Genomic DNA, 63,139 nt, shown 5'->3' with positions numbered 1-63,139 from the left:
GCTCTTACACTTTGGTTAAATTTTTTCAAACATTTAGAGAAATAAGCTAACTCAATCGAATTAAAAATGCCTATGAGTAACGTGAAAATTTTTATTTTTACTCAAAAAATTACATTGACAAAATTTAGGAATCTGGTGCCTCAAAACAGTTTACAAACTCGGTAGGATATTGTTTAAACTAATTTTTTTTACAAAAAATTATGCATTTTGTTAAAATATATCCCCTTAAGGACCCACAATAAAAATATTTAGCTAGATTATAAAATTATTAATTAGCTAGACCGGTTTCGATTGCTTTGGCAATCCTCTTCAGTAGCATTAAACCTCTTAAAATTAAAAAGTCTTAAAATTAAAAAATATTTACAAATCCGAAAAAAGAACCGCATCAATCTGAAACAAATAATAATAAAATATTACCCTTAAAATTAAAATAAAATTATTTACCCGATTATAATAATAATAAATCTTTATGTTACACCCTCTGAAATAATGTAACTGCCTGCTTTCACCTAAAACACAATAAAATATTAAGTTTTAATCCTAAGATAGGATTATCGTTATGAAAATATCAGAAAACTAAGGGATTAAGCCTGAAAATAAAATGTAAGATAAGAAACGTTGTAAATATAAAATAAAATAAAAAACACAGAAATAAAAATAAAAATAAAGAGAAAATTAGATTACCAACAAATTAAAAATTTTAATCCTCGGTATACCTAAAACAGAATAAATAATTAGAATTTAGAAAAACCTGCAACAAACCAAAATAAAATTTAACGAAAATAAGCAAATTACAAACAAAAATTAAAAAATAAAAATAGAATTAATTAAAGAACAATAGAATAAGTATTACCAAATGAAGTAAAATGGTGTACCTAAAACAGAAGAAATTATTAATTAGCGTACCTAAAACAGAAGAAATTATTAATTAGTGTACCTAAAACAGAAGAAATTATTAATTAGCGTACCTAAAACAGAAGAAATTATTAATTAGTGTACCTAAAACAGAAGAAATTATTAGTTAGTGTACCTAAAACAGAAGAAGTTATTAGTTAGTGTACCTAAAACAGAATAAAATATAAAATAAATAAAAAATGAAAGTGAGCAAAATTATAAAAATACAAGAAAATACGTTGAAAAAATAAAAAATTTACCAAATGACAAACTGAAACAAACAAAAAATCAAATTAAGTAAAAATGATAAGCAAAAATAAAAAATAAAAATTAAATCAAAAAATAATAATAGGAAAGATAAATAAAAAAGATGAAAAATAGCATAAAATATCGATTCTCGAGACAACACAAATGAAACAGGTAACTAAACGAAACCCTGCCCAAATTGTGTTGTTTTTCGATCACCATTCAAATAAAACAGGTAAAAAGTGTACACCACAAGTATAATTAAGCAATAAACTTAATCGTCACATGTACTCTAGTTAACTGTTAAAAATTTGGTGATTTTCGCTTGTCTTATATGCTTCGTTCGTTGAGGTACCTGCCCTTGATTGGTTCTTTTATTTGAATCCAATGGCTGGCCGACCTTTGTTGATTGGCTGGCATCTACACATAGGCTGTACAGGTCAGAGAATGGTACTGGACCTTTGTCGCTATTCAAAGCGTTCTTTCCCATTCTGTTGATGTACAAACTTTCGTAGGCATCAAGTTTCGATGGAATGTTGACTAATTTTAACAACTTTATCTCACCGATCTGATGTCCCGTTTCCATGGCGTGTGATGCCACTGATGACTTTTCCTTCCTTTTATTGTTGAAATGCGCTATATGCTCTTTGTAGCGTACGCTAAGGGAACGGGCTGTTTGGCCAATATAACCTTTCGAGCAATCTGCGCAATCAACTTTATATATACCTGACTTTTTGTTGTTTGGAATACGATCCTTCGTATTACATAACATTGACCTCAATTTCCCTTTCGATGTATATGCCACTTGTAGGTTTGTGTTATATTTTTGCATGGCCTCCGATACTTGGCTGGTTTTTTTGCCATAAAAGGTCAATGATGTTCTTAGGACTGGTTCTTCCGTTGACAATGTTGTTGTTTCTTTAAGGGACTTCCGCCATTTCGCCTTTTTCAATAATTGGTCAATTACGTTGGTTGAATATCCGTTGAGTACCGCCACATTTTTTATGTAATCCAATTCCTTCTTATAGTTTGTTGTTGATAATGGGTATGTTGTTAACCTGTGAACAAGAAAATTAAAAGCGGCCATTTTGTGGCTCCAATGAGAAAAGGAGTCCTTTGGAATAAACCTATCTACATTTGTCGGTTTCCTGTAAATGTTGAACGCCAACTTATCGCTATCTCTGGATATTTCGAGATCCAGAAATGGTAATTTTTCATCCTGCTCCTCTTCAACGGTGAACTTGATGCTGGGTTCCGCTTTATTCAAAAATTCCAAAAAATCGTGTACGCTCGTTTTCTTAGTATCTATAATTGTAAATATGTCATCTACATAACGATACCAATGTTGTGGGAAATACTCCGCTGCTTGTTTTAAATTCCTTTCCAATCTTGACATGAATATGTTTGCTAAAAAAGGGCTCAATGGGTTGCCCATACTGGTTCCATGTACCTGCTTATAAAATTTTTCATTAAATTGGAAATAAGTTTGTTCCATGCATAATCTGGTTAATTGGAGATATTCTCCTCTTTCCAGTTCAGGCACATTGTTCTCCGTCAACCATTCCTCCAGGTGGTCCAACGCTTTATTAATTGGCACACTAGGAAAAAGGGCCGTTACGTCAAAAGATACAAACTTATCCCCATCTACTAAATTTACACCCTTAAGTTTTTCTATGAGTTCCATAGAATTCAAGACACTATCACCTGTCGGCTTGTTGAATTTATTAAATTCTGACACAAGCCATTTCGCGATCTTGTATGTTGGTGAGTTGATCCCGGATACAATGGGCCGCATACCATCTCCTTCCTTGTGAATTTTCGGCAATCCGTACAATCTAGAAGTTAGTGGGTTTGATGATTGTAACTTCAAACGATCTCTGCTTCCAATCAGCACCTGACATTGTTTGATCACCTCTTTTACCTCTTTGATATTCTTTTGGAGTGGATCCTTCTCGACACGTTCATATGGTCCTTCCCGTAATAGTTTTTCCATCCGTCGAATGTAATCTTCTTTATCTAAAACAACAACAGCATTACCTTTATCTGCCTTGGTGATTGTGACTCCTTTTTCCGTAAGCGATTTTACAGCTTTGTGATGAGTTATATGATGGTTGATTTCTTTTTCCTCTGGTCGTAGGATGGGTAAAACGTTTCTCCTGATCTGGTGCTTTACACTTTCTGGAGCCCTTTTGATGGTTGTTTCTACGTCCGCGATGATGTCAATGATCGGTGTTTTTAGGGGTTTCAAAGAAAAATTGAGACCTTTATTTAATAATTGCAGTTCCTCCGTTGAAAGTTCCTTTGTTGATATGTTTTTAACTATATTCAGTTGATTATGAATGGCTGTTTGTCTTGGTTTATTATCATTCCTCCTGTCATTGCTGGTCATTTGTTTTGCCCTGGGTTGTTGAACTGAAATGAGCGATAACAATTTCTTGTTGTGTCGATCATATGTCTGCTCCATTTTGTGGTCAATGATTTCGTTGATTTTCCGGTACCATAATAGCCAATTCTGGAAATCCTTCTCGTTAAGATCTTTGGTCAGCATTAAGTGTAGTTTGTATTTTTCCGTTTCAATATTGCTGCGTGAACAGTAAAGTTGACTTTTTTCCAAGACTAACCATTTATATTTCGCGAACTCAACTGCTTTTCGAGCATTCGGACTGTTGGAGCTAGAATTAATACATAAAAATTTTGGAAATACCTTTGCTTTTAAACAATTGTTTAAAAACGATATATCCGCTGAAAGAGAACGAAATTTTAATGATAATTTAAAAAACTTACATAACTGCTCCTTTGGTCTGGGCACCAAATTATTATTCAAATTAAGATGAGCATTTCTGTGGGCTGTATTATGCATTTTGTTAAAATATATCCCCTTAAGGACCCACAATAAAAATATTTAGCTAGATTATAAAATTATTAATTAGCTAGACCGGTTTCGATTGCTTTGGCAATCCTCTTCAGTAGCATTAAACCTCTTAAAATTAAAAAGTCTTAAAATTAAAAAATATTTACAAATCCGAAAAAAGAACCGCATCAATCTGAAACAAATAATAATAAAATATTACCCTTAAAATTAAAATAAAATTATTTACCCGATTATAATAATAATAAATCTTTATGTTACACCCTCTGAAATAATGTAACTGCCTGCTTTCACCTAAAACACAATAAAATATTAAGTTTTAATCCTAAGATAGGATTATCGTTATGAAAATATCAGAAAACTAAGGGATTAAGCCTGAAAATAAAATGTAAGATAAGAAACGTTGTAAATATAAAATAAAATAAAAAACACAGAAATAAAAATAAAAATAAAGAGAAAATTAGATTACCAACAAATTAAAAATTTTAATCCTCGGTATACCTAAAACAGAATAAATAATTAGAATTTAGAAAAACCTGCAACAAACCAAAATAAAATTTAACGAAAATAAGCAAATTACAAACAAAAATTAAAAAATAAAAATAGAATTAATTAAAGAACAATAGAATAAGTATTACCAAATGAAGTAAAATGGTGTACCTAAAACAGAAGAAATTATTAATTAGCGTACCTAAAACAGAAGAAATTATTAATTAGTGTACCTAAAACAGAAGAAATTATTAATTAGCGTACCTAAAACAGAAGAAATTATTAATTAGTGTACCTAAAACAGAAGAAATTATTAGTTAGTGTACCTAAAACAGAAGAAGTTATTAGTTAGTGTACCTAAAACAGAATAAAATATAAAATAAATAAAAAATGAAAGTGAGCAAAATTATAAAAATACAAGAAAATACGTTGAAAAAATAAAAAATTTACCAAATGACAAACTGAAACAAACAAAAAATCAAATTAAGTAAAAATGATAAGCAAAAATAAAAAATAAAAATTAAATCAAAAAATAATAATAGGAAAGATAAATAAAAAAGATGAAAAATAGCATAAAATATCGATTCTCGAGACAACACAAATGAAACAGGTAACTAAACGAAACCCTGCCCAAATTGTGTTGTTTTTCGATCACCATTCAAATAAAACAGGTAAAAAGTGTACACCACAAGTATAATTAAGCAATAAACTTAATCGTCACATGTACTCTAGTTAACTGTTAAAAATTTGGTGATTTTCGCTTGTCTTATATGCTTCGTTCGTTGAGGTACCTGCCCTTGATTGGTTCTTTTATTTGAATCCAATGGCTGGCCGACCTTTGTTGATTGGCTGGCATCTACACATAGGCTGTACAGGTCAGAGAATGGTACTGGACCTTTGTCGCTATTCAAAGCGTTCTTTCCCATTCTGTTGATGTACAAACTTTCGTAGGCATCAAGTTTCGATGGAATGTTGACTAATTTTAACAACTTTATCTCACCGATCTGATGTCCCGTTTCCATGGCGTGTGATGCCACTGATGACTTTTCCTTCCTTTTATTGTTGAAATGCGCTATATGCTCTTTGTAGCGTACGCTAAGGGAACGGGCTGTTTGGCCAATATAACCTTTCGAGCAATCTGCGCAATCAACTTTATATATACCTGACTTTTTGTTGTTTGGAATACGATCCTTCGTATTACATAACATTGACCTCAATTTCCCTTTCGATGTATATGCCACTTGTAGGTTTGTGTTATATTTTTGCATGGCCTCCGATACTTGGCTGGTTTTTTTGCCATAAAAGGTCAATGATGTTCTTAGGACTGGTTCTTCCGTTGACAATGTTGTTGTTTCTTTAAGGGACTTCCGCCATTTCGCCTTTTTCAATAATTGGTCAATTACGTTGGTTGAATATCCGTTGAGTACCGCCACATTTTTTATGTAATCCAATTCCTTCTTATAGTTTGTTGTTGATAATGGGTATGTTGTTAACCTGTGAACAAGAAAATTAAAAGCGGCCATTTTGTGGCTCCAATGAGAAAAGGAGTCCTTTGGAATAAACCTATCTACATTTGTCGGTTTCCTGTAAATGTTGAACGCCAACTTATCGCTATCTCTGGATATTTCGAGATCCAGAAATGGTAATTTTTCATCCTGCTCCTCTTCAACGGTGAACTTGATGCTGGGTTCCGCTTTATTCAAAAATTCCAAAAAATCGTGTACGCTCGTTTTCTTAGTATCTATAATTGTAAATATGTCATCTACATAACGATACCAATGTTGTGGGAAATACTCCGCTGCTTGTTTTAAATTCCTTTCCAATCTTGACATGAATATGTTTGCTAAAAAAGGGCTCAATGGGTTGCCCATACTGGTTCCATGTACCTGCTTATAAAATTTTTCATTAAATTGGAAATAAGTTTGTTCCATGCATAATCTGGTTAATTGGAGATATTCTCCTCTTTCCAGTTCAGGCACATTGTTCTCCGTCAACCATTCCTCCAGGTGGTCCAACGCTTTATTAATTGGCACACTAGGAAAAAGGGCCGTTACGTCAAAAGATACAAACTTATCCCCATCTACTAAATTTACACCCTTAAGTTTTTCTATGAGTTCCATAGAATTCAAGACACTATCACCTGTCGGCTTGTTGAATTTATTAAATTCTGACACAAGCCATTTCGCGATCTTGTATGTTGGTGAGTTGATCCCGGATACAATGGGCCGCATACCATCTCCTTCCTTGTGAATTTTCGGCAATCCGTACAATCTAGAAGTTAGTGGGTTTGATGATTGTAACTTCAAACGATCTCTGCTTCCAATCAGCACCTGACATTGTTTGATCACCTCTTTTACCTCTTTGATATTCTTTTGGAGTGGATCCTTCTCGACACGTTCATATGGTCCTTCCCGTAATAGTTTTTCCATCCGTCGAATGTAATCTTCTTTATCTAAAACAACAACAGCATTACCTTTATCTGCCTTGGTGATTGTGACTCCTTTTTCCGTAAGCGATTTTACAGCTTTGTGATGAGTTATATGATGGTTGATTTCTTTTTCCTCTGGTCGTAGGATGGGTAAAACGTTTCTCCTGATCTGGTGCTTTACACTTTCTGGAGCCCTTTTGATGGTTGTTTCTACGTCCGCGATGATGTCAATGATCGGTGTTTTTAGGGGTTTCAAAGAAAAATTGAGACCTTTATTTAATAATTGCAGTTCCTCCGTTGAAAGTTCCTTTGTTGATATGTTTTTAACTATATTCAGTTGATTATGAATGGCTGTTTGTCTTGGTTTATTATCATTCCTCCTGTCATTGCTGGTCATTTGTTTTGCCCTGGGTTGTTGAACTGAAATGAGCGATAACAATTTCTTGTTGTGTCGATCATATGTCTGCTCCATTTTGTGGTCAATGATTTCGTTGATTTTCCGGTACCATAATAGCCAATTCTGGAAATCCTTCTCGTTAAGATCTTTGGTCAGCATTAAGTGTAGTTTGTATTTTTCCGTTTCAATATTGCTGCGTGAACAGTAAAGTTGACTTTTTTCCAAGACTAACCATTTATATTTCGCGAACTCAACTGCTTTTCGAGCATTCGGACTGTTGGAGCTAGAATTAATACATAAAAATTTTGGAAATACCTTTGCTTTTAAACAATTGTTTAAAAACGATATATCCGCTGAAAGAGAACGAAATTTTAATGATAATTTAAAAAACTTACATAACTGCTCCTTTGGTCTGGGCACCAAATTATTATTCAAATTAAGATGAGCATTTCTGTGGGCTGTATTATGCATTTTGTTAAAATATATCCCCGAAATCCCGAATAAAATATATCCCGGAAAATCAACGAAATCATTGACCACAAAATGGAGCAGACATATGATCGACACAACAAGAAATTGTTATCGCTCATTTCAGTTCAACAACCCAGGGCAAAACAAATGACCAGCAATGACAGGAGGAATGATAATAAACCAAGACAAACAGCCATTCATAATCAACTGAATATAGTTAAAAACATATCAACAAAGGAACTTTCAACGGAGGAACTGCAATTATTAAATAAAGGTCTCAATTTTTCTTTGAAACCCCTAAAAACACCGATCATTGACATCATCGCGGACGTAGAAACAACCATCAAAAGGGCTCCAGAAAGTGTAAAGCACCAGATCAGGAGAAACGTTTTACCCATCCTACGACCAGAGGAAAAAGAAATCAACCATCATATAACTCATCACAAAGCTGTAAAATCGCTTACGGAAAAAGGAGTCACAATCACCAAGGCAGATAAAGGTAATGCTGTTGTTGTTTTAGATAAAGAAGATTACATTCGACGGATGGAAAAACTATTACGGGAAGGACCATATGAACGTGTCGAGAAGGATCCACTCCAAAAGAATATCAAAGAGGTAAAAGAGGTGATCAAACAATGTCAGGTGCTGATTGGAAGCAGAGATCGTTTGAAGTTACAATCATCAAACCCACTAACTTCTAGATTGTACGGATTGCCGAAAATTCACAAGGAAGGAGATGGTATGCGGCCCATTGTATCCGGGATCAACTCACCAACATACAAGATCGCGAAATGGCTTGTGTCAGAATTTAATAAATTCAACAAGCCGACAGGTGATAGTGTCTTGAATTCTATGGAACTCATAGAAAAACTTAAGGGTGTAAATTTAGTAGATGGGGATAAGTTTGTATCTTTTGACGTAACGGCCCTTTTTCCTAGTGTGCCAATTAATAAAGCGTTGGACCACCTGGAGGAATGGTTGACGGAGAACAATGTGCCTGAACTGGAAAGAGGAGAATATCTCCAATTAACCAGATTATGCATGGAACAAACTTATTTCCAATTTAATGAAAAATTTTATAAGCAGGTACATGGAACCAGTATGGGCAACCCATTGAGCCCTTTTTTAGCAAACATATTCATGTCAAGATTGGAAAGGAATTTAAAACAAGCAGCGGAGTATTTCCCACAACATTGGTATCGTTATGTAGATGACATATTTACAATTATAGATACTAAGAAAACGAGCGTACACGATTTTTTGGAATTTTTGAATAAAGCGGAACCCAGCATCAAGTTCACCGTTGAAGAGGAGCAGGATGAAAAATTACCATTTCTGGATCTCGAAATATCCAGAGATAGCGATAAGTTGGCGTTCAACATTTACAGGAAACCGACAAATGTAGATAGGTTTATTCCAAAGGACTCCTTTTCTCATTGGAGCCACAAAATGGCCGCTTTTAATTTTCTTGTTCACAGGTTAACAACATACCCATTATCAACAACAAACTATAAGAAGGAATTGGATTACATAAAAAATGTGGCGGTACTCAACGGATATTCAACCAACGTAATTGACCAATTATTGAAAAAGGCGAAATGGCGGAAGTCCCTTAAAGAAACAACAACATTGTCAACGGAAGAACCAGTCCTAAGAACATCATTGACCTTTTATGGCAAAAAAAACCAGCCAAGTATCGGAGGCCATGCAAAAATATAACACAAACCTACAAGTGGCATATACATCGAAAGGGAAATTGAGGTCAATGTTATGTAATACGAAGGATCGTATTCCAAACAACAAAAAGTCAGGTATATATAAAGTTGATTGCGCAGATTGCTCGAAAGGTTATATTGGCCAAACAGCCCGTTCCCTTAGCGTACGCTACAAAGAGCATATAGCGCATTTCAACAATAAAAGGAAGGAAAAGTCATCAGTGGCATCACACGCCATGGAAACGGGACATCAGATCGGTGAGATAAAGTTGTTAAAATTAGTCAACATTCCATCGAAACTTGATGCCTACGAAAGTTTGTACATCAACAGAATGGGAAAGAACGCTTTGAATAGCGACAAAGGTCCAGTACCATTCTCTGACCTGTACAGCCTATGTGTAGATGCCAGCCAATCAACAAAGGTCGGCCAGCCATTGGATTCAAATAAAAGAACCAATCAAGGGCAGGTACCTCAACGAACGAAGCATATAAGACAAGCGAAAATCACCAAATTTTTAACAGTTAACTAGAGTACATGTGACGATTAAGTTTATTGCTTAATTATACTTGTGGTGTACACTTTTTACCTGTTTTATTTGAATGGTGATCGAAAAACAACACAATTTGGGCAGGGTTTCGTTTAGTTACCTGTTTCATTTGTGTTGTCTCGAGAATCGATATTTTATGCTATTTTTCATCTTTTTTATTTATCTTTCCTATTATTATTTTTTGATTTAATTTTTATTTTTTATTTTTGCTTATCATTTTTACTTAATTTGATTTTTTGTTTGTTTCAGTTTGTCATTTGGTAAATTTTTTATTTTTTCAACGTATTTTCTTGTATTTTTATAATTTTGCTCACTTTCATTTTTTATTTATTTTATATTTTATTCTGTTTTAGGTACACTAACTAATAACTTCTTCTGTTTTAGGTACACTAACTAATAATTTCTTCTGTTTTAGGTACACTAATTAATAATTTCTTCTGTTTTAGGTACGCTAATTAATAATTTCTTCTGTTTTAGGTACACTAATTAATAATTTCTTCTGTTTTAGGTACGCTAATTAATAATTTCTTCTGTTTTAGGTACACCATTTTACTTCATTTGGTAATACTTATTCTATTGTTCTTTAATTAATTCTATTTTTATTTTTTAATTTTTGTTTGTAATTTGCTTATTTTCGTTAAATTTTATTTTGGTTTGTTGCAGGTTTTTCTAAATTCTAATTATTTATTCTGTTTTAGGTATACCGAGGATTAAAATTTTTAATTTGTTGGTAATCTAATTTTCTCTTTATTTTTATTTTTATTTCTGTGTTTTTTATTTTATTTTATATTTACAACGTTTCTTATCTTACATTTTATTTTCAGGCTTAATCCCTTAGTTTTCTGATATTTTCATAACGATAATCCTATCTTAGGATTAAAACTTAATATTTTATTGTGTTTTAGGTGAAAGCAGGCAGTTACATTATTTCAGAGGGTGTAACATAAAGATTTATTATTATTATAATCGGGTAAATAATTTTATTTTAATTTTAAGGGTAATATTTTATTATTATTTGTTTCAGATTGATGCGGTTCTTTTCTTTTTTCGGATTTGTAAATATTTTTTAATTTTAAGACTTTTTAATTTTAAGAGGTTTAATGCTACTGAAGAGGATTGCCAAAGCAATCGAAACCGGTCTAGCTAATTAATAATTTTATAATCTAGCTAAATATTTTTATTGTGGGTCCTTAAGGGGATATATTTTAACAAAATGCATAATACAGCCCACAGAAATGCTCATCTTAATTTGAATAATAATTTGGTGCCCAGACCAAAGGAGCAGTTATGTAAGTTTTTTAAATTATCATTAAAATTTCGTTCTCTTTCAGCGGATATATCGTTTTTAAACAATTGTTTAAAAGCAAAGGTATTTCCAAAATTTTTATGTATTAATTCTAGCTCCAACAGTCCGAATGCTCGAAAAGCAGTTGAGTTCGCGAAATATAAATGGTTAGTCTTGGAAAAAAGTCAACTTTACTGTTCACGCAGCAATATTGAAACGGAAAAATACAAACTACACTTAATGCTGACCAAAGATCTTAACGAGAAGGATTTCCAGAATTGGCTATTATGGTACCGGAAAATCAACGAAATCATTGACCACAAAATGGAGCAGACATATGATCGACACAACAAGAAATTGTTATCGCTCATTTCAGTTCAACAACCCAGGGCAAAACAAATGACCAGCAATGACAGGAGGAATGATAATAAACCAAGACAAACAGCCATTCATAATCAACTGAATATAGTTAAAAACATATCAACAAAGGAACTTTCAACGGAGGAACTGCAATTATTAAATAAAGGTCTCAATTTTTCTTTGAAACCCCTAAAAACACCGATCATTGACATCATCGCGGACGTAGAAACAACCATCAAAAGGGCTCCAGAAAGTGTAAAGCACCAGATCAGGAGAAACGTTTTACCCATCCTACGACCAGAGGAAAAAGAAATCAACCATCATATAACTCATCACAAAGCTGTAAAATCGCTTACGGAAAAAGGAGTCACAATCACCAAGGCAGATAAAGGTAATGCTGTTGTTGTTTTAGATAAAGAAGATTACATTCGACGGATGGAAAAACTATTACGGGAAGGACCATATGAACGTGTCGAGAAGGATCCACTCCAAAAGAATATCAAAGAGGTAAAAGAGGTGATCAAACAATGTCAGGTGCTGATTGGAAGCAGAGATCGTTTGAAGTTACAATCATCAAACCCACTAACTTCTAGATTGTACGGATTGCCGAAAATTCACAAGGAAGGAGATGGTATGCGGCCCATTGTATCCGGGATCAACTCACCAACATACAAGATCGCGAAATGGCTTGTGTCAGAATTTAATAAATTCAACAAGCCGACAGGTGATAGTGTCTTGAATTCTATGGAACTCATAGAAAAACTTAAGGGTGTAAATTTAGTAGATGGGGATAAGTTTGTATCTTTTGACGTAACGGCCCTTTTTCCTAGTGTGCCAATTAATAAAGCGTTGGACCACCTGGAGGAATGGTTGACGGAGAACAATGTGCCTGAACTGGAAAGAGGAGAATATCTCCAATTAACCAGATTATGCATGGAACAAACTTATTTCCAATTTAATGAAAAATTTTATAAGCAGGTACATGGAACCAGTATGGGCAACCCATTGAGCCCTTTTTTAGCAAACATATTCATGTCAAGATTGGAAAGGAATTTAAAACAAGCAGCGGAGTATTTCCCACAACATTGGTATCGTTATGTAGATGACATATTTACAATTATAGATACTAAGAAAACGAGCGTACACGATTTTTTGGAATTTTTGAATAAAGCGGAACCCAGCATCAAGTTCACCGTTGAAGAGGAGCAGGATGAAAAATTACCATTTCTGGATCTCGAAATATCCAGAGATAGCGATAAGTTGGCGTTCAACATTTACAGGAAACCGACAAATGTAGATAGGTTTATTCCAAAGGACTCCTTTTCTCATTGGAGCCACAAAATGGCCGCTTTTAATTTTCTTGTTCACAGGTTAACAACATACCCATTATCAACAACAAACTATAAGAAGGAATTGGATTACATAAAAAATGTGGCGGTACTCAACGGATATTCAACCAACGTAATTGACCAATTATTGAAAAAGGCGAAATGGCGGAAGTCCCTTAAAGAAACAACAACATTGTCAACGGAAGAACCAGTCCTAAGAACATCATTGACCTTTTATGGCAAAAAAACCAGCCAAGTATCGGAGGCCATGCAAAAATATAACACAAACCTACAAGTGGCATATACATCGAAAGGGAAATTGAGGTCAATGTTATGTAATACGAAGGATCGTATTCCAAACAACAAAAAGTCAGGTATATATAAAGTTGATTGCGCAGATTGCTCGAAAGGTTATATTGGCCAAACAGCCCGTTCCCTTAGCGTACGCTACAAAGAGCATATAGCGCATTTCAACAATAAAAGGAAGGAAAAGTCATCAGTGGCATCACACGCCATGGAAACGGGACATCAGATCGGTGAGATAAAGTTGTTAAAATTAGTCAACATTCCATCGAAACTTGATGCCTACGAAAGTTTGTACATCAACAGAATGGGAAAGAACGCTTTGAATAGCGACAAAGGTCCAGTACCATTCTCTGACCTGTACAGCCTATGTGTAGATGCCAGCCAATCAACAAAGGTCGGCCAGCCATTGGATTCAAATAAAAGAACCAATCAAGGGCAGGTACCTCAACGAACGAAGCATATAAGACAAGCGAAAATCACCAAATTTTTAACAGTTAACTAGAGTACATGTGACGATTAAGTTTATTGCTTAATTATACTTGTGGTGTACACTTTTTACCTGTTTTATTTGAATGGTGATCGAAAAACAACACAATTTGGGCAGGGTTTCGTTTAGTTACCTGTTTCATTTGTGTTGTCTCGAGAATCGATATTTTATGCTATTTTTCATCTTTTTTATTTATCTTTCCTATTATTATTTTTTGATTTAATTTTTATTTTTTATTTTTGCTTATCATTTTTACTTAATTTGATTTTTTGTTTGTTTCAGTTTGTCATTTGGTAAATTTTTTATTTTTTCAACGTATTTTCTTGTATTTTTATAATTTTGCTCACTTTCATTTTTTATTTATTTTATATTTTATTCTGTTTTAGGTACACTAACTAATAACTTCTTCTGTTTTAGGTACACTAACTAATAATTTCTTCTGTTTTAGGTACACTAATTAATAATTTCTTCTGTTTTAGGTACGCTAATTAATAATTTCTTCTGTTTTAGGTACACTAATTAATAATTTCTTCTGTTTTAGGTACGCTAATTAATAATTTCTTCTGTTTTAGGTACACCATTTTACTTCATTTGGTAATACTTATTCTATTGTTCTTTAATTAATTCTATTTTTATTTTTTAATTTTTGTTTGTAATTTGCTTATTTTCGTTAAATTTTATTTTGGTTTGTTGCAGGTTTTTCTAAATTCTAATTATTTATTCTGTTTTAGGTATACCGAGGATTAAAATTTTTAATTTGTTGGTAATCTAATTTTCTCTTTATTTTTATTTTTATTTCTGTGTTTTTTATTTTATTTTATATTTACAACGTTTCTTATCTTACATTTTATTTTCAGGCTTAATCCCTTAGTTTTCTGATATTTTCATAACGATAATCCTATCTTAGGATTAAAACTTAATATTTTATTGTGTTTTAGGTGAAAGCAGGCAGTTACATTATTTCAGAGGGTGTAACATAAAGATTTATTATTATTATAATCGGGTAAATAATTTTATTTTAATTTTAAGGGTAATATTTTATTATTATTTGTTTCAGATTGATGCGGTTCTTTTTTCGGATTTGTAAATATTTTTTAATTTTAAGACTTTTTAATTTTAAGAGGTTTAATGCTACTGAAGAGGATTGCCAAAGCAATCGAAACCGGTCTAGCTAATTAATAATTTTATAATCTAGCTAAATATTTTTATTGTGGGTCCTTAAGGGGATATATTTTAACAAAATGCATAATACAGCCCACAGAAATGCTCATCTTAATTTGAACAAAAAATTATATTGACCGAATCGCTTTGGACCCTCCAATTTTCGAGTACAAAATTAGTAAAATTTGAAAAACGTGATTTTTACGATTTTCGTCCCTCAAAAAGTCTTTGAAAAGTTTTTTGTAACCTAAAGTTTGACTTTTAATTGTTAAGGTAGCGCGCGGAAAAACCACCCAAAAATATCGTTTTTCTAGTCTATACATGCTAGAAATATGGGATTTTCACCAATCGATTCGAAATAAAGTCAAATTAACAAAATCGAAAAATTTCATTTTGAACAACGCAAACCCTGAAAAATCAGGAAAAGTGTTTTACGATTTTCCGGGGGGTTTCGTTGTTCATCTTTCTAGCATGTATATAACAGAAAAGTAGTTATTTTTGGGCAACAAGCACTTAAACTTTAAATCAAGCACTTTTTGCATTGAAAGTCTTCAACGTATTGCTATTTATTAGAGAAAAGTGAGGAAATTTTAATACGTCATTTTGTAAAATAAACAAATGGTATTGTTTTTTGGATAAATTTTAAATTTTCACAATAACTATTTAGAACTTAAGGCACTGGCACAAAATTTCTATTTGTTACAGCATGGTGACTCAATATTCGTTAATAGGTGATTAATAATCCCGTAATTATTGAAAGTAAAATGGTGTGTGGTGCCTACAACGATGGTCGTCTAGGATTATCTAAATTATTTTTCCCTGAGCATGAAAAAATTTAACCGAAATGTAAATGATTTATTATTCATTTGAACATTCTTTAGAATATATTTTGTATTTACCCGTTTAATAAGATTTCTAATGTCTTGGCAGGTTGAGTCAGTTACAATCCCTTCGAGACTATAAACTTTTGGTAAATAATATGAATCATATTGTTTAAATTTGTTCATATTTTGAAATGATACTTGAAGTTGACGTTCCATAAAATATTTAGACAATGTTCGATAATATTTAATATCTGAATTTAAAGTACCAAACATTAAAATTTTGGAAAATTTATTTTATAATTTAAAAATAAATTAAATACATAATATATATTCAACATACTATATACTATGTCTAGGCGTAATCAGTTGAATTGCTAATAAAATAGTCAAAGCAAAAAAACAAAATGTAAAAACCGTACGAAGGGTCCCGACCTTACCCTATTGTTAAGTTTCGAAATTTTCGAACTCAATTTTCTATTTAATTTTTAATCATTGTTTATATAATTAACATACAGGTTGAGCTAAGATGAATAGATATAGGATCAAACTACTACAAAGCAATAAACCTGAATAGTTCAATTTTTTACATCAATACTATAAAAATACACATCAATATGAAAAAAAGTACACGCGAGTGGGAATCGATCCTACAACTTCCAATTTACCGGGTCAGAACTCTGAGCTATTAAGTTGTACCTACATAATCTGTATACTAATCTACTTCCAAATATTGATTTTCCAAACTTTTATACTGCTATACGGTAAACCAAACGTTGTGGGTTCGATTCCCGTTCTTGTTCCTGATTTTGAATATCACAAATATTAAAATTGTTCATATAAAGTTCCTTATATGTTATTTGGATCTCTTAGGGGAGTGTGAAACTACGTTTTGCAAGCCAAAAAAAAGTGGTACTACCTGCGTAATATAGGTAAAAAACTGAAATAAGTCAAAATTTGTAGTTTTTCACCTATTACGCAGGTAGTACAACTTTTTTTTGCTTGCAAAAAAATTTATTAAAAAACTACAAAAAAGGCACAGAAGTGTAAAAAGTAATTTTAATATATATATATTTTAACAATAATTTTCTTGTGAGCAAAATTACCTTTTGAGACTTTTGAATTCAATGCGCTAATCCAGATTTCTAAAGCTACCCCAACAAATTGATGGTAATAGGTAATTGCTCACGAGAGAATTATTGATAGAAGTGTACAATTTAAGTACCATGTACAATTTAATTACCATTTGAACATGTAAAAAATGTAATTCTCTTAATGGATTTCATTTGGAAATAATTTTCAACAAAATTTACATCGAAAAAACCATTTGCAATTTTGATAAAAATAGCAAATATAAGAAAAAATTTAAGCATTTTGCTGTTTAATACTTTAAACGTTACTTCTGATTTAATAGAATGAAATAAACTAATCTCTCAGAAATAGTATTATGAGCTTTTATACAGAAATAATTTTTACAGAGAATTTAAAACAGTTAGGTACAAATATCCATGAAGTTTTACATACATAAAATTAAAACTTATTAAGCTTAAGCTTAATAAAATTGAGCTTATTATATTATAAGCTCAATTTTGCCTTTAAGTTTCAAATTTCTGATGGTAATGCAAAATGCCCTGCTTTCATTACGATCGGGGTAGTGACTAGCAAGATAGAAACTATTTAAGTAACTGAAATATTATTTTATTAAATAAGTAAATAATTTAAGTATTTTCTTAAATCTAATATAGTCGGTGGATTTTTAGTCGGTTTATTATTTTAGTTTATTAGTTAATTAAGTTAGTATAGCATAGCAGTATCGAAGAAATATTAATATATATTTTTTCCATAATAAATATGTGTATATAATGTAGGTATAAGTTGAACTCAAAAGTGTGTGAAAAATTTTTAATACGGGGCTAAGCTCAAGATAAACCCTAAGCCTTTAATTTTTGGGAAAAAGAAAATTTTTCTGAAAACTTTCATCATAACTCAAAAACGAAGAGATATCCCATCTTGCAAACCGTTAAATGTCCCGGTAATGTACTTTATTTCGTTAACTACCACCAATAGATGCCAGGAAGAGTCATGTTTTGTAGTGTGTGTTTCAGTTTTTCATGAAAAGAAGGATAAAACGACGTTTTTTAAAAATAAAACCTAGCTAGATCGACTTTTCGCCCCAAAAATTCCTGCATACACATTTTCATGAAAATCGTTGGAAGCCATTTCCAAGAACGTTGATATATATAAATATATATATTTTTAAAAGAATTGCTCGTTTAAATATATAAGATAACTAATTACTTATAACTTGTCTTGGGTAACTTTACGATTAGTTGGATAATAGCAAAAAAGTAATTGAAATATAATCACAGATAATTGATATTGACCTTATTATATCCACATAAAAAATAATTGTTGTAAAACCGCAAAATTAAATCAGAATAAGTATCGGAATAAATTAAATTAATGAATAATTTATATTTGTGCTTATTAAATCGATTTTAACGAAGTGTCATTTAAACTGAAAACAAAAAAAGTTTTTTTTCTTCCGACATATAATTTGTTACAAATAAAGAAAAATCATTTCAGTTTTTATTCCCAATTTTGCAAAAAAAAAGATAGAATAGAAGCTATTGTCATTAAGTCAGAAACAAATTTTATTTCCGCCTAAAAATTTCAAATTTTTCTATTTCGAAAATCGAAAAATTTTTAATTGCAAAAGAAATGTAAAGAATCGTACATTTTTAGAATCTGCATGAATTCAAACTCATTTTGACATTTTAAATGTACCCGCTTCAATGAGCAATCTCAACTTTAAAAACAAAAACTACCGCATTATAGCCTTCACTTTGTACAGAGCCCTAATTCTTTTTCTTAAGTGAAAGTAGCTTAAGTGATTCCTTATTATCCCAGAATAATGATCCTTAAGACACATCTATAACGACTTTCAAGTGAAGGACACCCTGTTTTAATAATCCCACAGAAAATAACATTTTACGGAATAAGTATCTAAGTATTACAAATCCCGTTGACCAGCGATACAGAACATAAGTCTATATTTTTGGAAAAAATATTACTAATAATTAAGGAATATTAAAAAACAATATCAACAACAAATATGTATTTACTTTTTCATTAAAAAAAATATTGATTTTTAGTTTTAACATGAGATATTTAAGATATTTCCTTAACTAACTTACAAAAGTAATCAATCGCCTTAAAAAATATATATATAATAATAATAAATAATATATATTATTTTTTAAAAACAATATATCACATTCTTATTTAAATATTTAAATGATAGTTCTTAAATTCTAACATACATAAGAACTTTCAAAATATACATATGCTTTGAAATTTCCAACTTTTTTACCGTCTATATATAAATAGGATTTGAAGCAAATTTCACACATATAAGCTGGATCACTTGGTATTCTATCACAATTACGTACGATATAACAAGCCTCTTTGGTTCCACACATCATGCACCGTCGAGTAATTTTATTTGAAGCACAAGCAAAGCGTGGATAATCTTCTGAACAAAGTGAATCACTTGAATGTATCAATCTTATATCAGAAATTGTAAACAAATGTTCACAGTCCCCTTGATGTTGATACATATATGGATATCCTAATTTGAGTTTGAGATCTTTAAATAAAACATTATCCATTAACTCTTTCTTGAAAGGTCCAACACCGTAATTCAAATTTTTACTAAATTCCATCACCACTTCAGAATAATCTACATAATTCGAATCTTTGGCGTTATGATACAACGTATCATGGATGAAAATTAAACAGGATTTATATTTGCCCTATAAAATAAAATTTACATTATATTTTTATTATGAAAGCAAATTTACATTTGTTTCAAATATGTGTGTACTTTATAAATGGACTCTTTTGTCCACTAAGAATAAATTGATTGGATAAATGTTTCTAGTGATTAATCATCATATTTAGATACCAAAACACAAAATTAATTTTTATAAAATATTAGGACTATTATTTAAAAAAAATAAATAAATTCTTTATAATTACACAGGTCTGCGACTAAAAAACTGCATAGGATTTTTTTAATACAAATGTTTGGATTACCTTCGTTGGTTGTAAATTGTCAGGATTTTCACTGATATCATAAGAAACATTTTCATCAGATGGGCAAAGTATTTTTTTACAAAAATCTTGTACTGTATTTGAACCTGATACGATTATTTCATGACTGAATCTAGGTATCCACGATGTCTTAAAACCAGGAATATAGCGAAATGGTGCATAAATACGAATAAATAAAAGAATTTCATCATTTTCTTTTAAATTTTCTAAATGACGAAAATTTGTATCATCCTAAAAAAATATGCATATATAAAAATTCATATAAATTTATAAAGAGCACGCTAAAATGTAAAGTACATACAACATGTGCCATCAATAGGTGTTGAAGAGATAAACGTTTATTCAAGAAAATCAAAGCTAAAACCTACGGGGCGGTGATTACTTTCAAATTTTGTAGCCCTAAGATTTATTTTTAGTAGTCAGATAATAAATTGTACTACATTTTATTTTTTACAACTCTTCATTTTATAAAAGTTTCAATTTACTTAGCTAATATTAATCAAGAACTTCTTCAAAATTAAAAACAATAATAGGGTATTATCGTTAGTCAAAAATAAATCATGAAATTTGAAAAAAGTTAAAATTTATGTAATAATATTCTTAAATATTCTGATTTCGAGTCATAAAAGCACATTTTTCTTTTAAAATATTAAAATTAAAAATCGTAATTTTTAAACTGTATATCACGTGACCAAAAACGCTGGTAAGCCCTGCTGTGATGTCATAGCGGTATGAGATATAGACCATCAGTTAGTTCAGTGTAGATAGTTGGGTATAATATATACATAGATAATAAGTATTTATATTTATTATAATCAGATGTCTATGAATATATTTGTCAAACTTATTTGTGTTATTTCGTATAGTGATACCTATATTACGTCATCAAATTGGATGCCCGTGTTTTTGACAGTTTAAAATTTAATTTAAGTTTTTGGTAAGAAAGCGTGTGTATTTTTCCGAAATAAATTTTTGGTGGCTTTTTATTAGCAAAATCAACATTTTGAAGTACTTTTTCAAAAATAGTGGAATACCCTATTAAGTAAACCCTATCTCGTTAAAGATAATAAAGTGAAGTACATTGTATTTTTTAGCTTAAATATTATGTGTTCAAAAACATGAACAAATTTCCATTCCAACAAATGAAAACAAACAATTGACTGAGTTAATTATTGAAATACCATGTATGGACATTGTTGATGACGCAATCGTTTGTTTTTTGACGACACGTAAGTAAAGAAAGATATCCACTTTTAGATAGCCACATATTCATAACTGATATTCCCATATAATACATACTATAAAATTTGCATCTAATTTGCGGCCTCGTGGGTAAACAATGATGCTAACAAAAAAAGATAAAGATAATGTCAGACAGGGACTAAACTTAGTATACCTTGATATATTTCATATACATGGTATATGGTATAATAAAAAATATCTAATGAAGGGGAAATATGACTTCAATATGCTTAGGTATGTAATTAAATGTATGAAATAAACTAATCGTTGACTCTAAGACTAATAGATAAATTTTCAACACCTAATGATAAGCCTTCACTATGCAATTTTAAACATAAATTTATCATACAATTTCCACTTGCGATCGGTATTTCAAACCATTAACATAAAAGTCGGTGTATTCCTTAACCGATCGGTTTTTCGTTATAACATTAGCCTCCAAATTTTTTATAGTTTCTAATGACTTGGCTTCTAATGGTATATGTTTCAAAGAAGAATCATGAAGTTTTTTCATGCCCTTTTTGTCGTTTGGTATAGTTTTCAACGTTGATTCTGCTAAATGTTCGAAACTGTAAACATTCATGAAAAGTCTCATAAAACTATTTTTGATAATAATCAATAATATTAAATTATACCTGCATGTATCTTTCAATAAATCTTTAGTATCTTGTTTCAATTTAATTCCCATTAAATTAAAAATTTCTTCATCTTGCTCGGATTCTTCTAAAGAAAAATCATTTATAAAATTAACTTTATTAGAAAATAATTCGAAATGTTCTTTCAAATTAACTTCATGTGAGAAATTCAACTGTTGACGAGTATAAACTTTTTCCATTTTAATTACAAAAAGTAGTATCAAATTAGTCAAAAAAAATTCGAAAAAATGTATCCTTGGGGTTAGAATTATGAAATTGTTGAAAACAAAATCAAACTAAACAGTTATTGTTTTCATAACCAAGAATTTATAAGAAAGCAATAATCATTCAGAAAAACAAAAACCCAAAAACTGATCGTGATTGATTCTTGTTTTGCCCAAATTTGAATATGAATATTCATTCTGTCAAATTTGACAATTGTATTTAAGGAACTTCGAGACATTATTTATTTACGCCTTAAGGGATTGGGGCACGTAATTTTGTATCAGTATTCAGTTTAAACTTGAAATGAAAAATGATTAAACTTGACGTAAAAACTAAACTACGGCAGGTTCAAAATTTGAAATTTTACCATTCTCTTAACATATTTAATTTTTTGTTGAAAATTGCGGAAAGTTCTTTTCTTGAATTTTTGGGGAAACGATTAATTTTTGGAAAATGAAAAATATGACAAAAGACAGCTGTAATGTATTTCGAAATTTTGATACCACTCGCAACCTTATAAACTCCCATTATCCATTTTTTTTAAGATACCCTTGTGTGAAATTGGAATTTGTACAATTTTCTGGAAAACTGTAAGATTTTTTCAAAAGATTTCACTGCCAGCTTCCAGTACGGACAAATGTTTCAAGCGAAAGTTGTTAATTTTTTTATAAGGAACATTTTTTAATTTTAATCTTTTATTAAATTCTATCTCTAACGGCTTACAAGACGGGTCCTGCGGACTCAAGATCAAATTGACCTATGTTGCTCATTTACGAACTCAAATTCACTTTTTTACGGCCTGAGCACGCTATAAAAATTAAGTACTTAATAAGTGCATTTCCTTTTGTCCGCCCGTGGACACGATAACTATCAAACGAAAAGAAATATCAAGCTGAAATTTTATAGCGTATAGTAAATTTAAAAGTAAAGATTGATAAAGACCACCGTGTTAAAGCCTCCACCTTTCTTGCTCTCTTATTGCAACTTATCCCTTTTCTATAACACTCGAAATAATGACGGTGATTGTTTTACACAGGTAATATATATGTACGGTTTTCTATTTTTTTAAATGTAAAATAGTCATAATTCATTGAGTATATCAGAAAAGATGACCATTTTTGAAGAAATCTGTAATTTATGGTCAAATTAAATTTTTTTTCTAATTTATCTTTATAATTTATAGCTTATGTGTTATTCTGATATATGAGCTATATTATTGTTAAGTTTTATTCAAATCTATTCATCGGTTTTTGTGTGAAATCGTAAAAAACAAACAAACATCCTTACTTTCACATATATGTATAATATAAAATAGGCGATAGGGATAGGGATAAGGATTACATAAACGGCTGTTGTTTTTACCAATATTACGTCGTCGGAAATGAGTCTAACTTCCATTATTTTAAATTGAAATCTTTGAAAGATTGATTAGGGCTCGAAATTTCAAAGATTTTGTTTCAAAATAGCAAAAGTAAACCATTTAAAAAAATTTGAAACCAGGTGTATTTTTTAGGGGACTTTGGTGTTACTTTTAATGAAGGAGTTCAGACATTAAAAAACAATACATGGATTGTTGTGAGGTATGTCTGATAGGTGCGGTAATAAATAATTTAGTATACTGAATACTTATTTAAGAAGTATTATTTTGAAAATTTTTAATTATTTACACAATTTAAAATTTACCTTGGCTATTAAATAATTCGCTGTATCTTAAATTAGATATTTGAAAACTTTTTACATTTGCAATAATTTCACAAAATTCGATTACTAATAAATAATACAGCATATAAATAAACTATAACTGAAATATCAGTATAAAATTCAAACATTCACATACAAACAATACTGTTTACGTAGATTATATAAGTTTTGGAATCTTGTAATTAATTATTAATTTTAAAGAAATAAGGTTCAGAAAATCGATTTTAAGTTTAGAGTAATTAAAAAATTATTGCACCCCAACGAAACGAATGCACACGAAGTAATACTTCCTCTCAAAAATTTTCAGTATTTACATTTTATGATACCCTAGTCTACTATTTAAATAATAATTATTTGCTGCGTTTGGCTGATCTGAGCGCTCGGTTAGTTTACTGTGTGCTTTCTAAGCTTATTTTGTTAGTAGACCATTTCCCAACCATCTACCATGTGCATACCTACAGCTACAACAAAAAGATGTTCGAAAAACAACATGTTTACATGAAACTGTCTTTATAAGATTAATTTGATTAGTCATGTAAATGAAGAAAATTCAGAAAAATTAATTGAATGTTTTATTCATGTGAGTTTACACAGTGTGAGCTAGCGTGTGAATTGACGTTAAAATGTAGCTATAGTATAGAACAAATATTGTCATTGTATGAACATGTTTGCAGACATTTTTTGTATTTTCTACCAATTATTTTTCCACTCCTACATCACAAAACAGTTTTTACTGGGTATTGTCCCGGCAACTGGAATTTAATTTCATCTGTGCTCGTGTACACTTGAATGCACGCGAGTTAAATCGCATTTCCATACGAGTAGGGTTTAGAACAATCAAGAACATTTGCCAGGCATTGTGTAAACTCAGCTTAAAACATATATTCTTTTGATTTGTGTTAACAGAGACGAGGTAAAATAATTTTACTATATTATTTCTCATATTGTTATCACAAATACAAAATACGTCTTTAAATTCAGAATTTTAAATCAAAATCTTAAAGATACGACATGCCATTATAATAAATAAATATCAAATGAACAAAGATCATTGATGCACCGCATATTTGTTTATTTCTAAACAAAAAATTAAAAACTATTTTATGGATGGATTTATTAACGCAAAAAAAAAGTTAATTGGACACATTATCGATAGTTTTTCACCTAAATATACAATGTTAAAAAAGCAAGGTTCGCACATTTCGATAGACCTAAGCAATTTGGAAAATATGTTAGAATATTCGATTATCAATTTGTTTTTTCTTAATCTTTATACATATTATACAACAAAATATTTCGAAATTAGATTCTTTTAACGCTCTGTATTTTTAGAAATTTGTTAAGTAAATTTATATGTTTATTTTGTGATACCTTACATTTAAAAGAAATAGAGAAAATATTTGCTATAAATGTGAATATTTTAGAAACGCGTTTCATAATCTTGGGATACAAATATTTAATTCCTACAATAAAATACATTATACTTTTTAAATTATTCACATGCTGATTACTTCAGTAAACAATCCAGTCTTAAAATCAGCATACCTTCCGATATAGTAAAAATTATATGGAATATTTGAATTTAAAAAAAAATGCATTAACATAATAATAATACATCGTATTAAGAAATTTTTTAATCGATTTTTGCAATAGGTTTTTCTGGTTCTACTGAATCTCCAGAATATGCTTTATGTATAAAAATTCCTAATGCTACATGTAATGCAATGACCGCAAAAACAGCACTCCATACATTTGATGCTACCTCCGATAATCCCATAACCCCTATAAAAAATTACAAAGTAAATAAAATAATAAGACAAATAATACTCAAATCCAAGTTACCATCAAATAAAATAATTTTCGTCCCGAAAAATGTTGCTACTGGTAATGCAATTATTATAACACAATAAAAGAATACAATACTAAATATTTTAAAATCCGGAATGTCCTAGAAAAAACATCAATTTGAATAACAAATCTGCACTTTAATGCCCCAATTTAAATTATAATAAATACCTTTCTATCACCCATTTTATTATTATTTTTATTTTGGTTATTTAATAAAATTCATTCAGATCAGAATTCTAATTGTAAATTTACAAAATCAGATTATAATTACTCTCAAGTGCTAAAGGTAAAAACCTACAAAAATATGTGATATATTTATTTATCTCTGCCAAAACCACTTGAAATTTTATAAAAACGCAAGGCACAAGTAAAGATATCAAATATTAAACAATTATTAACAATAACCAAATTTTAATCACGAACATTGCAAGAATTATTGGACTATTATTTTATTTAGTCATGTGTTTCTAACCTCTGACTATGACGTAATATAAAACCATGGACGTAAGAGGTATTATAAGGGTGTTATAAATATCTCCTTAAGTCCATAGTATGGGGTGTAAGGTAAAGGAGCACAATTCTCTTATGGCTGTTTGATTCAAAAAGTGGCCAAAAAAGAGCATTAAATAAAGGAGCTATAATGGCGCATCGTGTAGCGAAGTGTATGTATATGTATGAACCACAGATTATAATTTTTCTAAATTAAAAACTATAATCGGTGGTATGAACCATGAAGGTTATAAAGAAGGAGAACGATCGCTACGTGCTAAAGCATTAGAGCACCTGTCCCTGAAAATTTGTAGAATTTATGGTTCATTTTCAGCCACCAGCCGCGCTGTCGTCGGTAAGTAGTATATTAGCGCACAACAGCCCGCATTTAATGATACAACTTAGCGATCCCAGCGCCTCACTTATTTTGTCCATATTTTGGGGACAATATTTTCTATTGCGATCGTTCTCCTTCTTTATAACCTTCATGGTATGAACTGTATCTATATGCATGCATGGTCCTCTGGAACATCAATGCCATCTTAATTTAATGCAATTTTAGTGTCACTTTTTTACCATAGATTGTGTTTCTTTACCTCTACACTCTATGGTTCATATATATATATATATGACTCTGAGGATAATAACAATCATATCTTTGATAACAATAATAAGGAATTATTACATCATATGCTGCTTTTATAGATTAAGTATCATTTTACAAACGCCAAATTTAAATCAAAATTCTTTAAAAATAATTAAAACAGATAAAACAATCCATTAAGGGTTCTTGAACTCATAGTAAATCAATTTTTACAGAATAAAGCAAACTAAGTCAAAAAATTAAGAAAGTAAAATTATGGTAGAGCATGCAAAATATTTAGAGAGCCAATGTCCATCAAAATATTTAGAAAGACCTGTCCAATGTAGTTGGATAGGACTTTCGGAGATAAATAAAAAATTCTGAGAAACATTGTTGTGTCTCGTGAAAATTGGACGAAGTATATAAGCTCCCATATAATAAAAAAGTATTTCCCTCCCTCTCGAAACTTTAATCCACGTGATTTCAGAAACTATCTTACCGATATATTCTCTGTAAAAACTGAAAAATGTGTCGGTTATAGTAGTACTCGATGAACACTTTCAACGAAAATTATACTTTAATTAGGAAAGCGAGCCTTTACAATCAGTTAAATATTTTCATAGCTTCCCAGTGAAAACAATGACGTAAATATGACGTCAGAATGACGTCATGCAATGTCATAATTTACGTAAGATATGAGTCACAGATGAGTCAGGTTTGAGTCATTATTTCCGCCTTCCTGAAGATTTTTACGTAATACAAATAACGTAAAATTGACATCTATATGACCTAATTGACATTATAATGATCTTACAATGATATCACAGTGACGTCACGTTTATGTCAAATATCTGACTTAAATATGATTTATCCTTACGTAAGATTTACATAATTCTTACGTTATTAAATGTCACGATATTGTAATTAAAATGACCTGGAAATGATGTCAAATACCTTCCTTAAATATGACTTTTCTTTACGTAAGGTTTACCTTAAGATTTCGTACATTTCCTTTTGTAATACGGAACCCTAAAATTTAATGGAAAATTGTCAAAGTAAACAAAATCAACTAATCAAATATCATTCACCGTTTTTAAAATATTTAAAAATTTGAATTTTTTTTAAAAAACTTGGGAATGTTTTGTGTTTTCTTATGATAATAATATGCTTATAATATATTTTTTGATATCACGAAGTATAGATATCATAATATCAAAATGACAATGTGTTGAAAAAGAATAATACAATTAGATGATAGAGAGAGAGAAGATCAACGTGTATGAAAAGTGATTTGAACCAATAGCGGAGAACCACGAATTCCCGTATAGGATTCATGTGTCAACTTTGTATTAGAAATAAAATTATAATATATTTCGAATGTTAAATATGTTCTATCTAGTTCTTTAAGTATCTGTTTTAAACCAAAATTATAAAAATGTTTTACATGGACCATTTGAATATACTAGTTAATTTAAAAGTAGCGCCATATATTATGTTATTAGCTTTTGATGTTATTCTCGATAATTTCGGTAAGGACCTATTTTCGAATTCTAATCAAATATACATAAGATTTGTAAGTTTATTCATTTATTGTTGTTATAACAGTGGCAGATTGTGCGACTCAAGCTGAAATCGATAGTCATTTAGAACTTGGTCGTGAATTTTTAGCAAAAGGACAGTTGGCAGATGCTCTTACTCAATATCATGCTGCAGTTGGTTTGTATTATAAGTGTTAGATTTATTAGTCTGCAAAAATGACTAAATACTGTTTTTTTTAATTGCAGAGGGTGATCCGAATAACTATCTGACATATTTTAAGAGAGGTACTATTTACTTGGCGTTAGGAAAAGCTAGATTGGCCTTAACCGATTTAGATCGCACAATAGATTTAAAACCAGATTTCATGGCTGCAAGATTGAGCCGAGGAACTGTTTATTATAAACTATGTGATCTAGAACATGCACAAATCGATTTAATGGCTGTGGTAAGTACAAAATTAGTAATGAAATTCGAACATAAGTTTTTTCGGTTAATACGGTTTCAGAAATTACGACGATAAATTTTTGTTTAACTCTGCCAGGTATGACGTAAAGTAATAGTGAAATTTTTCGAGATCTTACTTCTGAATAGTTTTATTAACTGACAAGAAATACAGTATTATATTATAAATTCTTAAACCTGAATACACCGTGGATTTTTGTCTCTAATATTGCCTCATAGATCAGTAATTCTCCTAAAAATATCAACTGTGTTTGGTAGTTGAGCATCTGCTTACATTGAAAATCAATTTATAGATATATTTGCTAAAAATACACCTGTCAAAGGTATATGTTATACATAGATTCTTTGTAGAAGATCTAAACCCAAATAAGGTAAAAAACAATTCGACCCACACTTACTTGGCCCACGTCATCTCAAACTAAAGTTTTTTATACGTAGGTAGTAACAAATACATAAAATTCATATAAAGCTGTAGCAAATACTTATAACAAAATTTTTATTTCAAAATTACGAAAATTGAAACGAGGTTTTGAAAAATTTATAGCATCATTCTATGAATTATCCACTTTGTGTATAATAGCAGAGGAGATTTTTATGATTGTCTACAGTAAAATAAATGTTTAGAGAATTTTCATCCACATTTGATTGCTTAAATTCCTATCAGACTTAATCATTACAATTCAAAAAGTTAGTAATTTTAGAAATTCGTCATAAAAATGACAAAAAATTGGACTCGGAAAAACCATAGGATAACTTTTGAGTCTATCTGTGCGGCGAGGCTTAACTAAATCCTTCCGAATTGGTGAATTTGGAAACCCAAACACGGGCATATAGTAAATACAATCAAGTTTTGATTTTAGGAGTTAGTTTCGGGTGGTAAGTTAGGCAATGGACATCTCATTTTATTAAATATCCGACAAATAAATTTTTACATTTATTATACAATTAGCTTCCTATTAGGTTATATTGGCCGACCATAAATGAAGCACGTAGACTATAGAGCCCATTGTGACACCACCTTTTCCGCTGACAATTTCGTTCATCAGCTCCTCAATTATTTAGGGTGCACTCAGCTTGTACACCCCCTTCATGCATATACCATGCACTAAACCAGCCCATCACCACTATTAATTAAATTTAATTTTTGTTGGCATATCGCCTACGGAATTGGTTAAGCTTTAAGCTATTAAAAGTAAAAGTGAAGTTTGTGAGTGCTATTGAAAAATTTTCCGTGTTTTCTCATAAAGATTCGAACGGATTTGACTTTCGCTAGTCATGTATATTCAATGATTTTTTAAAGAATTAAAAATTCGAAAATTGTTACGAACCAAAAGAAACGGTAAACTGTAATAACTTAAAAACGAAAATAGGTATAACAGCAAACTGATAGAAAATTGTTAAGTGGAAATTTGCTAATAAGTCTGTTTATTTGGTTATCGAACCCACATATTTGATCCCATAGAACTTATGAACGAATTATAATTTTTAATTATTGATTTTTTTTTTCAGTATAAAAAAGATCCAAGTAATTTTAAAGCTCAAGAATTATTACGAAGTATAGCTTTAATAGAAGAATACATTGATGCAATCCACGCATATTACGCCAGTGGTGATTATTCATCGGCTATTATGTATTTGAATAAAATCGTTGAAAGTTGCCCTTGGTCTTCCAAATATCGTAAACTACGTGCAGATTGTTACTTAGAATTGGGTGAAAATGGCTTAGCTGTGTCGGATTTAAGATCAACAACGAAATTAGAAGCAGACAACACAGATGGATATTTAGAACTTTCAAAGCTAATTTATAAATTAGGAGAGGTTTCAGAAGCTTTGAAAGAAATTCGCGAGTGTTTGAAATTAGATCCTGAACATGATGAATGCTTTCCATTTTATAAGAAAATTAAAAAAATTGACAAATTTTTGACTGAAGCTGATGAAGAATTACAAAAAGGAAATTATGCTGAATGTGTAGAAAATGCCCAAAAAGTTTTAAAAAATGAAAAATACGAAAATATGGTAAAATTCCGTAGTAAACAATTGCTTTGTACTTGTTTAATGAAAGATGAAAAAACTAGTTCAGCTATCAGTGCATGTCGAGAAGCATTAGATTTATCAAAAGATCCTGATGTATATTGTGATCGAGCTGAAGCTTATCTTCAGGCTGAAATGTACGATGATGGTAAGTATTTCGCAGTACTTTATCAAAAAATTAGGATATATCCTATTATCACCATGGAATCCTAATATTATAGTGAAAAAATTAATTTATGTTACTGCTTTGTTTGAAATTAAGCTTTTTGAAAATACACCTCATTATAATTATCCACCAAAATCGAATGCACGGACATGATTGTGTACAATTTTCTAGTTTTTTAATGTTGAAATTGAAGGCATTTCGGTAAGAAGTTGTGTTCGACGCTCTCTCAGTCCTCATTTTTAGAACTAAAAATTGTTGAAATAACCAGCCGCTATAAATAAAAATGGAAGGAAAATCGCGTTCATTTTAGCTACAGTAATAAAGACAACATGATCTACATGCGAAAAGTTGATAACGTGAATAGTTTTTGATAGAACGTTACTTTTCATTAAAAATTTTCTCTCTATTAATTTTTTTGAATTTTTCAGCAATTCGAGATTACCATGCAGCGTTAGAAATGCATGAAAATTTCCAACGAGCCAAGGATGGTTTACAAAAAGCACAAAAATTACAGACACAAGCTGAACGAAGGGATTATTATAAAATTTTAGGAGTTAAGCGAACAGCAACAAAAAAAGAAATAGTTAAGGCTTATAGAAAAGCAGCTCAAAAATGGCATCCAGATAACTTTGAATCAAAAAGTGATGAAGAAAAGAAAATTGCTGAAAAGAAATTTATCGATATTGCTGCTGCGAAAGAGGTAAATTAAAGAAATGTATTTATCGTTCTTAATGTCAGAATACTGTTAAATTTTCCATCTAACATCAATTTTTATTACAAAATTGTGTTTTCGGAGTATATTTCTCTCAACAATTGAATCAACAAAGTTCTCAGACAATCTTTAAAAAAATATTTTATCTTAATTTACGCTGGACTATAGAACAGCATTTCTGTTTAGAGGATATTATTTTTTGCTGATAATCTCAAAATTTTAACAACAAAGAATATTGTTTTAATAAAAAATTATTTCCTTTAGGTGTTGACGGATGAAGAAAAACGAGCACAATTTGATAGTGGAGATGATCCATTAGATCCTGAACAAAATGCAAATAGGCATGGTGGAAATCCATTCCATCATTTCCATCAAGGATCTCCATTCCAATTTAGGTTCCATTTTAATTAACGTTAATCGTACTTGTGTTTATTAAGTTAAACAAATTGTGCTAGTGATACGAATTCGGATTTGTAAATATTATAAAAGTGGTGATAACACATAAATATTATTACTAAGACTGACATTGTGTTAGTGCCAGAGACTCGTTATTAAGTTTGCCTTATAAATACTTTTGGCCTCTAATTATGACGCAAACTCCTGATATTAGGCTAAGATTATGCCATTATGTAACATTTATTAAATTTTAACGTAATTTGTCCAATAACTTATCATTTTTGTTGGATTGTATGTATCTGAAATTTTTATTTATTATTCGTATTGAAAATATATTTTTAAATTACAATACAAATTTTCAATTCCCTCAATCATTTTCATTTTCTTCACTTTTTACTAATCAAGGACTGAATCGATATTAGTTTAAATTTTAATGTCGATTAAGATTTAAACAAAAATCCTTAAAAAACAAGAGAAACACCAAAATTCTTACAAATTCTAGGCATGTTTCGTGGTTTGTGTTTTTTTTAGGTATATGTTTCTATTAAATACGATCTTTAAATTAAGATTGATTATGTTCTCGGTTAGGTCTACAAGTGAAGAAAATAATAATACATCTAAAATTACTCTTTTATTTGAAACCGATTTATACTGTATACGCAACTAATGAACGATTATTGAAATTTCTGGTCATAGTCGTCAACTTCTAGGTTATTTAATGACAATTGTAAATGTTTAATGTTTGATGCAGGTGTTACCAATGCATTATTAGATCGTATTTACTAATCATTGACATGTTTCTTAAATATGACAAATACCGCGGTCATATTTTACAATAGTCGGAGTGTATAGAAAAACATAGAAATAAATGAATGTCTTGAACACAAATGATGTTAACCAGAATTTCTAAAGTATGTTGGATGAACTCGTGAGGCTTAAAATTAAGTAAACTATTTTTATTCTGTTTATTAAGATTTAATAAATGCTTCAATATTAACATATTAAAAATTAATATCTATTCCGGCAATTCAACCAAATGTTCAATATCGTTCTCAACCTTTATCAATGTATCTTGTTTTCATCTTATACACTGCCAAATTTACTAATCCTACATTATTTGTCGGTAATCCAAGCCAAATTTTTCGCATTTTAACGATCATTTTCAAACTTCTTATTGAATACTAAAAATATAATAAGTAACATTGAACACATTAAGTTGAATTGTCTGAATTCGACTATTATAAAAGACAACGCACAAAATATCATTAAACAAATTTTTAATGGATTTTTTTGTATATTTTTACGAGAGTAACAACAGTTCTTTAAAGTGAGATAAATTTTTTGCACCCAGCGTTTGAAATAAAAAATCTGATATTAATAAAAATGAAAATGTATAAAATCCACTTATTTAAAACTTTGACTTATTTCAAAGAATAATGTACCAATTTTGTGCGTGGTTTTTTTTGTTTAAATAATGAATTGTTCTGGATTAATTCATCTCTCACAATATTAATAAATAACTTCAACTTTTATGTTTGTTAGCTAATTAAATAATTTATAATTTACTATTCAAAAGTTTTAAAAAGTCAGTTTAGAAAACGATATTCCAGTGGATACCATTACTCAAAAAATATTCAAACTTTTAATCCTATTTTTACTAATTGCAATAACGAAGTTCAATACTGAGAAATTGATAAGTTACTGAGCGATCGGCAAAACGTAGCTTTTTGCCACATGCATATTTTTGGCATTTATATTTTACATTTTTCTGCAAATGATTACTTCTTAAAAACCTAGACACTGATTAACCAAATTTTTGCATCTCAAATTCTATGTTATTACCTATTACATTTTAATATCGAAAATGTTTAAAATATTTATTTCTTTTCGTACTTGTATCTACAATAAATTATAAATAATTTGTTTCATGTTAATTTTTGGTTAAGCTGAGGCTTAAGTACAGATAAACAATTCTAACTAGCTTAGCTTTGATATGTTTTGATCTCTGATATAAAAATGTCTAATGTACGATAACATGATATTTAATTAAACAATCTCTTATTCGATCAACTAAGCTAGTTTCTATACATGTTCATCCGCACTTAAGCTCCAAGCATTTTCGCCAACTATTCATACAATATAATGATTCTTTTAAAAGAATTATAAATAAATAAACAGATGGAAATCAAGAAAAATGAATATGGTTGACTTGAGGCCTAATTATATAAACTACAAGACTCGCAAAACTGATTTTGGAATATAATCTGTTTATTTTATTGAACTTAGATGGTGTTGGAGCAATTATGATTCGGTATGAAATGATACAAGCTTTAATTGTTCTATAAAAGCTTTAATTGTTCGGTATGACTGAAGAACTGAATTTTATGAAATACTCCATTCTAAACATTACGAGTGTTCTTTTATATTTAAACTAATCGAAAAAAAGTTGAATGGATTTTTATCACGATTTTGTGCGCATGCGTTAATATTAGCCTTTTTTGTAATCCGAGTACAGAAAATATTGCAATTTCCTGTGCATCGTAGAAAATGTCATTTACGCAGGCGGTAAGCAGTTCATGTCGAAAGTTTGCCTATTAAGGTAAAAGAACTGTTCCTATGAAACTAAAATGAAAATAATAAATTGCGTGGTCCATATTAATGAACTTAAATAAAAAATTCCTAAATCAGAATTGTTTAACAGAACATGAAAATGAATTTTTAATAACATAAAGGTGTATTGTATAATAACGGGGAAAATGTTAATTGAATATTAGGATTTCTTATTTAATTAAAAAATAATTTATTTTCGCATAAAATACTATTTTATTTTGTTATGAATAATATAATTTTATGTTTGTACAATTTAATTAATTATGATTTGACAAAATGTGCATTTGTTGCTGTAATTAAAAAAAAAAAAAAAACACATATTTAATATGAATATTATATATTCATCTGTAAATTAATTCATGTAGGTAAATATTTTTGTTATTATTGATACAAAATAATATTTTCCAGTTGAATATTTTATTTATTTTTATCATTTTCCCTCATTAAATATCCAAAATATTCCACAATAAACATCCTAAAAAATTAATGGTCGTGATTGTAAAAACTATTAAATAAGTCTCTGGAAAGAGCATTATCACCTGCCCTTACCTAGATAACGCCATTCACAATTATGAAGAATCGAAAACTTACCCGAAAACGGTGATAGTTTATAGCTCTTCAAATAAACTGATTAAATTGTTTAAATATCCTGAATATATATGGGAACCTAACTAAGTTAATGGAAAAAATTCATTAATTTAAAAATTTTCGTTAATAATCTGTATAACTCCCGAGTGCAAATTTTAGTTCATTTTCGTTACTTATATATTTTTAAATAGTTATTTTCGTTAAAGGGAATTTATGTTCATTTTCGCGTGTATTATTAAAGTTAGAAAAAATGGAAATTTTCTTTTATTACTTAGTCTGCGATATTGAATCCGTCATTTTTAATTTTCCATTTTCTAAGGAATATGGATTCTGAACTAAAACTATTCACGTAGGTACATATGAAGACCACCCTGGTGGAAAAAATATTTGAAAAAAGAATAAGTCTTTGGAATAAGTCTTAATAAGTCTTAGGAAACTCTGAAAAAGTCTTAGAAACTTAAAAAAAGTATTAAGAACTCTGAATAACTCTGAATTAGACTAGTCCGAAAACGTTGAGAAATTCAAAGTTCCTAAGACTTTTTTAAAATTTATTATTCTTCAAATATTTTTTTCACCAGGGCACAGACAGACATACTTATTTCGATACGAATTACGTCTCTTACATATTATCAAGAGAATGGACTAAGGAATACCCTCGTGAATAGAATGGACTAAGCAATTGATCACTCTCTGGAAAAGAAAGCAGCCGTGCGGCAAATAACTGCAATACAACTTCTGGCCTCACAACCTCTTTGTATTCCTCATTTCTGGCTTCTATGCGTATTTACTTTGTAGCTGGGTAGGGAACGCTTAGTTCATTGTCTGTGTCTATGATTATTACAAACTGAATTTACAAATGTAATTTGAATATTTAATATCGTTTAAGATTTTAAATATTACAAATTTATATAAAAAATGAAAACAAAATCACTTTAATAAATTAATCCTTTTATCTAAAAATTGAACTCGGTTGTAAAGTTTAATAAAAAAATTCAAAATTTCAAATTAAGCGCGGTGGAATAATATCTACATATTTATCCATGTGTCTGGTGTTGATAATTATTTTTTGTACGACAATTAACCTAACCTAAGTTCTTTTAGTTCGCGTAAGGCCGAAGTAGGCACGTGAAATATTGTAGTTTTCGTTAAATAAATCGGAAAATCAAAAATAAGTGATAAAGGTAATGCTTGTTAAATAAATATTTAATAAAAATATAATATTTAATGTATTAATATAACTTTGGAACAAGATGTTGATGGATAATTATTTTTAATTTATTTGGTGTATGTGGATTTGTTTTAGACATGGCAGACGCGGCCGCAAAACCAGAAAAGAAAGTTAAGGTTAAATCAGCTGAAAAACCAGCAGCTGGAGACAAACCAAAACTTAAAAAGCGACCACACAAACGCCATGGACGTTTATATGCCAAGGCAATTTTCACTGGTTATAAACGAGGACTCCGTAATCAACATGAAAACACAGCACTTTTAAAAGTTGAAGGATGTGCTGAAAAGGAAGACAGCAGATTTTATGTAGGAAAAAAATGTGTTTATGTATATAAAGCCAAAAACAAGACATGCATTCCTGGCTCAGTTAAACACAAAAAGAGTAAAGTACGTGCTATTTGGGGAAAAGTCACTCGATCCCATGGATGTACGGGTGCAGTAAGAGCTAAGTTCAAGAGAAATTTACCAGCAAAAGCTATGGGACATCGTATTCGTATTGTATGTATACTTTTTATTTTTTAGTATTAATCTAATTCGAATTAGTTTTATTTACTAATATTGAAATATTTTTATTTTGTTTTTTAGATGTTGTATCCATCCAGAATATAAGGAAATTAAATTATTCGTTCCATTTTGGTAAGCATTTACGTTTTAACAAATTCTATAGAAAATTCGCTGTGTTCGACATTTTTTTTTCAACGAGTGGTTTATTAGCAGGGAATAGTAAAGCCTCGTTGGAGACTAAAAATTTTACTTTTCTGTTGTCTTAACAGTAATGTGACGAATTAATATTTTTTTTTAAACTGAAAAATTAATGAACTATTAGTCCCGGTATCCATTGTCATTAATAAATACAACCGTAGATTTGTGGCTTAATTATAATGAAAGTAACAACATTTTTTTATATATGAAAGTTCTTCTAAGTGGGGTGTTGTATTTTACTTGATCCGGAAATTTTTCGTTTATGCTTGCAGGCTTCAATGTGTAGAACATTCGTTTTATTATTCTGATCGGAAACTAATTGTATATCAAGTTACTTACTTTTCTCCGACACTAAAAAGGGTGGCTCTTGTTTTTAAATTTTCTCTCAACTGACTGATATGCCCTTCCATTCAGTATCGGGAAAAACTATTTTTGCATTTTGTCTCAACTGACTTAATGATTAATAAGACACGCTGGACACACGGTTGCGTATGAATATCCTTGTCAAAAGTTTTCAGGTCGACGTTTATTAAATTATAGTATATGGGGTTAGTTTAATTTTTCTAACATATATGGGATTATTTTATTAAATACGTAAATACGCCGTGCAGATAGTATTAGTAAATTTTAATTTTTAACCATAGGGGAACTCACTTTCTGGAAAGATAAGCAAAATCACTCACCTTCATTAATTGGAGCAATCGAATTCATTTAATGGAGCATTATCTATAACTAGAGTTTTTCGAATTGAATTAAATGAAATTATGTATCAAAGAACGCTTAATTAGAGTCACAGGGACAAATGGGAGCGTTTTAATTGCTATGTTTTTCTTTTGCAACTAAAAAGTACAAATTAATTTGTATTGAATGCAAAAAGCCTTTAAAAAAATTAATTTTCCAAATAATCTTACCAAGCAATGAAATTTTTAAAATTAAGATAATTTTGGAGATACAATTTACATTTTCTTTAAATAAGAAATGAAAGTTGATAAATTTTACAAAACCAACAAAGGGGGGTATTGGGTATTCACGTTCTTTTCAAAAATTATATTAAAAAAATTAACTTACTCTATTCTCTTCTTACTCTCATTCTATTTAGAAAATTATTTTTGTTTTCTACTGTTTTTTTATTTTTATTTTTTTTATAATTATTTTTGTATTAATTTTTTTAATTTTTCTTTTTTAGGTTGGGACACTCTTAAGTAATATTGTTTTCTTATTGTCTGATGTATACATAAATTAATAATAAAAAAATTATAAAACTATTGGCTTGCTTATTTATTATTGACTACACTTATCATAAATTAATATAACTCTTCTTTATAATAAAAAAAAAAAAATTGTTCGAAAAAAAGATATTAGGTATTTTCTTGAACGAATAGTTTTTTGACAACTACTCGGAAACAAAAACTTAAAAAATATTAAAAATGCAAAACCATGACATTTTTTTATTCGCCGAACGGAGGATGTGTGCACATAATTAATTAGTCTGTCTGTGAACTCTTAGTTGATATTGTATTGATAAAAAACGCCTAAATTGATTTTAACATTTAGTAAATATCCGAAAAAAATTTCTGATAATAAAAATTTTTCTTGATCTGCTCGCCCTGGCCTACATGATATATCAATAAAGCTTTTTTACGAAGATTCCGCAAATTTATGCTTTTATGATCATTGTTTACCGACTTAAACTTTAAAATAAGCAAAAATTTAATATTTTCATTTTCAATGTTCCATTGTTAGGCCCAAACACCAAAAGTAATTTCATAGGATAAGTTGTTCCCCAAAAAAAACGAATATTTTGGACTTGAGGCATTGTATTGACTATCTACATATGAGGTATCGTTAAAATTGTAGGGTACATAGGAAGGGAAATTCTGAAAAAAAAATTATTACTGACGTTAGACGAATATTGTTAGCCTTAATATTTACCATAAGCATGATATGTGACACAAATGTCTAAAAATAAAAATTTTAGGTAACTTAAAAAAAACAATTCCGATGTTCCTATTCGTTGTGTGCGTAGTCATGGTGGGGATAATAAAATCGATGCCAGCGCTTTAAGTGAAAAATTTTGAAGATAAAGTGGGCTGTTATGACTAATTTGCAATTATTTACATGTTAATGATATAGAAACTGTCAAATTAAAATGATTGAAAAACACTAATTAATTAAACTTAATGCATTAAAAATTGTGAAAATAAGAAATCAAATTGTACAAATATTATTTTTCAAATGTTAATTATCGTAATTATTTATTTAAATTTGTGAAACAAGAATATTAAATTTTAAATGTAAGTTTTCAATGCAATCCACACAATTATATATGCATCCATTAATTCTATAATTAAAGTAGTGTATCGTTGTCATGGAAACGAAATTCACGCTCGGAGCGAATTCACACACGGCGTATTGAACACCGTAGTCCGATTTCTTCAAGTTATTTAAAATTTGTTTATATCTTTTACTACTAAATCACTGGAGTTTATATAATATCGAATATCCCAAAACTACCATATTCAAATAGAATAGCAGAGTATTATAGACGATAAAATTTTTACAGAATGAAGTTCCTCTGCAGCTTTTGTAACATTAACGATATAGGACTTGATTAACAATTATTCTTCAAGTTTAATATTTAATCGAGATATTTACCTTTTAAGTTCTAAAATAACAAACATTATTTTTTGTAGAAAAATTTTAAATGTATTTTAGGCAAGGTCATAAATTGTAGTAAATTTTATTTTCTTCAACTTTATTTACAATTTAACTTATGTTAAATACTTAAATTAGAATAATTAAAGAGTTTATGAATGCTAAATCGAGTAAGACTTATCGAGTTTCTATATTTAAATGTATACGAATATTCGGTTGTAATAAATAGGCTAAAGGCTTTGCTTTATTATAATCTAAGATGTAATGAATGTATGAAATAATACGGAATGTTTTTTGAATAATGAACATGACCGTCAGTACGGGCTTGATTTTCATTCAATTTTAACAGGTTGAGCTGATAAGATTTCGAAAATCACCGATTGGTATGCTGAAACACGTTCTTATATTATATATGCTATTTCGTAATGTTTTCGGAACCATTGATCGTATTTGGCTCAATGAGTAAGTGTACTTACTATAAGCTAGAGTTCTAGAGTGGAGGATGATTTGATTATGTTGGTTTATCTCCTCTCAAAAAAATTTTTTTTTAAAATTTTATCTTATATTTAATTTACGATTTTCATTCCATTGCAAAGCCAAAAATTATGATAATTCTCTCACAGACACAAAATTATTTTAATTTCCTCTCCGTTTAGCCAATAGTAACAATGTAAAGACATGTTCTCCTAATCTATAAATATCTATATCTGCTTGTATACAAAAATTATTTTTCGTTTTGAATGAAGGTAAGAAACAAGTGAAAACAAACAATTGACTGAGTTAACTGTTGAAATACCATGTATAGACAGTGTTGATTACTCTGTCACATTACACAAACATACATGTCACACATATATAACTGATAATCCCATATTAATACATAGGTACTATAATACATAGTGTTGATGCGCAATCGTTTGTTTTTTTGACGTCACGTAAATAACAAAAGATATTCACTTTTAAATACACACACACACACACAACTGATATTCCTATATTAATACATACTATAAAATTTGAACCTAATTAACGCCCTCGTGGGTAAACAGTGATGTTTACAAAAAAAATGTTTCAAACAAGTTTTTTATTTTTTTATAAGAAGCATTTTTTACATTTAAACTTTTGTTCTATCTCTAACGGTTTACAAGATGGGTCCTACGGACCCAAGACCCAATTGACCTATGATGCTTATTTACGAACTTGACCTCACTTTTTACGTCCTGAGTACGCTGTAATATTCAGCTCGATATCTTTTTTCGTTTTTGAGTTATCGTGTCCACAGACGGACGGACGGACAGCCGGAAATGGATTAATTAGGTGATTCTATGAACACCTATACCAAAATTTTTTTCGTAGCATCAATATTTTTAAGCGTTACAAACTTGGGACGAAACTTAATATACTAGTCTAAGATCCCAATTAGGATCGACCTTCACCCATCTGTTTACCGGATGAAAGTTATTTTTTATGAAATATAAAATGTTAACAAATATCCCTGCAATGGGTTGCCTAAAAAAATGTGGTCCAGACTACTTTTAGTGAAAATATCAAGAGTAAAATTTTTAGAAATTTTTCACTGACTTTCATATCTAACGAATTTTGATCTACTCGAAAGTAAAAGCCATAAAGAATATGCAGCAGCTATGCTGTCTGCCTCTTTTCGTGCACTATTTTCGCATTTAAACAAGTTGTGAATAGTAATTACGTTCATCTGTTAATTCATTGCCTCACATATATAAATAAAGATAATTTTATTGCAAATACGGTGCTATATGATTGTCCACAAAATATCAGTCAAAAAATAAAATTTACAAGCTTTCCAAGTTTTGATATTTTTATTAAAAGTTGTCTGGACCATATTTTTTAGGGCAACCCACAACAGGGATATTTGTAAATATTTTACATTTCATAAAAAATAACTTTCATTCGGTAAACAGATGGGTGAAGGTCGACCTTAATTCGGATCTTGTACTATACTATGTATATTTCATATATACATGGTATAAAAAGGATTGCATTATTATTGTCATTTAGGCAATAGTAACAACATATATACATGTACTAATTGCATAAAAATTTTATTTTATTTCAGATTTTAAAAAAGGTTTGCTACTTTGACGAACTTATCTCGAATAAATTCGGATTTAAAGTCTAAATTCGTTTTAATTTCAATGACTTCAACTTTTTTTTTTACTAGAATTGGATACATTCAAAATTTGGAATTTTAATGAATCTGATTGAAGAGCATTCAATCCGAAATTTCGGATTCATGAATGCGACTTTTTTATTAAGGATAATCGACAATCAATCAATTATTTATTTATTTTTTTTGTATGAAATGCATAAGCTCAGGCGACTGTCATTGTAATTAAATCTATTTTAACTTTTATTCGCATTTTTGAAAAAAAATGATAAATAAAAGTTATTGTAATCGAGTTAGAGAAAAATTTGAATAGAATATTGCAAAATATTGATATAAGTTTGTGTGGAATCATTTCCAGTGTTTTTTTTTTATTTGATTAGGATCTAATGAATAATTAATGCTATCTATCCTCAATGAGTTTAATTGTAAATAATAGATATAGGATTAGGTATAACCATTATAATTATTACAGAGTATATTCCAACATAGAACAAGGGTACTTAGCTTGTGCTTTTCTGTTTTCATAACTTTGGTGTTTCTCCTACACTTTGTAAACTCATAGATGAAACCTTCTTTTCTCGAAATTTGTTAGTTGTTCAAAAAGAATTCCTTCTTTCTCCTCCGCATCTCTAGAATCTTTTGCCCTATCTCGTTAATTTTCTATTGTCTCTTGATAAAAAGTCGTGTCTCTAAAAAGGTTTTTGTTCTATTTTAAACTCTATATTTTTATAGAATAGGTATTTAACTGCCTATAATAATAGAGAACCTAAAATTGAATAATTTAATAGAATAAAAATCTTCTTAGAGATACATCCTTTTATAAAGATGCGGTAGAAAAGTACATAATTTCATTTAAAATTCTATGTCTCTGTACAATACCTACAGTGAATTGAACGAAAAAATTACACAGAAGCTGGAACTCGAATTCGGGTCCTCTAGATATCCGGTCTAGGACGCAACCGACTCCGTAACTCCTGCTTTATGTGAGTGATACAAATTATATATACATATATATATATATATATATATATATATAATAAAAAGGCAAAATATATATATATATAATCTCTTCAGTCTTCATATATGTGTTAAGATAACAAAAGTTATTAAATGTATCATGATGCATGAGGGACTTATAAACTACACAAAAATTTGAAGTAAATGTTAAAATTATAGTTTTATAAGAAAAATGTGCACCTATACAGTTATATAATGTTAAAATACAAAGCAATCATGATGGCCATTATGGTTTGTCTTAGTCATTCCCATGTAGTTTAGTGTATCTATTTAACTTAGGAATGGCAGAGACTGATCTTTACAGATTGACCGACCTTGACACGGCAGCTTTGTGACACAGTTATTGAATTCGGAAGGGGTCGACAAACTGGTGCCAATATGACGCCAAAATACGTGCGATGATCATTGTATTGTATCTGCGGATGCTTTGGCGTCAAGTTGACCTCTATACATACCTATTGTTAATGAATAGAAATGACATTGGCTGACATTGATTTGGCAGCCAATGTCATTTAGGTATTAAAAAATCCGGTAAAAATATTGCAGTTAAATCCTTCCAAACTCATAGAGGTATTATTTATAAATATTCGGATACGCAAAGTTTGACTAGTTCAGGCGATTATGATTGTAATTAAATTTATTTTTAATCATGATGATGGTCTAATGAATAATTAATGATATTTTCAAATTATTAGTTTAATTGTAAATATCAGTTATACGATTTTTATCATCGTAATTAGAATATTTCCAACATGGCCCAAGGATGTTTAGCTTGTGCTTTTCGGTTAAATTTTCGTTTAGGACATACTTTTGGTGTTTTTCCGTTTCGTAAATCGTGTATACATTCATCGAATTCAGTAAACTTTTCAGTAAAAGTGTCATATTTGTGGGTTTTCTATGACTTTTTTATAGCAGCTGTATTTATAATATATGCATATATTTTTATTACATCCATTGATCATAATTTAAATCAGATACTTGTAATTATTCAATATTTACAAATTTATCCTGTAATTCACTCCATATATTACAGTGTTTTCTATTTTGTTGTACATTCGTACGTTGAACAGGAATTCAAAGGATTAAATACAATATTTACAAATGCTAAAACTAAATACGGTATTGATATTTTGTTCACCAAAAAATCTGAAGGAAAATTATACAATCGTACGTTTCGCTGTATCGCACTTCAAATAATTTACAATTGTACGATAGTTTTTGTTCTTTTTTATCGTGTTTTTATCGATAGTTTTACATGGGAGTTTTTTTACAATACTGTGCTGCAGTATATAGCGTTTAATATGTTAGTGACAAGGTGTATAATTGTTTCATCTCATAATTTCTTATATACGTTATTATTTAATGAAATTCATGACATTGTTACTGCTTATGTCGAACCATATCGTAAATTACCATCCGTGTTTATAAATCAATTACCGATGTTGGTTCATTTAAAAGAAGTTTATAAATCGGAGGGAAATGATACACAGATTAATTTAAAAAATACTACTTCAAAAGCTAATCTAACTGAACGTATTTGTAATCTACGACGGTTGTATTCAGCTGTTTATTTTAATTTTAAATTCTTTAATTACTATTATAATCCAGATTTATTAATTATTACCGCTGTGTTTATTATTTTTGTTATATTTAATTTTTATGTATTATGTGTGATATTAATTGATGGTTTATCCAATGAGTTGTTACTTTCGCGATTTATAATTAATGTTGCAGTCGCAGCGGTTTCATTTCTGATCACTTATACAGCAACGGTTGTAGAAAATACGGTAAGTATATTGCAGAAATTTTCATATAAATGCGTAATTTATGAAGAAAGTCTGAGGTTTTCAATAAATTCAATTATGATTTTTTTATTATACACCTTTTGTAGTCTTTATTAAAAATATTAATCGCTATAATGTTAGCCAGTGGCGTAGCTGATATAGGCTTAGGTGGTGCAGTGCACCAGAGTACCCAAGCTCATAGGGTCCCCTATACATTGAAATGAAAGGAGTAGTCAGCTCCCGAAGTTAGCAAACCTCGGGTGCCTTGGCGCCCGATTCTGTGGCGATATTCGTGTTCAGTGACCTCCGAGAAACGAGTTTGGACTGATTATATAACGAATTTCTCGAAAACTCCAAGAGACGGCGAGAATACCGTTCACCTTGGGCACCAGGTACCTCAGAAACCAATTCTGTTGCAATATTCGTGTTCAGCGACCCCAAAAGTTTGGAATCATTTTCATAACTATTAACCGAATTGTAAATTTAGTATATTTCGGGTCAATTTAAAATGCATACAAAGTATTTATACAAATTGCATTTTTAATTTATAATAAATCAATTTAGGTCACATTTCCTGACACTCTAATGAATCGAATTCAGAAAACCGTATTCAAATCCGTCTTACTGGTCAAATTTTCGAACTGCAGTGCTTCGTTTCCACGACTATTACTTGTTGTGTATTATTTAGCAACTGAGTGATGTATACAGGGTGTTCTATAATTGAATGCAGAACTCCACACTTCTTCAATAAGCTTATCAAAACGAACAAAACATTGTTATGTATTAACTGTTCTAGAGTACCTACCTACTAGACATTTATCATATACAGTAGAATCTCGATAAGTTAAAGTCCAAGGGAAACACAAAATATTTTAAGTTATAGAGGTTTTGGGCTCTGATGGGAAGGGAACATAGTATTTTTTGAAGTAACAGAGGTTTTTATGTTACCGAGGTTTAAGTTATCGAGATTCTACTGTATATGTTCCTATTATAGACAATTGATTTTACACAAATCTAAACTTACCTTTTAATTCCAGCCAATTAAAGTGTCTTCAATGCTGTCAACTTTTCCTCTAGCATCCTTGACTTACGAAGAAGCTACTCAGGTAATTCTGTGTAATTATAATCTAAGCTTGGCAAATTTATGCCTACAGTTATGCTATTGTTAGGCTGTAAGTATTGTAAATCGATATTATAAATAGCAGGTAATCATTTTAGTAATATAATTTTTTTAAATCTGAATAATAAAGAGTTTTAGATTGAATAGTTTGAGTTTTAGTTTTGAACCAATTGCAATTATGTCCGGGTTATTTTATAGAGGCCCACCTTGAAAAAAAACAAAGTACATTTTTAAAGAATACAGTTTAAAATAACTTTAATTTACCAAAATTATAAATTCGAATCAACTAAATTGTACTACTTACTTCTAATTGTAGCGAAATCAACAGACTGTGGAGGATGTGCCCGCAACGCATACCTTTTATATACATATAAATATATATACATGTAAAATTCTAACTTTAATTTTCTTATATAGTTTACGATAATATCTCCGTTTTCTGTAATAGTGTCCCATTTTTGAACGTAAGGGCTAAAAACTTCAGAACCTAACCAACTCTTCCATAGTCGATAACTCTACTACGCAGAATGTATTTCGCTACTACTGGAAGTAAGTAATTATACTCCTAGGATCAAAAACACACTTTGAAGTTCCCAAGGTTGATCTTTCTAAAATTTATTGGGTATAGTTCATGTTGATAGAAGATTTTCATATTTTTTTAGCTGGAGTTTTACATACGATTACTTCGAGAACAATTACCAACACTAATAGCTTCAGGTGCATTTGCAGCAAATGCAACAATCGTTGGTCCGGTAAGTAAAACATACACAGGTGTTTTTATACCATGTATATATTGAATATATATCAAGGTATATTAATTTTAGTCCCAAGTTTGTAACGTCTAAAAATATTGATGATACGAACAAAATTTTGGTATAGGTGTTCATAAAATCACTTTTTAGTCGCTTCCGGTTGTCCGTCCGTTTGTCTGTGAACACGATAACTCAAAAACGAAATGAGATATCAAGCTGAAATTTTCATAGTTTGCTCAGGATGTAAAAAGTGAGGGCCTAGTGAATGAGCAACGTAGGCCAATTTTTTCGTAAACGTCACTGTTTATCCGTGAGCGCGCAAATTAGGACAAAATTTTGTCCATTTTCTCCAAAACTATAAACGATAGAGAGTTGAAAATTTGCAGGTAGCTTCAACTAGTGATCTTCTGAAACATTCTCGAAAATGAAGAAAAATTCTAGAAATTACTTTCGAAAACCAAATAAATGGCTGCCTTTCGGCCGCCACTAATTGTAAAAATAATGCAAGCACTAGTATTCAACACTTTCTATACAGGGTATTTCAACAATTAACTCTGTAAATTGTTTGTTTTCACTTGTTTATATAACTAAACATTTGCCAAAAAAAAAGAAAATCATATAAAAAAATTGTTTGAATCACCTAATTAGTCCATTTCCGGTTGTCTGTCTGTCGTCTGTCCGTCTGTCATCAAGATTACTCAAAAACGAAAAGAGATATCAAGCTGATATTTTATAGCGTGCTGAGGACGTAAAAAGTAAGGTCAAAGTTCCTAAATGAGCAACATAGGTCAATTGGGTCTTGAGTCCGTAGGACCCATCTTGTAAACCGTTAGAGATAAAACAAAAGTTTAAATGTAAAAAATGTTCCTTAAAAAAAAAATAAACAACTTTTGTTTGAAACATTTTTTCGTAAACATTACTGTTTATGCCTATATTAGTTATATATGTGTGGCATGTATGTATGTGTAATGTGACAGAGTAATCAACACTGTCTATACACGGTATTTCAACAATTAACTCAGTTAATTGTTTGTTTTCACTTGTTTTAAGAAAATTCTTAGAATGTAAGACGTGCTACTTCTTTAAACACAAAATCACTGAAAATTTGTTCAAACTGACATTAATTTTTTTATGCGAATATCAATTTAAAAAAAACACTGTATAAATTGCCCTATTATTCCAAAAAGTTCTAAGGCGTAGAATAAAAGTTTGTGTAAAAAATAAGCTTTTTACATGTTTTTGGCTTTACTTAACTCCTTTCATTGAATAATAAAAAATGGAAAATCGAAAATTTTCTATGTAGGTATATACATATTTATTATTTATGTTTTAGGTTGTGAGTACAACTATAACATATTTAATTATTTTACTCCAATTCAGAGCGTAATTATAAAAATGGAACAATCCCTTTTAATTTTATTTATAGTACCTACACATAAAACAATTTCTTTATCTACATTAATCATATTTTACTACGTAGCGTACAGGTAAACTTTAATATTAATATTTAATTGTTTAATCATATTCTACTTGTATATAATTTTATTGCAGTGCATGCGTGTGTTCTACACATTAGGATTATAAATTTATAACACTCGATGATGATAAAAGTGTTCTTGGAAAATTTTACTTTAAACAATTATTTTATCTGATAATAATAAGAACTAAGAACCAACATTAAAAATATTACTTCGATGATTTAGCAACTACTTTGAATGTGAATAATAAATAAACAATTATTTCTTATTAATGATAACTATAAATATATTACACGATTGTGATGATAACCGAGATGGTGTCATTGTTTATTTGTTTATGTAGGGGTGCTGACTCCATTGAGTTTTCCAATTTTTAAAAATTTTGTTTATAGACCGTGGGATCTATTCAATATTTCTCAAAAAGAATCTTTTTACAGACCATGTAAGAATAGGTAAGTAAATTGATCCCATTGCATTTTTTACCAAACAGTTCACATAAAATATTAACTGTTCTTTTATCTTGCATCAACGATTAGTATGAAAACAAAAATCACTGGTAAAATCGTCGTAATCAACGCATTCAAGACAAGCCACATAATGGGGCATCATTTTACCTATTATAATTTTACACACAAAATAAGGATCATTTTAACGTATATAAAGGGGATCATTTTACACGTAGCGGCATATTTTATTACCTTAATAAAAACTGACCTTAAAATTTATTAAACGCATATCAAAATGCTGCGAAACACAAAATAGCTTATACATTGCCATAAGCCTTTGCTGAACGATTAATTTGATCACGTGGAAGGAATTTTATCTATCGCTAAATATACTAGAAGTCTTTAATGGTTCACTTAAAACAACGAGGGATCATTTTATCCTGAGGGAGCATTATATAGCACCCTATGTATATGTTTGTTTCTCTGCTGCACTCTAGAAACCGAACTTGTGGACCGATTTAGGTGATTCTTAGGTCAATCGAATTGTGTTAGAACTGCGAGTAATTAGAAGTGCTTAAAGAAATGGCAGTAATGAAAATTCAATATGGGGACAACCAGACGCCATATTGGACAAAAGAAAAAAAAATAAGCCGAAGAACTATGTTGAGTGAAAGGAATAGCATTGAATAGGTATTAAATAGACAAATCGAGTGACATGAATTATTAACATCGGTCAATGCGTTTGGTCTCTAGAGTGAACCACACATACGTAGGCTGAAAATGAAAGTCGACTATGTTAAGTAGGATATCATTGAATAGGTATATGAAAATCCTAACTAAAAAGCTTAAAACAAAAAACAAAAAAATTCAGTTTGCTATTTTATAGCGAGTTTAACAGCCGGGATCCATTAAAATTTATACCGACTCAAATCTTCTCAATAATGGACCCTAACTGTTTTAGTCGCTATGTAAACTACTGGAATTGTTTTTTCTTTTTAGTTTCTATTTAAGATCGGGTTTTTAGATTTTTAAATTTATTGAATTAGCAGTAGTAATTTCTAAACTGCTAGAATGATTGCTTAAATATATTCAGGGGTGTGCTAACTTATGATACACATAAAATGAATGTAAACCGTTTATGAGTATTTTATATCACTCAATTATAAAATTATCTTAAATTCTTTTATAAAAACAACATATTTTCAATAAAATATCTATGTGCATTTTTTTTTTCACGTACGATTGTCAGAGTTTATTTCGCCAATTAAAAAATAGACTGAATTCAAGCAAACAAAATTTAAGAAAATTTAAAATTAAAAAAACAAAAAACGAGTGAATTGGTTCAATCGGAATTTCAAAGAATTTAAGCTCCTTGGGTTTGTTTTAAAAAATATTTTTTTATAGTTTTCACCCCTTTTAAAAGGAATTCTAAATGTTTGCTTATAAGGTAAATATCTTAAATTTCAGGTTTATATTATGAAATTTGAAAGATAAAAGCTCTTTTCGTTTGGAAGCAATTTGTTAACGCCTCCATTCATTATTTCATTAAAAAACTCTTACAAGGTCCACACGAATAATTTCTTAGCATAATAAATAGCAATAACAATATTTTAAAAATCGATGCGCAGGAGCTGCGTTGGCTAAGCGAATTCCCTCAGAGATTGAAAATATAACACATTTTTCTTAAAATCGAATATTGCATTTTTAATTTTTGAAGAATGTTTACAATTTCTTAATTTTTCTCATTAACGATGTTGCCGTTTCAAATACCAAAACCCTTCTTGATAACAAATTTTATTCCAATCGGACTTAAATTGCGACCGCTAGAGAGTACAGGCACATAAACGTATATATATATATATATATATATATATATATATATATATATATATATATATATATATATATATATATATATATATATATATATATATATATATATATATATATATATATATATATATATATATATATATGTATATATATATATGTATATAAATTTTAACGATGGTCATTTTTGACATATATTAGGTAGGATCGATGAAAATTTGAAGAAATTTTTTCAAAATTCCGTCATCATTACAAAAGCAATAGCTCTCCATTTCCTTCGGAAATTCGCTCAAAATAAAAACTCGACCAACTTGAAACGGTTCAACCGAATGCTATGAAATTCTTTTGTTAATACGCTTCGAACGATAGGTTAATGAAATCGATATCAGTTTTGGTTCGCGAACGTATACAAATACACACACACACACACACACACACACACACACATGCCTTGTCCTGACCATGAAAATTAAAAGATATGTGAAAATTTTAATTTCGAAAATCGATCCCACTACAATAACTTTCTATGCTGGGAATTTAAAAAGAGAAATTTAAAAAGACTGAAATAGATGAAAATCACTCGGAAAATGGAGAACTTCCGTTTACTGAATCCATTATCAACGCTCTCTATCATGACACACTTCCCGCATAAATGGAATAAGCACTCCATATTGTTATGATATTTGTATCCTGTAAGATTAGTCAGCATCTCTATTATTATTAAAATCAGAATCATGATGACATCACTGAAACTTCTATCTTCCTATACAGATAATGTAAAAGCATAACCCATAACGATACAAAATGCAACACAGTTTTAACAGTATGTTAAAATGACCTCACCAATCTTTCCTAATAGAAAAGTAAGTAGAGTATGACTTTGGGGGGTAGCCTTGAATTGTTCGTTATGTTCTATCTAAAGTGTAATAAGCCATAACTTGAATCAATAAAATAATATAAATTCAATATTGTTAGTAATAAAGTTTTATTGTTTAATATTAAATTTTAATATCTGAACAATAAAATAATGTGTATGAAAATAAATACAATGCAAAATATACGATTAATTAAACGAATCTATTTTAATACAAAATAATAAACACACTATTGTTAATTACTCTCGTATTATTGTTGTTTTGTTGTTATATAGAATGTTTCATTTTAAGTAACCTGGACAGATTTATCTCCTCGAGCTGTATTTTTGGGGAAAAAAATTAACAATAAAAGTTGCATGTTTTGTATGGGGAAATAAATGGAAAATAAATGGAATGGAATCTTGTTAGAAATTTTTCTAGATCTCTATTTTCGATTTAAAGGCTTTAAAAACTGTAGCAATAAAAAATAACGAAAATTTTTTTGGACAAAAATTACTTGTTTTCCGATAAAAAATAAGCATTTCTGTATCTTCATACTGATGATGATTACATTGCAGTCGAAATACGTAATTATAATCTAAATAATTGATCTAGACATTTGGGCGAATTTGAAATTTTATTTTAAATATTTACCTAGAGATCTTTTAAGGTTGAAATTATTTGTACCTTATTTTCAATTTTGATGATGAACTTTGTTATGAATATGTAAGCGAAAAATAAGCATAAAATTTTTCAATATCTGCCTTTGTTGTCGAAATATCTAAAGCCAAGTAACACATCAAAATTTTCAATTTTAGATATTTTGGTAATTACTCCAGATATCAAAAATTGTATTCTTATATTTCGTCTTATGCCAAGTTATAACATAATTCACCATCAAAATTGAAAAAAATATTTTTTAAATTTGTGTCCCCCCTGCCGTGCTCATACATCCTTAATTAATCGGACACAACGGGATTTTTTTTTTTTTTCAATAATTTATTAAGGTAATTTTACATTATAAAATTTTCCCAATCATTTAACACCAACGTTGCAACATGCACACGTGACCACCTACAGTTGCTACTAATAAGCTAAGCTTCTATTGATAAACTTTAAAATTATTATGTTAAGGACGTTCTTTTACCACCCTGTTTTGCTTTGTGCGTTCATAGGTAAACAGTCTGAAAATTTTAAATAAATAAAACAAAAATTTTGTGAAATTCTGAAAATTTAGATAATAATTATTAATTGGTAAACGTAAAAGTTTCAAGTATCTATAGTTATCGATATTATTTTTGAGAAATATCGATTTATATTTTCCATATTAAATCTTGCTTTTTGACACTTTTTAAACTTAAAATTCAACGAAATGAATTCGATAACATTATATTTTTTCTTTCTCAAATCATTCAAAATCATTTAAACTTTTACATTATAAAATTTTTTTTATTTCTCTATTAACAAGTCTTATGAATTTACGTCCTTAAAGAACTTTTTGATTATTATGAAAAATCAATTAATACAAAAATTCTAAATGGATATTATTTTCACTTAAAAAATTAAGTTCACTTTCATTTAACATGGAGCATTTCAAATGACGTATAATAGTAACTTTTGTAGGAAAATTTCGACTGAAGCGATTTATTTTAAAAAGCTCAAAGCTAACATTTTTAACGTTTAGTTTACTTCAAGAATCTGGGAAACACACGGTATTTATTTAACAATTATTATAAGAGTAGATATTATTGCAAAACAAGTTTTTAGTTTTTACTGTCATCCTTACCTTTATAGGTACCGTGCAATGTGTGTTAAACAATATATTTTAAGGTATAATTAATAAAGTTTGGATTGATGGTGTCAACTCTTCCCTCAACTGTTTTCTTTAGTTTTTGTACAATTTATATCCAATCAAGATAATTTAATGTATTCCATGTTGAGTATGTATGTATTATGTAACATCCGTCTAACATAAACACAGTTTACATGTTTTCAAAAAGTATGGAAAACTCCATTTGTTATAAGCTTCAAATTCTCTATGCTAAAAGTTAATAGTAATCGAAAAAAAAAAATTGTAGAAGTTTTGGAGAAAATAAAACACAAGCTTTACAAACAGTATGAGTAACCCATATGAAACATTATTTTTTACTTTTTAGTACAACAATAAGCTTGTTCCTTAAAAAGTATTTTAATTTAAATTTTTAATTTAAAACTATAAAACCTAAATACATCCAATATGGCATAAGCGATACATGCTAAAAACATGCTGTTTTTTGCATTCGTCGTGAAATTCGATAAAACTAATAAAATACCTCGAAAATCGTAAAAACACCCTCTAAAATTATTTTAATTTTTTAATTGCTTTTTCACCTCATAATATAATGTGTTTTCTGTAATGCCCAACCAAGGTCGAAGGCCACTACGGAGGCCAAGAAGACAAATGTGATAACTTATACTTTCGAGCACAGCAGCTATGCGAACGCAGCGAGTTCTGTAATCGAAGGCTACGTTATTGTTCAGAAAATATCTTAAAGTTGGTAAACATAACGAATTTCCATTCTTTCTTTTCTAACTTGTTTTCATTACCTGAAAGAAGCACCTGGCATTTTAGCCAGTCATTGGGGTTGGTGCTAATTAACGAGGGGAGGAGTATTTGCCCCCAACCATGCTCCCAATCTGGAGCTGGTAAAGAAACACAAGTTTATTAAATTTTATTTTGCCTTGAAAATTTACTCTAGGAAAATTTTCGATCTTTGAATATGAATTTGATGTTAGAGTTTACGCGTTTCGTTATGAATTCCGAAATGTATGCCATCCCATGAAAATTCGTTCTAGAATATATTTTTGATCTCTTATTATGAATCCAGTGTCAGATTTAACAATAAAATCAACTCTTATAAATAATATTTTATAAGTTTTTTCTTATTCACCATCTCCAGTGGGACGTTTTCTAAAATAATATACTCCCTCCCCAGTTGATAAACTATGCACTCCCATCATGACTAGGGTAGAGTGGCTGAATATTTCTAAGGGCCTAAACACGTGTCACAAAAGTAAGTAGGTATAGAAATCCGTACTGTTTCCCAACTTTTAATCACCAGGTACTTTTCTCTAGTTTATTTACTGGATTAATTATAAATAATTTGAAAACTGTTTTAACATTTATGATAGCATAGATTAGACTCAATTAGAGTATATGTTATATGGGCTAGAAATAAATCTCAATATTTTTACTTTTCCTTTATTTCGTTAAAGCAATAATTCATAATTTTTGAAGGTAGTTTTTTATTGCACGCTGCGTTGTAGTAGTACTAAAACAGTAAAAAAGATTTGTCTACTTAAAATAAAGACTTTAAACTTAAATCAATAAAATCAATAAAGGTAAAAAAATGTATAAAAATCTTTTTATTATATTTACGGAGCTTTGAAAGAAAATTTAATCTAGTAAAATACTATATATAATTAACGACAAAAGGAAACTTTTACATTATCTATTAGTTCTTTGACAAATATGGCGCTTGTTGTTTCATTAACTATAGTATTGGTAGTGATATTATTTATATCAGTGTATTGTTATGTGATCCGAAATTTTGATTATTGGAGGAAGCGGAGAATACCATACATTGAACCTACTCCATTTTTTGGAAATATTGGATCGGTATTTAGATGTAAAGAATCCATTGGACAATGTATTGCTACGTTACATAAGTAAGCAGTTTTTACAATAAAATCTTTAAAAAACAAATAATATTGAAGACTTTCGCATTTTCATTTATACATTTCGATATAAAGTAAACTTTGCGCGATCGCGAAAAATTGTACGAAAAAATTAATTTCACAGAAAAATTATCGAAACGTAAATCAAACGAACAGGCGTTACAGTTTCAGTTGGAAATCAATAATGCCTGGTTTGGCTAGCATTAGCCAAGGGTTATAATTGGTTTGCCAATCCTTGTCTAAATTTGATGGGTCCACACGATACAGACTATTGTTTGCACAGACTGAAAGTCTGAGTAAAAGTGTTCATTTAAGACTTTACCATCATACCGACTTTTGTTTGCACTGATTTGTCGTGCAGACAAAATTCTATAGAAGTCTGTGTGAAGTTGGTATCGTGTGGACCTACCATAAGCCATTCCCAAGGCTAATAAATCAATATTTGTTTTAACAGTTCTAGCCTAAAATTGATCCAACTTGACCGATGCTAATAAATATAGTTTGAAATTAATGGCAATTTGAGCGAAAACGTTTAACTTATAGTAACCACATGTGCAAACCTCGGTTGCGACAAATCTATTTATTAAATATTACTACCTAATATCTATACTGTGTTGGCCAATAAAATGTAACTGCGTTGCGTTAAGGGCAGGAGTTTTTAGACTTGTAGAGTTTACGAAAGGCTTAGTAAACAACAATATTCAAAATAACCAGCATTTTTTTAAATTGTGTATAGGCAAACTAATGAACCATTTGTTGGTATTTTCACCGTTGATTGTCCAGCACTGCTAATACGAGATTTGGAATTAATGCGTCATATATTAATAAAGGATTTCAATTCATTCACCGATCGTAATTTTGCACCAGATCCTGAAATTGAGCCACTTGCTTCGCATGGTTTGTTTTGTTTAACTGGTGAAAAATGGCGTAATTTACGTGGAAAATTAACATCAGCATTTTCAATAAGCCGAATAAAAAACATGTTCTATTTAGTTGAACAGTGTGCTGAACCAATGAACAAGATACTAACCAGGCATGCTGAAAATAATGAACCATTAGATGTAAAAGATTTTATGGCTCGTTATACAACCGATGTTATATCGACATGTGTATTTGGTGTGACTGGAAATGCAATAAACGATCCCAATTGGGATTTTTATCATATTGGACGATCAGTATTTAAAACATCACCATTAGATTCTGTAAAATCTGGTCTGTTGATTTTTGCTCCGTGGTTTGTAAAACTTTTTGGTATTCATATGATAAATGATAGTATTTATGATGCGATACGCAAATCAATTTGGACAGCAATTGATTTGCGACAGAAGAATAATATCGTACGTAATGATTTTATTGATTTGTTATTGCAAATTAGAGAAAAATCTTTAGCTGAAGATCGTAGAAATGATGAAAGTGTATTATGTAAGTAGCGTATAAATTATTATAGCCTTTTAAAAAGTAACACAATTGATTAGAAAGAGTAGAAAATAAATTTAGTGTTGTGTAATTGACTAATCTATCTATATATATGAAAATGTTATGTTCGTTTGTGTATTGCTTATAGACTCAAACAGTTCTGCATCGATTGAGCTCAATAATTAATTGAAGTTGGTTCTATTTTTTCAAAAAAAAATTTATTTTTTACTTTTAAGTGAGTTTATACATTCGTACGTAACAAACAAAGTCACTTATATAAAAATACAACCAAATTGAGAATAGGTAATTCGCCATTTTTGAAGTCGGTTAAAAATTATTTGCATCATTAGTAAGTTTAGCGAAAAATGTTTTTTTCAGTTGTGTTATTACTTGTAGTATTAAAATACTTAAATATTCATTTGGATATTATTTTGAAAACCAAAAGTACATTTTTTTTTTTGCAGTTTTAGATGGTGATGCTTTAGTAGGGCAAGCTTTTGTATTTTTACTAGGCGGCTATGAAACATCTTCAACAACCATGAGTTTAGCCTTGTATGAAATGGCTTTAAATCCTGTAATTCAACAGAAAGTACGAAGAGAAATTGATATAGTTTTGGCTAAACATAATAATACAATGAGCTATGAAGCTGTGCACGAAATGACATATTTAAATCAAGTGGTTTCCGGTATGTATTAACATTTCAACTATTGCAATTCTTGGGTATTCTTCTATGTTTGAAAAAGTACTTCAAAATGTTGATTTTTTTTATAAAAAGTCACAAAAAATATATTTCGGCAAAATAAACACGCTTTCTTGCCATAGAATTAAATTAAATTTTAAACCTTTTTTATTCTCGCAAAAACGCTGTTAGCCATTTTGATGACGTTATATTGGCAAAAACAACAGTCGTGTATGTAATTATTATATGTATAAATAAAGTTTAAACTTAAAATAACTATGAAAGCCATCAACAAATTATCAATTACTGCATATTATTTTTCTTATACGATGTCACATCAAGGCAGCTCGTGTTTTAAGTCACGTGATATACAGATTAAAAATTACGCCTTTTCATTTTAATATAATAAAATAATAATGTGCTTTTATGACTCAAAATCAGAATATTTAATTATATTCCTACAAAAGATATAATTTTTATCAACTTTCATAAATTATTTTTCACTACCGAAAGTACCCTATTTCGAAGATATGAAAATTCAAATTTCCTTTCTAGAAACACTAAGAAAATATCCAGCATTACCATTTTTGGATCGAAACTGTGTGAAAGATTATATTATACCTGGAACAAATGTAAAAATTGATTGTGGTACAAAAGTTTTTATATCATTGTTATCTCTTCACCACGATCCAGAAATATTTCCAAATCCAGAACAATTTGATCCAGATCGTTTTACTGAGGAGAATATTTCAAAGCGCCATAAGTTTGCTTATTTACCGTTTGGGAATGGACCACGAATATGTATAGGCAAGTTTTATTGAATTCTTTAAAAAATATTTAACAGCACACTAATCATAATTGTATTATATATTATAATTATTTACAAAATAGGTATGCGATTTGGATTGCTTCAAACTAAAGTTGGTTTGATATATTTGTTGAAGAACTTTGAAATTGAGCCGTTGCTTGAGACAATGAAACCTGTTGAATTTACATCAACAAATATCACATTGGCGATTAAACATCCACTGAAATTAAGGATTAAAAAACGAACAGATTAAGAGAGAAATGTGAGGATATTAGCCTAAGTATGGCTTATGTTATGCTTTTTTAATTAATTATATTATTATGTGAGCTTCTTCGAATATAAGGCTTTCTTTTTCAAATGGTATTGCAATCGAAATTTATAACATTTAAAAATTTTTTGATGAAAACAAGAAAACTTTAAAAAAGCAAGAAATATTGTTAATGATGTTTGTTTTTATATTTTTGTATAAGTTATTAAATATAAATATTTTTCTTAAATTAAATTTCCAATTTATGATTCAATCCTCTAAACATTCTAAGAAATAATAATTTTTTATCGGTGAACAAAAATGACCCAAAATGATAAAGTGATGGCTGTATCTCAACCCCTTCTTATTCTAAATATCGTATAAAAACGAAAATAAGAAGAACGAATTCAGCTATTTTTGTTTTATATTTTTTTTTATCTAACGCATACTTTTCAACTTCAAGCGGCTTGGACCAGCTAGAGTCTGCAAGACCATCTACCTACCTTCTTGGACAACTAGCTACCACATCAAAAACATAGCCAACACACCAAATTTTATTAAAATTATGCTTTCGATTTTAAAGCTGTGGAAGAAAATTTTTTTCAAAATTGCAACTTCAAAAACGTATTGCGCCGAAACGGAGCATTTTTTACAGCGGCAAGTTTAGTTAGATCGACTTATTTTGAACTAAGCGTTCATCGTATTAATTTTACGCCAAATATGGTTTTTCACTTGTTGTATTGTAGTTCACGTAATATTACATAATGCTTAATTAATCGGTAATTAGGATAATATGTTTTATTAATCATCAATTAGCAATTTTTTTACATTGCAAATTACACATTAAAAATTCATTTGTACAATACCGCAAGGTTTTTCCAAATACAGCCGATATTACTATTGGGAACCAGTAATGAATTATTTCACACCATAATGTTGAGTCACTATGATGACATTGATGATCTACACCTATAGTAAAAAATTTTAAATAATCATGTGCTTACACATTCACCCCTTAGCCTAAGCCACGGTTCAGCAACTTTTTGAGTCAGAAGAGTCAAAAATTACAATTAATACAATTTCAAAGTTTTTAAAGAGCCACAAAAATTTTTCTTGCCAACAATAAATAGTACTTGATTTATGATATAATAACTAGTAGCACAAATAAAGTATTTAAACTTTTGGGGTCGCTGAACACGAGTATCATGTCAGATTTGGTTTCCGAGGTACCTGATGTTCAGGGTAAAAGATATCACCGTCGTTTCCTGGAGTTTTCGGGAAATTCGTTATATAATCCGTTCAAACTCGTTACTTGGTGGTCGCTGAACAGAAATATTGCAACAGAATCGGGCACAAGGTATTGTAGCCGAGGTACCCTGGGAACCAGGTACCAATTCCGGAAGACTAATTCTGTCGCGATTGTCGTGTTCAGCGATCCAAAAACTGCCGAGTAACAAGTTTGGCATCATTTTAACCAAATTGTGAATTTAGTATATTTACGGTTAATTTAAAATGCATAGTGGTTATGCAAATTGCATATTTTTAATTTCTTATAAATGCATTTAGGTCACAAAATTTCGAATCGAATGCAGAAAACCGTATTCAGATCCGTTTTACTATTCAAATTTTCGAACTTCAGTGCTTCGCGACTATCAGGGTAGAGTTCCAATTTAGTTTTTTTCCTTTTGAGTAAAATCGGAAAAAAGTCGTGTCTTCCACAGTACTCATTATGTTATTTTCTGAACTCATGGGTTTTGTGTGTACAGTGATTGCTAAGTACTCTAACCAAGGGGCTTATGTCCTTCCGACAAAGGAATAATTTGCCAAGTAATCAAGGGTGTTGAAGTGTTGAAAGAACTGAATTACAGTTTTCGTAAAAAGTTTATGAGTGATGCTTTTCTAGGTAAAAATTATGAGTGTTTACTTAAACTTAACTGACCCAAGATAATTACAGAGCAATGACTCAACATGATGTATTAAAAATTCATCCCTGACTCTTGCACTACACTTTAATATGAATCACAATTCAATGATCTAATAATAATACAGGTATAGATGATGTATTAACCAATAATAAATAATCATAAATTTTAACCGTTGTTAAAAATAATTATTGTCAAAAAAATGATTGTAATGTGAATAATAACTATATTTCATTGTAATAAATGTTCCTATTGAAAAACCGTTAGTAATAATTATTTTGGGTTCACAAAATAAATTAAAATTAATATACGCAACACGCGAACATAATGTTTTTATACCATGTATATGAAATATACCAACGTATACTAAGTTTAGTCCCAAGTTTGTAACACTTAAAAATATTGATGCTATGAACAAAATTTTGGTATAGGTGGTCATAAAATCATCTAATTAGTCCACTTCCGGTTGCCTGTCTGTTGTCTGTCCGTCTGTCATCACGATAACTCAAGAACGAAAGGAGATATCAAGCTGAAATTATAGCGTGCTTAAGACGTAAAAAGTGAGGTCGAATTCGTAAATGAGCAACATAGATCAACTGGATCTTGTAAACCGTTATAGATAGAACAAAAATTTAAATGTAATAAATGTTCCTTATGAAAAAATAAACAACTTTTGTTTGAAACATTTTTTCGTAAACATCACTGTTTACCCGTGAGAGCGCAAATTGTATTATTATATGGGTATATCAGTTATATATGTGTGACATGTATAGATATTAGTGTAATGTGACAAAGTAATCAACACTGTCTATACATGGTATTTCAACAATTAACTCAGTCAATGTTTTCACTTGTTAAATTTAATTTTTTTTTTTTGATAGTGTGATGTATTTAAGAATTTTTAATACAACAAATATTTAAAAAATTAACCTTGAGAATGTTTAATAAACGTTAAGGAAACACGTATCGGAATATTCAAATTAAAATAACCATACACATTGAACACAAAGTTTATATCTTTTTTTCTTTGGAACGAACTATGAATACCTAATAAAATGTCATAGTGGTCGTTGTTTGTAACGAGACAAATAACTATATTCTTTTATCGCTAAATAATCTATCAGGTTTTGTTTTCTTTAACTTTTTTTTTTTACTAGATGTTTTATTGCGAACTTTAATTCTTTAATCTCAATGTATTTTTTCTACGGAATATTTATTAGAGAAATATTTTTTCAGTTTAAGGCAGTACGCTCAAGGTACTTGTTACCATTTACCCTGTGTGGTAAACATATTAAGGATATTCACTTTAATCATTACCCAAGAGAAGTTTTTTAGGTACGAGAAATTAACAAAATATATTACCTACTTATAAAGAGTTAACTATATATCGTAGTACTATGGCAAAAACCCATAGTCTATTAAGGATGTAGGGCAATTTCGAGCACCAAAGCAATTTTAAATAAAAACTTGATTTTTTTTTTATATGAAGTTAGACTAAGTAAAAATAAATTCAGAAAATTTTAGGGGGGTTGTCCGATTTTTTAAATAAATAAATGGCTTAAAAAGAAGGCATATTTAACATTGGTGTTATTGTAAAACGGTAGATGGATGATATGTTTTCATAGATTTCTCCAAAACTAGTCGGAGTATAAACTGTAGGTCAAATAATGTATTAAACAGTAGGTCATAATCTTTTCATTTTCGAAATTTTGGATAGTAAAAATTGTTTGAAAACTTTATCGTCCTTTATGCCAAAAATGAAACGTCTTTGGCTATCTCAATTGTTTGGAGCTTTACTTTGTGGAACATTTTACGATCAAAAGTGTGAAAAAATACTAAATACTTTGCCAAGTTCCACAAGATATATTTTATTGTTTTATTAATTGAAAACAAATAACGTGTGATCTATGTTTCGCAATATTATTGACATTTTCAAACACTGTGAAGATTCCATTGTGTTTAGCCCTTATATATCTGAACGTGAAATCTTATTAACTACCAATTAACATTTTTTTATCAACGGTCTTTGGCTATATGTTTAAGCAAACTTTTTAATAGTTTCTGCAAAAGGAATTGTAGATCGAATGAAAGAAAGTTTTACTTTAAAAAAATTTTTTTTATCTGCGTTTTATCTGGAAAACTTCTTTATTTTTATGCAAAGAATCTTGCCTTAAATTTTTTTAGATCCCACTTTTTTTACTTTTTCAGATCCCACTTTTTTACAGTTTTTTTGTGGCTTCTATGCAAAATAAATTATAAAGATTTATGAAGACAGTTATTTTGAGTACGTGCATGTATAATAAGCCCAAAAGCATTTTTCATATATTTTATGACCCCGGAAAATCTTTTAAAAAATCATTTTATCTGCCTGATTTTGCTAGTTCTATAACATTTTCATACTGCAATTAATCTCATGAAAGTTATTGCGAAAGGAAATCCTCTGTGGTTGAAATGAATTAAGGAACATGATGGGCCAAGAACGTCTTAATCATCTCACTTTGTTGAATATAGAGCATGATTTGCTTAAAGAAATCGATATTGATAGTGTTATCTCTTAATTTGCTCATATTAAATCCAGAAAAGTTTATTTGTAACAGTTCTGTTTTATATAATACCCTAAACTTGAGAACCTAGAGCAAACCAAGGGCCCCTTGCTAGAATTTGCCACAGACCCCGTGCTGACTTAATCCGGTACTGGTCTTTTGATGTCACCGGCTCACCGTCTATTACTGAATCAGTGGTATCCCATAAAAGTCATATCCACCATAGCATGATTTTCTTTGTAATTAAATTCATTGCATTGAATGAATGATATTTTAACATACATATAATAATATAACAAATAATAATTTAACATGTTATGTACGTGTTTTCTTCACACATAAAAATGGGTTGGGTTCGAAAAATCAATATACACTACTCTTTATATTTTCATCATAATATTAAATATCAAAGACATTGTTGTAATATTATTGGTTCATATAAAAAATTATTATATTGATTCTCTTAGAAGAAGAAGAAGAACATAAGCCATTTGCATTTTAGGTAAGGATATTACAAAATATATGTAGATAGGTACTATACGAATATAATAACGACATATTTGTTTTTTATTATTAATCTTTTGAGGAACAAAAATGTTCTATATGACCCCAATATACTTTTAAGATGTGTTAGGTCTTAGTTAAACAGT

General features: G+C 29.6%; 7 protein-coding genes across 8 annotated transcripts; 5 read left to right on the top strand and 2 right to left on the bottom strand.

Annotated features, from left to right (window-relative positions):
- The first annotated feature begins 7,866 nt into the window (after positions 1-7,866).
- LOC123292712 lies at positions 7,867-9,513 on the top strand. Its single transcript, XM_044873426.1, has one exon. The coding sequence runs from the start codon at positions 7,867-7,869 to the stop codon at positions 9,511-9,513; it is 1,647 nt and encodes a 548-aa protein (XP_044729361.1).
- A 2,153-nt stretch (positions 9,514-11,666) lies between these two features.
- LOC123292711 lies at positions 11,667-13,838 on the top strand. Its single transcript, XM_044873425.1, has one exon. It carries the CDS (start codon positions 11,667-11,669, stop codon positions 13,836-13,838), a length of 2,172 nt encoding a protein of 723 aa, XP_044729360.1.
- A 5,233-nt stretch (positions 13,839-19,071) lies between these two features.
- Positions 19,072-21,998, bottom strand: LOC123292710 (snRNA-activating protein complex subunit 3). The gene is made up of 4 exons (XM_044873424.1): positions 21,799-21,998; positions 21,513-21,732; positions 19,904-20,152; positions 19,072-19,620 (listed from the first exon to the last, which is right to left on the bottom strand). The coding sequence occupies exons 1-4, from the start codon at positions 21,996-21,998 to the stop codon at positions 19,120-19,122; spliced, it is 1,170 nt and encodes a 389-aa protein (XP_044729359.1). The 3' UTR covers positions 19,072-19,119.
- Positions 21,999-24,148: 2,150 nt separating this feature from the next.
- Positions 24,149-25,919, bottom strand: LOC123292010 (vacuolar ATPase assembly integral membrane protein VMA21 homolog). The gene is made up of 3 exons (XM_044872510.1): positions 25,741-25,919; positions 25,567-25,672; positions 24,149-25,506 (listed from the first exon to the last, which is right to left on the bottom strand). Exons 1-3 carry the CDS (start codon positions 25,753-25,755, stop codon positions 25,358-25,360), a joined length of 270 nt encoding a protein of 89 aa, XP_044728445.1. The 5' UTR covers positions 25,756-25,919; the 3' UTR covers positions 24,149-25,357.
- Positions 25,920-27,957: 2,038 nt separating this feature from the next.
- On the top strand, positions 27,958-32,427 carry LOC123293144 (dnaJ homolog subfamily C member 3). 2 transcript variants are annotated; one of them, XM_044873861.1, is made up of 6 exons: positions 27,958-28,173; positions 28,256-28,360; positions 28,429-28,628; positions 30,155-30,824; positions 31,271-31,542; positions 31,819-32,427. In XM_044873861.1, exons 1-6 carry the CDS (start codon positions 28,080-28,082, stop codon positions 31,963-31,965), a joined length of 1,488 nt encoding a protein of 495 aa, XP_044729796.1. In that variant the 5' UTR covers positions 27,958-28,079; the 3' UTR covers positions 31,966-32,427. The 2 variants fall into 2 exon arrangements, with proteins under 2 accessions (XP_044729796.1, XP_044729795.1); XM_044873860.1 differs by having other exon boundaries at positions 27,959-28,173; positions 28,250-28,360; positions 31,819-32,423.
- Positions 32,428-36,181: 3,754 nt separating this feature from the next.
- Positions 36,182-38,339, top strand: LOC123291930 (60S ribosomal protein L35a). Its single transcript, XM_044872392.1, has 4 exons — positions 36,182-36,329; positions 36,452-36,873; positions 36,961-37,011; positions 38,264-38,339. The coding sequence occupies exons 2-3, from the start codon at positions 36,454-36,456 to the stop codon at positions 36,982-36,984; spliced, it is 444 nt and encodes a 147-aa protein (XP_044728327.1). The 5' UTR covers positions 36,182-36,329; positions 36,452-36,453; the 3' UTR covers positions 36,985-37,011; positions 38,264-38,339.
- Positions 38,340-54,667: 16,328 nt separating this feature from the next.
- Positions 54,668-58,030, top strand: LOC123292709 (cytochrome P450 6j1-like). Its single transcript, XM_044873423.1, is given in 5 exon segments — positions 54,668-54,864; positions 55,610-56,304; positions 56,754-56,975; positions 57,525-57,776; positions 57,861-58,030. Coding segments are annotated over 5 exon segments (1,536 nt in total).
- The last annotated feature ends 5,109 nt before the right edge of the window (positions 58,031-63,139 follow it).

The sequence above is a fragment of the Chrysoperla carnea genome, chromosome 2, assembly GCF_905475395.1.
Source record: "Chrysoperla carnea chromosome 2, inChrCarn1.1, whole genome shotgun sequence".
In the NCBI taxonomy this organism is placed as follows: domain Eukaryota; kingdom Metazoa; phylum Arthropoda; class Insecta; order Neuroptera; family Chrysopidae; genus Chrysoperla; species Chrysoperla carnea.
This window is presented reverse-complemented; position numbering and strand designations above follow the sequence as displayed.

Coding starts and splice junctions, on each gene's coding strand:
- LOC123292712 (XM_044873426.1), top strand. CDS start 7,867: ATGGAGCAGACATATGATCGACACAACAAGAAATTGTTATCGCTCATT.
- LOC123292711 (XM_044873425.1), top strand. CDS start 11,667: ATGGAGCAGACATATGATCGACACAACAAGAAATTGTTATCGCTCATT.
- LOC123292710 (XM_044873424.1), bottom strand. CDS start 21,998: ATGGAAAAAGTTTATACTCGTCAACAGTTGAATTTCTCACATGAAGTT. Junction 21,733..21,798: donor TTATTGAAAGATACATGCAG/GTATAATTTAAT, acceptor GAATGTTTACAG/TTTCGAACATTTAGCAGAAT. Junction 19,621..19,903: donor ACAATTTACAACCAACGAAG/GTAATCCAAACA, acceptor TTTATTTTATAG/GGCAAATATAAATCCTGTTT.
- LOC123292010 (XM_044872510.1), bottom strand. Junction 25,507..25,566: donor GAAAATTATTTTATTTGATG/GTAACTTGGATT, acceptor AATTTTTTATAG/GGGTTATGGGATTATCGGAG.
- LOC123293144 (XM_044873860.1), top strand. CDS start 28,080: ATGTTTTACATGGACCATTTGAATATACTAGTTAATTTAAAAGTAGCG. Junction 28,174..28,249: donor TGTTATTCTCGATAATTTCG/GTAAGGACCTAT, acceptor TTGTTATAACAG/TGGCAGATTGTGCGACTCAA. Junction 31,543..31,818: donor ATATTGCTGCTGCGAAAGAG/GTAAATTAAAGA, acceptor TATTTCCTTTAG/GTGTTGACGGATGAAGAAAA.
- LOC123291930 (XM_044872392.1), top strand. CDS start 36,454: ATGGCAGACGCGGCCGCAAAACCAGAAAAGAAAGTTAAGGTTAAATCA. Junction 36,874..36,960: donor TGGGACATCGTATTCGTATT/GTATGTATACTT, acceptor TTTGTTTTTTAG/ATGTTGTATCCATCCAGAAT.